This window comes from Gymnoscopelus braueri (assembly GCF_963280865.1).
Source record: "Gymnoscopelus braueri genome assembly, chromosome: 14".
Taxonomy (NCBI): domain Eukaryota; kingdom Metazoa; phylum Chordata; class Actinopteri; order Myctophiformes; family Myctophidae; genus Gymnoscopelus; species Gymnoscopelus braueri.
The window spans coordinates 12,347,148-12,409,647 of record NC_137619.1 but is presented as its reverse complement, the minus strand read 5'-3'; the positions used below and the strand labels follow the sequence as shown (position 1 = coordinate 12,409,647).

General features: G+C 41.2%; 2 protein-coding genes across 3 annotated transcripts; both read left to right on the top strand.

Moving 5' to 3' along the window:
• The first annotated feature begins 4,806 nt into the window (after window positions 1–4,806).
• Window positions 4,807–28,340, top strand: LOC308100996 (bifunctional 3'-phosphoadenosine 5'-phosphosulfate synthase 2-like). Its single transcript, XM_080450242.1, has 12 exons — window positions 4,807–5,023; window positions 12,059–12,173; window positions 13,375–13,610; window positions 15,004–15,142; window positions 18,138–18,256; window positions 20,270–20,383; window positions 20,881–20,992; window positions 21,381–21,586; window positions 22,288–22,423; window positions 23,809–24,077; window positions 25,042–25,271; window positions 25,996–28,340. The coding sequence occupies exons 1-12, from the start codon at window positions 4,997–4,999 to the stop codon at window positions 26,132–26,134; spliced, it is 1,842 nt and encodes a 613-aa protein (XP_080306368.1). The 5' UTR covers window positions 4,807–4,996; the 3' UTR covers window positions 26,135–28,340.
• Window positions 28,341–33,526: 5,186 nt separating this feature from the next.
• On the top strand, window positions 33,527–53,754 carry LOC308100995 (phosphatidylinositol 3,4,5-trisphosphate 3-phosphatase and dual-specificity protein phosphatase PTEN). Of its 2 annotated transcripts, XM_080450240.1 has the most exons (10): window positions 33,527–34,796; window positions 41,988–42,072; window positions 43,454–43,498; window positions 43,956–43,999; window positions 44,566–44,804; window positions 46,470–46,611; window positions 48,878–48,946; window positions 49,933–50,099; window positions 51,628–51,990; window positions 52,748–53,754. In XM_080450240.1, the coding sequence occupies exons 1-10, from the start codon at window positions 34,718–34,720 to the stop codon at window positions 52,931–52,933; spliced, it is 1,419 nt and encodes a 472-aa protein (XP_080306366.1). In that variant the 5' UTR covers window positions 33,527–34,717; the 3' UTR covers window positions 52,934–53,754. The 2 variants fall into 2 exon arrangements, with proteins under 2 accessions (XP_080306366.1, XP_080306367.1); XM_080450241.1 differs by lacking the exon at window positions 48,878–48,946.
• The last annotated feature ends 8,746 nt before the right edge of the window (window positions 53,755–62,500 follow it).

The window sequence follows — 62,500 nt, the reverse complement described above, 5'->3', positions numbered from 1 at the left end:
GTGTGAGTACGCACGTGTGTGCGTCCCTGCATTCTCAGTAGACTATGAAGGCTTACTTTGTGGCTCCCAGAATCTCGAGAGAACTTTCAACTATCAGGCTCCTCTCCTGTGGAACCATCTTCGAGGTTTGGTCCAGGAGGCAGACACCGTTAGTTTAAGAGCAGGCTAGGCTTAAAACTTTCCTTCCATTTGGGGAACAACAGCACCATCATCATCAACCATAGTCTCTAATGTCGTCATAGCCAGTGCAGTGCCACGTTTGATTACTTCATTAACAAATGACATGACCTGCCTGGTGAAACATGTTCAACAACTCTTATAAACGTGTGGTGTGGTGAAGTAAGTAAGTATATACATTGTATTTGTACAGTATATAACACTTCTCACAGAGAACTCACTAAGTGCTTTACATACAACAGAAATAAAAACACAGCATGAAACATTCAAATGATTAAAAACAACAAAAACGCACAAAAGAATCTTTCCACAAGTGGTTCTTAAAAATGTCCACAGAGGCTGCAGCTCTCAAGACCTGTGGAAGGGCATTCCATACCTTTTTGTTTTTTACCTTTTTTCGTCTCGCAGGGGAACTTCAGTTTTCAGCCTCACCCAGCTTAAAAACATGAAAAACACAAAAAAAACTAAAGATCAACGACATTCCTGAAATGCTTGTTTAAGCAGCAGTGTTTTTAAGTGGTTCTTAAAAATTTCCACAGAGGCTGAACCTTTTTTGTCCCAGCTCTCAAGACCTTTGGAAGGACATTCCAAACCTTTTAGTTTTTGACCTTTCTTCATCTCGCGTGGGATCTTTGAGAAGTGTTATATACAAATAAAATGTACATACTTACTTACTTCACCACACCACACCACACCACACGTTAATAAGAGTTGTTGAACATGTTTCACCAGGCAGGTCATGTCATTTGTTAATAAAAACACACATAGATGTAATCTGGACATCCTTGGCTCAGTTTTTTTTTGGCCCTAAAATAGGGTCAAAATATGCTTGAATATGAATAATACCAATTTTAATGAACTCCTTGAATCCAAATTGTATGGAAATTGTGTATGTTGTATACTTCCAAATATTTGCTATGTTATCTTTTTGGGTTTGGGTAGTGTTAACTTAGGGTTAAAAATGAACCAGTGGGACACTATTTCAGTCTGGTACATGGCAAAAAAAAAAAACTTCAAGGATTAACAAAATGCAGTTAGTAAGAGAAAGTATTTAGTAAAAACCTAAATATATATGTGATCAGTTCGGCTCTGTTTTGTCGGTGCTGTTTTTGTCCTGTAGCCTAATAAAATCTTGAATCTTAATAATAACCACCTTTAATTAATTCCTTAGGTCCAAATTGTATGGGATTTTTAAAATGTATTTGTCTGGTTGTGTCCTTCAAAGGTTGTGGTCTTTTCTATTTCTTCCTTTTTCAGGTTTGGGTTCAGGATATGTGTAATAAAGGGTTAAAAATGAACCCCATGGAACATAATTTCAGCCTGTTACCTGGCAGAATCTTAAAATACACACTTCAAGGATGAAGAATAACCAATTGGCGAGAAAAAAATCCACCCTATGCGTGTGGACCCCACTTTCCATCTAGACTATAAATTGCGTAAGATCATTTGAAAATAGCAGATCTATAAGCTCGGATTGTGAGTTTGACTATTTTCAAATGGCCAAAATGTATATAGGGCTGAATGTATGTTTTGTAAAAATAATCAAAATCTACAAAGTAACTAGTAACAAGTTTTATATTTGCCTCTGAGATATAATGGAGTAGAAGTAAAAGTACTGAAAATTGGAAATACTCCAAAGTAAAAATACCTCAAAATGGTACAGTACTTGAGTAAATGTACTTAGTTACTTTACACCACTGCTTTTTACTCAGCTGTGTACTGAATGTCTGTTACAAATGCATGTTCCTGATGATTTGTTGTTTTTATTGTTGTATGTCTGAAACTATCTTGGTCAGTCTTTCTTTAAAAGAAAAAAATAATACAGTGTGACAGCCTCAACAGTTGGACAGACGACAGCCAAGGTTTCGAGATATCAATGTTCACTTTATTTTCACCAGTAGCCATACAGGATCACATACGCTGCTTGCCATGTTGTGGTACTACACAGGGGAGAGCAGATGGTTCTTCTTAAGCAATGTGCTTTGAGCTTGTAGATCTGCTACTTTTGCTATTTTTGAATTTGAATCCTGAAAAGTTACAGTTTTGGACATATGAGGTTTCCACCGATATACAATAATACACCATCAACAAAGCTTGCATTATGCAGAACTAAAGAAATAATAAGAATACACAATAGTAACCATGTCAGATGTCCTTACAGCTGGTTAACCAATACTGGTGGAGATGAGAATTGTTTTGTGCAACTAATTCAATAGTAGCCTATGAGTCTTGCCAAGGAATTCCATTGAAAATTGTACCATGCCATGCCATTATAGTATGCCATTATAGTATTCATTACTCCTATGTTTCATTTCTCTGTCCTGAAAATAAGTATTAGATGTAGTTTTTTTATATATATATTTCAAACCATAAGTAATCAGAATAATATTAACGTTGTCACAGGCAAATTGGTTAATTACTTGGGTATCTCAGTTATTTGTGCCAAGGTCCACTCCTGACTTTGAATGTCCTTTTTAGTTTTGGACTTATTAGGCCTATGTTCCTGTTGTTCTGTATTAGTCTTGTATTTCTTTACTCTGTTGTTGTCTTGCTGCTGTGTATCTTGTTTTATGTATGTTCTGTGCCTTGCTGTCTGCCCCTGTAGTCTGCTTTGTCTAACAAGTCTTGTGATTTGTCAGTGTTTCCACCTGTGTCCTCTTAGTCCCCCAGCCTATCCCAGTGTTGATTGTCAGTTGAGTTCACCTGTGTCCTGTTATCCCTGTCTATAAGGAAGATCCTGTGTTTGGTTCAGACAAACACTTTAAATTCATCTGATTTTACCCCTGTCGCCTGCTTTTGGGTCCTCTGTACTCATTCCTGACAATTTGTATGCTCGTTTCCATTTGAAAAGTCCCTACTTTATTTCCTTTGTGTCTGATTAGGGCGAATAGGCCTAGGCTAATGAAGAAGTAGGCCATGATTTTGAACTAGATTTTTTACAATCATCATAATCAACATGTTGATAGCATCTGCCTTAGCCCAGTGGTTCTCAAAGTACACAAGGGGTCCTTGAGGTCCTTGGTTCCAGGGGTCCCCAGCTAAATTGATAGTTTCTGAAACCAAATGCACCTTTAAAGGTCTGTAACTTAGGGGTGCATTTGATACCATATTTGTACACTCTCAGAGTTACGGGTGTCCGTGGACTAACATAGCTCATTGGTTCTCAAAGTGGGAAGTCTTGGGATTAAGGTGCAAAATGTCAGTGCGTGTAAACCGCATAATCCACATAAAGTAGACTGACACTGGTATAATCTGCAAGTAGGTCCATGAGGAGGAGCAAAGAAAAGCATAGCTACGGTCTTTAATTAAAACCCGGGAAAGCATCTGTGTGATTTTAGATTTTTGCATTGGCTAATCAAAAATAGCAGATATACAAACTCACAGCGCGTCACTACTGATTTAGAAGTCATTTGTAGAATCGGTCTTAGGTCTTAATGGGTTAAAATGAAGAAAGTGTGACAATCACTGCCTTTATAGCCTGACTCAGTGGTCCTCAACCTTTTCTGGATCAGGGCCCACTTGAAAACCTCAAAAGCGTTCATGGCCCACCCATCTGACTGCTCAAGCGTTTATTATCACCGTTACTGACATTTCGAGCGCTCTTCCTCAGCAAAGATAGAAAATATACCATGACTTTTTTTTTTGGTATATTGTTTTTTTTTATATTAAAGTTATACTATCATTAAAATGGTAATTATTTGGGGGCCCACTTGCAATACCCTCGCGGACCACCAGTGGGGCCCGGCCCACAGGTTGAGAACCACTGGGCTAAACTGGTCATGACTCATGAACTGAACATTAAATGCAAAGTCCTTTGCTAGTTAGTAGATCCTTTTATAGCAGCAGCAGTGGTGGAAAGTAACTACATTTACTTAAGTACTGTACAATTTTGAGGTATTTGTACTTTACTTGAGTATTTCCAATTTCCAATACTTTTACTTTATATTCCACTACATCTCGGATCCAAATATTGTACTTTTACTCCACTACATTTATTTGAAAACTTTAGTTACTAGTTAGGCCACTTCGTAGATTTGGATTATCATTACAAAACATACAGTAACCACTTCAGCCCTATATACATTTCGGCCATTTGAAAATAGCCGCTCTACAAGCTCACAATGCGTCACAATGCGACACATTGTGAGCTTGTAGATCTGCTATTTTCAAAAATATTTTTATGCATTTGAAAACTTGAAATGGGACATTCTGCATAATGAGTACTTTCTACTTTTGGTACTTCAAGTACATTTTGATATCAATACTTTTGTACTCTTTACTCAAGTAAAGTTTTAATTCCGGACTTGTACTTGTAACAGAGTGTCGATACTTTTACTTAAGTAAAAAAAAAAGTAGTACTTTTTCCACCACTGGCTAGTATGTAGTAGTAGTCGATCCTTTTAGCAGCAGCTATTAAATTACCCCTTTCAGCTTGTCTTTAAAACAACGCCCGATTCAATCCAACCCCCCCCCCCCCCCCCTCGGTCCGGAGGCACCCACAGAGGCACGGCCCTGTGCTGTGCACGTCACGCCCCTGCATTGGCCGCTAATTCAGCCGTAAGAGGAGGGGATGGTCCTCCCGATGGAGGGCTGGCCCACCACCGGAATGCTACGTGTCTTGGAGGAGTCCTTTTAAAAGGGCAGCCCTGCTATAGCCTATGGTCTCTTCTCTTCGATGAGGATTTAGTTAGTCTACTACCCCGAAGGAGTTGTGAAATAAAGCTCGGACCGAGGAGCTCGCCGGCCACACTTCAAAACTCCTGCCGAAGAGAGAGCCAGAGGGTCCAGAGTGCGTCGGGGTTATAACAGGGTTATAACAATGTCTGGAATTAAAAAGCTTCGAACGGTAAGTGTATTGAGAGGTACAGTTTAGAGAGGGAAGCCTGGAGACAGTTGTCAAAACATCAGGAGTTGTATAAGAATGCATATAGGGTGTGTTTAGTCTACAACTAGGCTACAATGTATTCATGCATAATGTTATTGTCGGTCAGTGTTCCTGACACACTGTTCTGATCAACTTAGTTACACAGTAACACGTTTATGAGCGCTGTGTAGTGATTTATTGACCTAGTGATGATTGGATACAGCTTAATAGTCATGAATAAAAGGTGTAGACTGGTGCTTAACGGTCAGTAACCTACACAGGTCTTAGTTACAGTGGTCCTACACAGTGGTGGTAAAAGTACTATTTTAAAAGAAACACTCTGTTAGCCTACAAGTAAGAGTCTAGAATTACAAATTTACTTGAGTAAAAGTACAAAAGTATTGGCATCAAAATATACTTAAAGTACCGAAAGTAAAAGTACTCATTATGCAGAATGTCCCATTTCAAAGGTTTCAAATGTATAAAATGTATGATTTTCAAATAGCCAAAGTTGAAATAGGGCTGAAGTGGTTAATGTCTACAAAGTATAAGTGAAAGTATACAAAATTGGAAATACTCCAGTAAAGTAAAAGTTCCTCAAAACTGTACTTAAGTAAATGTACTTAGTTACTTTCCACCACTGCCTACATAGTAGCCTATATGCTTCCAATGGTTCTCAAACGTTTTCATTTCAAGGACCCCCATAAGTGACTGCAGAGTTACAGATCTGTAAGGGTCCATTTGGAAACCCCTCTCAAGGGAACCTGACTTTGAGAGCCAATGATTTATTATCCATTTGTAACACAGAGAGTGTACAGTATGGCTACACCATTAACCAAATGGACTCTCACAGAGTCGAATGAACACTGATTTAACTGTTTGGCTGGTGGGTGTTCTCAGTCTCAGTAAGAGCTCAGGGTTGCAGTATTTGGCAAAAAACGACTACAACAACAACTATACATTGTATTTTAAAACAATAGTAGGTCGATGTAGCTCTATTGAACCCATATGCATGTAGGCTACAGCACACCGGGTTCTGTGCACACTGCACACATAACTTAGTGGTACTGCAGCTGTACATCTGGTTCTGTACATTACAACACTCAAATGGTTGCTTTGGCTCACAAATTAATCATAGGAGAGCCTATTCTGGTGTTATAGCACCTATGTTAAAGGTGATCTAACTCACCTTACACCTTTGTCAAATGGTGCTATATGATGTATTGTGCATTGTTTCTATTGCTGCATTGTTTCTATTGTTACTAGGACCTTAGTCAAAGGGTGCAGGGGCGCCAATTTATGTGCACGCTACTGGGGGCGGGTTTGTTACTCTTTTTTTTACTTTAATGCGGTTCATTCGGTTAATTTGGTACAAAAAAAATATTCCATGAAGCGTAGATGTTGGAGTTTTTTTCTTTTCTTTTTTTGTGATGAGTTTGTGATGGGTGCTCGTCATTTCTCCTGGGAGCTTTACCCCCGAGGCACCCACAGTATCGGCGCCCTTAAAATAACTATTACAGGTGCCTGAACTATGCTGAAGAACCAGTACAGAACCAGTAGAGAACTTCTAAAGATGAACCATACAGTGACTTAACAGGTTCTTTTTTTATAGCTGTGCTATAGGCTACTATAACCAACCACCCAAAGAACTGCATAAAAGGACCACTTCACCCATTTTTTACCTATCTTCACATTATTGGTCCTCACGAATACAAGAACGCTCGCCCCAAAACACGCTCGCCCCGGGTCAACTCTGGCGACCTCGGAACGGTCGCCACCAGGTATTCCTAAACGTAACCTCAGTAAAACTATGCCTAAACCTAACCTTATTCCTTAACTTAACCTCAGTAAAATTATGCCTAAACTATAACCTTATTCCTAAACTTAACCTCAGTAAAACTATGTCTAACTCTAAATTCATTTCTAACATTATAACCTCAGTAAAACTATACAACACAAGAATGCTGGTGGGTGAGCGTTCCGGTTACCGTCCTCACTAATGCTCATTTATAAGACGGCACCATTTTTGTCTACTTGGTCTGTGTCTCAGAGGAGTGCTGTGGACAGTTCAGAAATCCGCCTACCAGTGACATCAGCGGTTTGGTTCTCCCACCCCAAATCGGGGACCTTAAATGAATGTGCACGTTCGTGCATGCCCACGCCCATTCATGAACATTCACGCACGCGCACATGTATACACACCAGTGGTGGAAAAAGTACTCAAATTTTTTACTTAAGTAAAAGTATCAATACTGCAATGTAGAAATACTCTGTTTTTAGGACTATTACTGTTACAAGTAATAGTCCGGAATTCAAAATCTACTTGAGTAAAAGTACAAAAGTATTGGCATCAAAATGTACTTAAAGTACCAAAAGTGAAAGAACTCATTGTGCAGAATGTCCCGTTTCAAGTTTTCAAATGTATAAAAATCTTTTGAAAATAGCAGATCTACAAGCTCACTCACAATGCATTGTGAGCTTGTAGATCGGCTATTTTCAAATGTCCAAAATGTATATAGTGCTGAAGTGGTTGGTTAATGTATGTTTTGTAATAATTATCAAAATCTACAAAGTAACTAGTAACTAAAATGTTCAAATAATTGTAGTGGAGTGAAAGTACAATATTTGCCTCTGAGATGTAGTGGAGTAGAAGTAAAAGTATAGAAAATTGGATATACTCCAGTAAAGTAAAAATACCTCAAAATTCAAGTACAATACTTTTACGAGTAAATGTACTTAGTTACTTTACACCACTGATAACCACTGACCCTGTCCCCACCCAGGGTCGGATTAACCCTGGCCTTAGTGGTGTGGCTGGTGCCCTGGGCTATGACCCGGGGCACAGGATGTCTATGCAACCGGTAGTGAATGTTGAAAAACGGGACATTTGAGTCTTTTAGAGATATTTGTTGGGACTCGGGACACACAGCTGGAAACTGCATGGGACAATCCTGGCCAAACCGGTACGTCTGGTCACCCTAATCTAACGTATCTCCATTATTTGCAAACTGTCCCTAGAATAAACACTAAGGCATGGTGGAAAACTTGTCAACAATGTTTAGATTGTGATAACAGTTTATATGAGCAGCCACACTTCACGATTTAAAAATCAAAGAGGTCTACCGAATACCTACTGTATTCATACTGTGTAGGACCTACTCTGAGAGATGTTCTTTTTATATACTATCTGTCCAAAAAAAGTGTATTTTTTTATTTATTTGTTTGCCTATAAGTTAAATGTTCTCAAATAGAAACTTGAATCAAATCTAAGTTTTTCAAATTGATTTGAACTTTTTGTACAAAATATCGATCAATCAGTGAGCTAGGAGTCTCCAAAATAAGGATCGGCATCCGACCAAAGATATCCGCCATCGGTCAGACTCTTCATTTTTCCGAAAGTTTAAAACAATTCTGATCTACAAGCTCCAAGCTCACAACCTCGTCGACGAGGTTGTGAGCTTGGTCCACCCCCCTGGTCCCCCCCCCACACACACACACACACTTTGAGAACCAATGCTGTAACTGGTATGTTTCAGTTCAAGGACTGCATTTATCCTGACACACACAGCACTCATTCATGTGGATGCCAGCTTAGACATTAAAGGGACACTTCACCCAAAAAAAAATTGTTTCAATGGATTAGTCACCCCATGGAGACTTGAATTCATGGATATTTTTTAGTTTTTGTCTCATTCCTAAGACAATCATTTGATGACCAGCGGACCGGTAGGCAGCGGCTCCGGTAGGAGACACAACGAGTCGTTGTGTGTCCTACCGGAACCGCTGCCGGTCATCAAATTATTGTCTTAGGAATGAGACAAAAAACTAAAAAAATATCCATGAATTCAAGTCTCCATGGGGTGACTAATCCATTGAAACAAAGTTATTTTTGGGTGAAGTGTCCCTTTTAAAGCATAGACCTATATTCCGTTTGAATGATGTCAAAAGTATTCCTCTATCTGTCCAATGAACATTTCCAGACAAAAAATAATATATTGGTGGTTAGGTGGTTGAAGAAGTACTCCGATTTTGCTACTTACGCTAAATTAAAATGAGCAATACCACAATATAGTTTTTTTACAAGTAAAAAGTTCTGTATTCAAAATGTTACTTCAGTAAAAGCACAAAAGTATTGGCATCAGAATATACGCACAGTTCAAAAGTAAAAGTACCAAACTTTTTCTAAATTTGTCAAATAAGCTATACTACTATAAAATAAAGCTTAATTTGTTAATGGATGGTTTGTAATAATAATTAAAATCTGCAAAGTAAGTTGTGAGTTCTAACTAAAGTTTTCAAATAATTATAGTACAATAAAGATATGTACTGTAGAGGAGTAAAAATATAAAGTATCTTTTTTTTTTTACTGGAAAAGAAGACTTATTCATGAAGTAATATTCATGAAAGGCATACAAATGGTAACCCCACAAACTCACATAGTAATTACAGTGGAGTACATGTTCACATAATGCCAAAGTGAAAGTACCTACAGTATGCTTCGATGAATGGTGCTAATTGTTTACAGCCCTCGGCCATTTTCCCTCTGTCTGTCTCGCTGTGTACTTAAATTAACATCACAATGCTAATGAATTGTTTTTATGTATTTAAAACCCACTAAGACCTGAGGCCGATTCTACAAATGCCTTCTACATCAGCAGTTCTCACACTTTCAAGATAAAAAAATAAAAATAGCAGATGTACAAGCTTGCAGCGCTGTAAGCTTGTAGATCTGCTAAAATAAAAAATGACACAGATGCTTCCCCGGTTTTAATGGGTTAATGGACGTGCTGTGTTGTGCATTGTTTCTATTGCTAGTTAGTTACTATAAGAGTGAGTCATTTGAAATATTGTCCACTTGCAAAGTAACAGCACTGTAAATAGGGACTTGACACTTAAAGTTTAGGGCATAATTATCCCCTTTTCCCCCAATTCATATTGTCACACATTTAATTCCCAGCATGATGGCCATTTGCTGATGCAGCTGTAGACCGGTATAGAGGGGTTGGCTGTCTGTGTATCATTCCATACATCTCTGTCGGGAGGAAACCTCATACGTCCACAAGTGTTACTTCTCAGGATTCAATTTCAAAAGCATCAAAAGTAGCAGATCTACAAGCTCAAAACGCTTGTAGATCTGCTAATTTTGATGCTTTTGTGTGACGCTGTAGTACGATCAAGTAGGGCATTAATTGAAAAAAAGTTAGAATATGGCGATAAGAGGTTTCTGCCCGGCCGACAGCAGCGATATGCATGTATACTGTATGTGTGTGTGTGTGTGTGTGTGTGAAGAACAGAGACAGACAGGTCTCTGTGTGGTCACAGTGCATGCAGTTCAGGAGGTGACAGCTAGGGGGGCATGTGCTGGGAGGAGGGCTGAATAACAGGAGCCTGTGTGTGTGTGTTTGTAAACCAACACCGGGTGGGGTTGTACAGGCACTGGCAGTTTTACTGGGGGGGGGTGTGTGTGTGTGTGTGTGTGTGTGTGTGTGTGTGTGTGCGTGTGCGTGTGTGTGTGCGTGTGCGTGTGTGTGTGCGTATTACTATACTTGTGAGAACCAAATGTACCCATAAGTATTAGCAGAATTTGAGAAATAGACGTGAGGACAATTTTCCTGGTGCTCACAAGAGAAATGTTTTTTATGGTTACAAAAAGATTTTTCCGATAGGCTTACAAATTAGTTAAAGATTCAGGTTTATACTTTCGCGCTGGTGCCGTGTACCGAAAAAAATGCCGATCTACAAGCTCACAAAAATTGCAGATGTACAAGTGTGACGGTGGGAAAAGATCACAGTTTCTCGACATCAGGTCCGGGGACCGCCAGGGGTCCAGGTGGATCCCTTAAGGATCTGTAACTCTGAGGGAAAAAAACACAGAGGATGTATTGGGGTCCCAGAGATTAAAACATTTATGGGGGCAGATCTACAAGCTCAAAACGCGTCGCTCCGCGCCGCGTTCCGAGCTTGTAGATCTGCTACTTTTCATGCTTTAGTAGTGTGATCAAGTGGAATATGGAGTTAGAGGTTTTCTGCCCGACAGCAACGGTATCAAACTGGGGTCCTTAGAAAAAAGCAAAGGAAAAGGGGATAAATGGATTGAAGGAGGGATGGATGGGTGCACAGCATGTGGGTGTGGGTATTCGGCCGGTGTGCCACATCATCACTAGGCTACCAGGACACACACTGGACACATTGTCCATGTGTACTACCTCCCTCTCTCTCTCTCTCTCTCTCTCTCTCTCTCTCTCTCTCTCTCTCTCTCTTTCTAGAGGTCAATGCAGCCTCTTTTAGCCACCGCCCCCCCCCCCCCCCCCTCCAGTCACACTTAGTCAGTGACTGCAGGGGCCCATTACATATGGTCAGAAAAATGAATGAAGTCATTCAGTGATTGTGTTCTTCTTACTAAGGAATTTATAACTCCAATCCCAGGACTTATTTTAATACATAAAACATTATTTTAACCCGTCTGTACGGTAGAGCAGTAGCAGTTCCCAAACTTTTTTCAGCTTGAGACCTAGTAATAAAACTTATATTATGAATTAATCACTTTTTCAAAAACTGTGAAAATAGCCGTTGCATCATAGTAGTTTAGGAACCAAATGGACCTTTCAGAGAATGTACAAATAGAGCCAAATGGACCCTTATGGTTATGGGTCAGCGTACCAAACTGGGTGACCTTGAAATTAAAATGTTTGATGTGGTTTTAGCCTTTTGAATGAAATTCTGTTTAGTCTTAGTCATATTTTAGTCACCTGAAATGTTTTAGTTTTAGTCTGGTTTTGGTTGACTAAATATCATAAGATTTTAGTTGACTAAACCTGCAGTTGATTCTCGACTAAGATTTATGTTGCCTCCGGCGTCATAATGCCTGATTTGTACTTGGCCGTGTGCCTAAAATAGCTGAGCTTGGTTTTGATTTAGTTTTCGTCAGGGAAGAAAGGTAGTCCACAAACATTTGTCGTCATAGTTTTAGTCGACAAAATGAACACGGGTTCTAAGCAGGCATCCTTTGTATTGCAGGACCTCAACAGATCCACCAACGTCGTGTACCAAGCCCACCATGTGAGTCGGAGCAAAAGAGGCCAGGTGGTCGGCACCAGAGGAGGCTTCAGAGGATGTACCATCTGGCTGACAGGTAAAAGCATTCTAGTAGTGGCTGCAGCTAGCCATTATCTTATCAAAATGTATTATTTATTACCTTCAAATCAATTAGTTGCATTAACCCATTCAATCCGGGAGACGCATCTGTGTCATTTTAGAGCATTTTATTTGAGCTATAACCATTATTTTGTACTTTGGCTATTCAAATCCTTTCAAAGTCTTTGAATGCATATATATTTTTTAACCAACATTTTTAACTCAAATCTTTGCTTCTGGAGGTGCCTGGAACAAATGTTTGCTTTAGAAATAAATATATTCAAAGATTTGCACGAATGTTCTGCTATTTTTTAACAGCCAAAGAAATCTAAAATGACACAGATGCGTTCCCGGATTGAATGGGTTAACAGTTTGCACGCCTTAATAATTCTCGTTGCGCCTTTTGAAGATGCCAATGTTTTGCGTAACCCGTTTTTATTCAAAATGCTTCACTACTCAAATTGTCCTATAACTGTATGCTTATAAACAGAGTTAGTTTTGCTGTGGCGGGATCTTTCCCGCCACAGCAAAAAGAGAGTAACTTTCCTCTTCTACCACGGATTTGAACCCGGTTTCCTGGTGCTGAAAAGGTTTTACCATTGAGCTAATAGAGCCTGCCTGCTTGCTCAGGGGATAAATTGAATCTTGACCATCAGGTAAAAATTTGTCTCCGATCCTGTGTCTAGGTGAGACATGACCTTTGACACGATCTACATGTCTCAATAGAAGAGCAGGGAGACAAAGTACAAGTTATATTGTATTAACATACTCTACCATACAGATTGGACAAAATTAAAATGTATTCATTAAAAAAAGTTACATATGCCGCTTTAACCCATTAAGACCGGGAACGCATCTGTGTCATTTGAGATTTCTTTGGCTCTTCAAAAATAGCAGATCTACAAGCTCATATCGTGGCACCGTGTGCCGCGATATGAGCTTGTAGATCTGCTATTTAAAAACACATTTGTGTAAATCTTTGAGTACATATATCTTTAAAGCGAACATTTGTAACTCAAATATTTGCTTCTGGGGGGTCCGCTGCCAAATACATATCATTTTGGGGGTCCTTGACATGAAATAGTTTGAGAACCACTGACGGCAACATTTAGATTTAGAAGACATTTTGTAGAATCGGTCTCAGGGCTTTGGTTAACATCAAATAAATCAAATCAAATCAACATCATGCATAATTGCAGGTTTGTCTGGTGCTGGTAAGACCACCATCGGCTTTGCCCTGGAGGAGTACCTGGTGTCTCACGCCATCCCCTGCTACTCGCTGGACGGAGACAACATCCGCCACGGCCTCAACAAGGACCTGGGCTTCTCTGCCACTGCCCGGGAGGAGAACATCCGGCGTATCGCTGAGGTGGCCAAGCTGTTCGCCGACGCTGGCCTGGTCTGCATCACCAGCTTCATCTCTCCATACTCCAAGGTTATTATTATTCATTATTATTATTATTACTGTTCGCTGACCAGCTTCATCTTTCCCTTGCGACAATTCTTAGTTCTAATTTCCCTTTTTATCCCGGGCAGTAGAATCTCATTCCAACAGTCCATTTTAAAGTAAAATAATCAGTGGTGTAAAGTAACTAAGTAAATTTACTCAAGTACTGTACTTACGTACAATTTTGAGGTATTTTTACTTGAGTATTTCCTGGAGTATTTCCAATTTTCTGTACTTTTACTCCACTACAAATATTTGAAAACTTTAGTTACTAGTTACTTTTGATTATCATTACAAAACAGCCCTATAAACATTTTGGCCATTTGAAAATAGCCGATCGCGATGCATTGTGAGCTTGTAGATCTGCTGTTTTAAAAAGATTTGTATACATTTTATATATTTGAAAAGGCTTAACTCCCCTTTGTCTGATGACATTTCAGCATCCTTGAACTTTACCAGATGTACCTGTCGGGTTTCTTTTATGCATACATTTACATACCGGGGGGCACGCCTTTAATGACCATAACAATGTGTGTGCTGTCACTGAAGGGTGATGGTTGTAATGACCAGTTGTACTAAGTCTCTACTGTCATCCTTGGTGTGTCTCTCTCTCTCTCTCTCTCTCTCTCTCTCTCTCTCTCTCTCTCTCTCTCTCTCTCTCTCTCTCTCTCTCTCTCTCTCTCTCTCTCTCTCTCTCTCTCTCTCTCTCTCACAAACACATTCATTTGTCTACCTCTCTCCACCTGTCACTCAGAATACCTGTCACTCAGAATTAGGGGCGCAACCGTTCATCAAATTAACCTGTTTAACCGGTTTAAACAAAAATAGAATATCATATAAACCAGTGGGTTGGGGATCCATCTTTATGGATCGCGAGTATATATCCCATTGTTTCCTACATTAAAATATATATATATATATATTTCAAAAGATTTTAAAAAAAAACATTAAAAAAAAACATTCAAAAGTAGTTATAAATAAATGAAAAATGTAAAAACTAATCCATAAATAAATATATTTAAGCAGTAGTGAAAATAGCAGATCTACAAGCTCATAATGCGACACATTCTGAGCTTGTAGATCCGGCTATATTCACTAATTTGGGTCCCGGGGAGAGATCAAATTTCTCTTTTGGGTCTCAAGCTAATAAGTTTGGGAACCACCGATTTTAATCAATTTAAGTAAGTAAAAATATCTAATTGAACTCAAGTACATTACATGAATGCACTTACTTAGTTACTTTCCACCGCTGGAAAAGAAAAAGGATGGATACAGAGATGATTGATTGATTGATTGATTGATTTTATTTGGTGATATAAAAAAAGAGAACAATAGCACTTTCCCGACATACAGTCAAATGCTGTCTTTCTTTTCCCTGCAGGACCGCGAGGAGGCCAGGAAGATCCATATGAACGCCGGTCTGCCTTTCTTCGAGGTGTTCATCAACGCCTCGCTGGAGGTGTGTGAGAGTCGCGATGTTAAAGGACTCTACAAGAAGGCTCGTGCTGGAGAGATCAAAGGTCTGTGCCCCTGACAACATTCATATCAAAATATCTGCTGGTTAATGTTCTCTACACTCAGACCTGTAGCCAGTTAAAGGTAGGGTAAGTGATATGTTTTGGTTCAAACCAGACCCATAGAGAGAGAGAGCTACGACACACTTTGATCTCGCCGCAAAGCGGGCCGCTATGGGCTATATAGTTCCAAACATTGGAACTTCCTCATTGAGTTCGAACGAGCATTTCCGCATTCCATTCTTACAATGGGAGTCAACGCTAGTGTCGTCACTCTCATCTAGATCACGCTGGTTAAAACAAAAAGGTTGTTTTTAAAAGGTGAAACTGGAACACTATAAAATGAAGATGATAAATGGGTACTCTCTCCTGATTGGCTGACATTTTGTCACCTACCTGAAAATGTATTTTCTGTTTTATTAAAGGACGACTTCACCGCTTTTCAACCTATCTTCATATAATTGGTCCTCGCTAATACTCATGATAAAATGGTACAATTTTTTTCTACTCGGCCTGTGTCTCATAGGAGGACTGTGGACAGTCCAGAAACCGTCTACCAGTGACATCATTGTTAGGCATGATTTCTTTTTCCAACAAGATTTCACATTTTTTATTTAGATTTTTATTAACACGAGAACAATGGCTTCTTTTATTGCATTGCAACTTTCCAGGAATAGAAAGCCTGCCGTTTCTATTAGCTTGGATTCCCCATTGATGATGTCACTGGTAGACGGGACTCTGAACTGTCCACAGCCCTCCTCTGAGACACAGACCGAGTAGAAAAAAATTGTACCATTTTATCATGAGTATTAGTGAGGGCCAATTATATGAAGATAGGTTGAAAAGCGGTGAAGTCGTCCTTTAAAGAGCTGGAGAAACAGGGAGTCCTGTTACTGAACAAACACTCTATAGCAATGATTACCATCAGAATATAGAGCTATTTAAAACGTATTTTAACCAAAGAAAATCACTTACCCTACCTTTAATTTTGTTTCCTTGAAGATTTACACCTGATTTCAGTGTTGGTAAGTAACGAGGCAAAAGCAACGTGTTACTGTACTATTACATTTTCCAGTAAAACGAGTACTGTAAGAATAACTACTTACTATACCGTTTTGAGTAAAAAATATTACAGTTACTCCCCCCCCTAAAGTACTATGTTACAATTTTCCCCGTGCCTTGGTGGAACTGTGGGTCGAGAGACATAGCGTGTAACGTGATAACGTGATTTGCGTGTTTGGAAGGATTTAGAGTAAGCTGGTGTTTCAGTAGAGCAGAGTTCCCATTGAAAACATAGCACTGAAAACAGCATGGATGGATGGATGGATGGATGGATGGATGGATGGATGGATGGATGGATGGATGGATGGATGGATGGATGGATGGATGGATGGATGGATGGATGGACCCTTACAGGCAGCACTGAGCGCAGGTAGCTCAGCTAGGGATACAGTCTTAACCCATTCAAGGGAACGCCTACTGTGTCATTTTCGATTTTTAGCTATAACCATTATTTTATACTTTGGGCTATTAAAAAATAGCAGATATACAAGCTCATAGCTACGAGCTTGTAGATCTGCTACAACATTTTTAACTCAAATCTTTGCTTCTGGGGGTCCCTGGAACAAAATATTTTGAGATGGGGGTCGTCAGCCAAATACATATAATTTTGGGTACAATGGTTTTACTCATCAAAATATGTTGTTCCAGGCACTTGGTGCCGCTGTACGAGCTTGTATATCTGCTATTTTTGAATAGCCAAAGTATTAAATAATGCTTATGGCTAAAATCTAAAATGACACAGATGCGTTCCCGGATTGAGTGCGTTAACTTTCCCTCCAGTGAACAAGGAGTTACAGTGTCAGTTCAGTTCTCAATCTCCATAAACCTCTTAAATCCATAAAGAGAATGAAAGAGAATTGAATATCCGTGCATGCGTCTCCCCAGATCCGGTTTCACACGCGTCGCTGACAGTTGGCAGCAGTCTCACGCTTGCAAGCTCGCTTTGTTTGCAGATCGTTATTCTAGAAATCTTTCATGTTTATAGCTGCCCAGATGTCGTCAGACATAAATGCCATAAACCGCATCTCCTTAAATACTTTCTTCTGCTCAACTTCCGTAGTCTGTACGCTAGCTGTGGAAAGCTTGGTTTCTATTAACCAGTGTGATCCGGTCTAACCTGCCTACTACTGTGTCCAGTAATTTGCACACATCAGTGACCTTCAAAGCAGGACTTGATCCCGGTCTAAGATAGTCTTAATGTATTATGTCAGACAGATTTAACCAAACCACTACTTTTGATGCTTTTGTGTGACACCGTAGTATGATCAAGTAGGAAGTTAATTTGGAGATACAAGGTTTCTGCCCGACAACAACGACGTGGTCTTTGCACTGAACAGGCTGAGCCACCACCCCATCTCTTAATGAAACTTCACCACTTTAACCCCTGTGTACTATATTGACAGCGGTCCTATATTACGACACTCCCAAGAAAAGGGACGTTGTTAGGGTTCCTGTGGTTAATTACAGTGGTGGGAAAAGTACTCAAATGTTTTACTTAAGTAAAAGTATCAATATTGCAATGTAGAAGTACCCTGTTACAAGTAAAAGTCCGGAATAAAAAAAACACTTGAGTAAAAGTACTAAAATGTTTGAAAATAGCAGATCTACAAGCTTACAACGCGTTGCGTGAGCTTGTAAATCTGCTATTTTCAAATTGCCTATGTATAAAATAGGGCTAAAGTGGTTAATGTATGTTTTATAATGTAATAATTTATATCTGCAAAGTAACTAGTAACTAAAGTTTTCAAGTAATTGTAGTGTACTAAAAAGTCAATATTTGCCTCTGAGATAGAAGTATAAGTATAGACAATTACAAAACTCCAGTAAAGTAAAAGTACCTCAACATTGTACTTAAGTACAGTACTTGAGTAAATGTACTTAGTTTACTTTTACACCACTGGTTAATTCATATTCTTCATGTATCTCTTTTTGTTGTCAGGTTTCACTGGGATCGACGCGACTTATGAGCGGCCAGAGGCACCAGAGCTGGTGCTGAAGACAGGAGAGCAGACTGTGAACGAGTGCATCGAGCATGTGCTCAAGTTGCTGAAAGACCAGGTGGGGAGGGAGCACACGCTTACATTCAATATTGATCGATTGAATACTTTATTAGTCCGAAAAGTAAACAGCATGTGTTACAGTAATACATTAACCCTTTAAGACCGGGAACGCATCTGTGGGATTTTAGATTTCTTTGGCTATTCAAAAATAGCAGATATACAAGCTCATAGCGTGGCACTGAGTGCCGCGCTATGAGCTTGTAGATCTGCTATTTTTTGAAGAATCGTGAAGATTTGTGCAAATCTTTGATTATATATGTTTTAAAGCGGACATTTGTCAAATGTTTTGTTCTAGGGACCCCCCAGAAGCAAAGATTTGAGTTACAAATGTTCAACATAGCATAACAAATGTATACAATAATACATGTCATCAACAAAAACAAACACTATATGTGCCAAATTACATTTACCTCCCCTTGTGGTCTCCTGGGTTTTTTTCAGGGCAATTTTGAAAGAAACCAGTGTTACACATCCTTTAATGGATGGTGTCTGGGCATATTCCACATTTTGGTGGCAGAGTAGTATAGAATGAGAATTTTGTTTGTTCTAAATTTGGGTGGTACCAGATCATGGTTGCTCCCTCAAGTGCTGTGGCTGTGGGTGTCACCCACTTCGGAGAAGTAGTTCGACATGTACAGCACTGCCTTTTTTTCTATTGATTAGTCACCCCATGGAGACTTGAATTCATGGATATTGTTTTGTTTTAGTCGCATTCCTAAGCCAATAATTTGATGACTGGCAGCGGTTCCGGTAGGAGACACAAAGAGTCTCCTTTGTGTCTCCTATCGAATAAAAAAATATCTATATCCATGAATTCAAGTCTCCATGGGGTGACTAATCGATAGGGGAAAAAAAGAATATGGGTGAACTATCCCTTTAAGTAAAATTTTGAGGTACATCCCCTGGACGTGACTCTAGTACAGCGCTACTCAACCCGCGGCGCAGCGTCTTGGCGGCCCCCTCATGGTACATTTTTAAGCACAGGATAAAAATATACATTTCCGTTCAAATATATGGGTTGCTAAAACATTTTTCAAAAACAAACAGACAGACATACATACAGGAGGTGCGTCAATTGTTACAGGTATAATGCATAGTTTTCTATGCATTTCGGGTTTTTGGGGGTGTTTGACCCCCACATTTTTCCGGCCGCGCGGCTTTGCCGCGCGCCCAGGATAGGTGTCCCTTATTTCAATCTCTGGGAGTTGGCAACCCTAACCTTGCCATACCTTAGCTTTTGCTGAACTGATGCCACTGGACATACACACAAAATAAACTGGTACAGTGAAAATAATATGATGTCAAAATGTACATTTTCTTGTGTGTTACAAAATCGAAAAATCCAAAATAGGACCGTCATTTTTATGGCGGCCCCTTGGACTTGGTATTTTGCTGAGTGGCCCCTGAGCCATCTTAAGTTGAGTAGCCCTGCTCTAGTATGTCACAGGGACTTACCCCCCATCCAACCCTTGATGCTGAGTGCCAAGCAGGGAGGCATTTGGTACCATTTTTATAGTCTTTGGTATGACCCAGCCGGGGAATCGACACCCCGACCTCCCAATCCCAGGGAGGACACTCAACCACAAGGCCACTGAGCTGGCAGAGACACACAGAACCTCTTCTAAATTGCTTGCCCCATATTAGGAACCACTGCGTACAAAATCTATCTAAGTCCTAATAATGCACAGTATCCATTTGTAACTCTGGGAGTGTATAAACGTAACAAAGTTTGGTTACATTTGTAACTGGGTTAACAGTGAGGATTTTACTGTGTATTCGTGAAAGTAACCACTTACAGCTCCAGTAAAAGATTTAAACACTCACACACAGTCTATCTATTGGCTATTGGCCATAGCAATATTATCTCAGCATTACATACGTATGGGCCTTTTGTCTTTGTGCAATGTGCATGTAGAATATGTAGTACTTTTTATAGAATATTTTTGTTTGCCTGCATGTAGAATATTGTAATCTTTATGGAATATTGTACATTTTCTCTTTGTGCACATAGAATATAGTACCCAGTGGGGTCATGGAGGAGGTGAATGAACTCTTTGTTCCAGAGAATAAGCTGCATCTGGCTGTGGCTGACGCAAGCACACTACCCACCATCAATATCACCAAGGTAACACGTTTAATAACACTCTGTTTTATAGCCTGCCTTTCTACTATCACATATCAGATGGACGGTGAATGGGGGTCAGTACCGGTCAGTGTAAATACTGGGTCCAGAGTCCTCCTGAGTTGTTGTGACCAACACAACTCACTAACTACTTCTAAAAACAGAATATAGGCTTTGTCTGTGTTGTCCAACCAAAGCATTTCTGAAAATATTTCAGCCCTTGGCAAGCAGATAAAAACGGGGCTCTTGAACGCGCAACGCAGAAAAGATGCTCAGCTCGGCCGGACGGCCGCAAAAATGTGCTGCTCCTATTGTAAACAATTAGTGTTGTTCAATTCTCTTAGCTACAGTGACATCACACCCTGTGAAATCGTAGATCTGCAATCTTCACTGGCTTTGTCATTTTCTAAAGACTTTTCACGTATGATGACGTGCCCAAAATACGGAAACATTATGAATGGATTCTTTTATTAACTTTCCCCCTCCTTGTCCTCGTGCAGCTGGACCTCCAGTGGGTGCAGGTGTTGGCAGAAGGCTGGGCCAGCCCTCTGAAGGGCTTCATGAGGGAGAGAGAGTTCCTCCAGGTGATGCACTTTGGCAACCTGTTGGATGGTAAGATTCATTCAATAATTGAGAAGCCCGTTTTTCCTGATACACGACTAAATCGATTAGAATGATTAACCACTTAAGGCCTATTTTTTATTTACTTCGACATGCAACATAAAATAGTGAAAATAGGCAATCAACAAGCTTGAACATTGGCTATTTTCACTATTTTCACTCTGCTTGTAGACCATTTGAACACTCTCAGAGTTAAATTAACACTGATTATTTTACAGTGTAGATTGGGGGTCCCAAAGATAAATAAATATGGTATCAAATGGGGGAAATATGGTATGAAATGGGGTTCCGTGGCCAGATGCATATCAAACCTGGGGCTCCTTGAACTTCAAAAAGGTTGAGAATCGCAGGACTAATGTCATGTTTTGGGGCATTTCAGGTGGGGCGATCAACCAGTCTGTTCCCATCGTGCTGCCTGTCAGCACTGAGACCAAGGAGGAGCTGGATGGGTGTGCAGCGGTGGCTCTGGAGTTCCAGGGTAACAGGGTGGCCATCCTGCGGAAGCCAGAGTTCTATGAGCACCGCAAGGAGGAGCGCTGCGCCCGACAGTGGGGAACCACCTGCCCACAACACCCCTACATAAAGGTACCAACCTATACCCACAACACCCCTACATAAAGGTACCTACCACCTGTCCACAACACCCCTACATAAAGGTACCTACCACCTGTCCACAACACCCCTACATAAAGGTACCTACCACCTGTCCACAACACCCATACATAAAGGTACCAACCTATACCCACAACACCCCTACATAAAGGTACCAACCTATACCCACAACACCCCTACATAAAGGTACCAACCTATACCCACAACACCCCTACATAAAGGTACCAACCTATACCCACAACACCCCTACATAAAGGTACCAACCTATACCCACAACACCCCTACATAAAGGTACCAACCTATACCCACAACACCCCTACATAAAGGTACCAACCTATACCCACAACGCCCCTATACGTAAAGGTACCAACCCACAGTTAAGTCTGATTTAGACTTCGATCAGTTGTTTTCGTACCAAGGACCCCCAAATTGATATATATTTGGCCGCGGACCCCCATCTGAAAATATTTAGTGCCAGGCACCCCCCAAAAGAGAGGATTTATGTTTAAAAATGTCAAATTGTTCAACATTTTTCAAAAACTTTTGAGATTTAAAAAAAATGCTGCGACCCTATACATCTGCTATTTTTTTATAGCCAGCGTATGAATGGATAAAGTGGTTAAAATGATTGTGATGATGTATTAACACATTTTGTTTTGTTGTATCTTTTGCAGATGGTTATGGAGGGAGGTGATTGGCTGGTTGGCGGTGACCTCGAGGTGCTGGACCGAATCAGATGGAACGATGGGCTGGACCAGTACCGCCTTACTCCAATGGAGCTCAAGCAGAAGTTCAAAGACATGAAAGCAGGTTAGAAATGAAATGACATGATGCTAATACTAATAACTAATAAGATCTCAGATGTATACAACACTTATCAAAGTTGCTTTACATGGGGGAAAAGAAAAAGAAGAAATCTACTTTATTTGGAAAAAGCAAAAACAACAAAATAAGTGCAAGAGAAAAGAAATGGTGACCCACCTATGTATTTTCTGTGTACTAAAGAGCTGGAGGGATGGGGAGACCCCTGTTACTGGAACACTCTGTAGTAATCTACTATTAGAAGAGCTTTTTAATGAAAAACTTAATACAAATCACTTACAGCTATTAAGCTTTTAATGACACTATCAATACTGTACTGTACACAGCAGTCTGAAATTTGTTTTTCAGAAGCTCTTGACAAAGGACCTGGTGTAAAAGTATGATGGTAAATTAAAAGCTGCATGAAGCCTGTCTGAGTCACTGTGTTTTAAAACACTTTATGGAAGCATCTGTAAAGTGTTGAAGAATGAATGATGCAACCCTGTTCTTCTTACCTGCCCCGCCCACTTGAATGCTGCGTTCATAGCTGTTCAACCGCTTAAACCCCATATGGTTGAGCGGAGTCCCTCAGGGCTCTATTCTAGTGTATTTTCTGTTTTCGTTTATCATGGGGAAAGCTTTTGCTGAAAATATCGTGATCGTAGGATCGCTGCGACGAGGTGTGAGCTTGTCGATCGGCTATTTTCTGCGAAAGCTTTTCATACGGTAGGGATGCTGGGGTTTAAGTGGTTAAGTTGTCTTAATTTGCATATCTGCACTAGGGGGTATAAAGGTTGTAGCTCACAAAGCTACAACAGACGCTACAACTACAAGCTCGAGCTTGTGGATCTGCTATTTTCACTATTTTAAAATAACACTCAAGTGGTTAATCGATTTGTTGATATATACATTTTATTTTAAAATATATATATTTAAAAACGATATTTGCGGCCCATACTCTGCACCCCATTCTGTGAACGTTTGGAGTTGAGGTTTTGTTGTTCTTTTGCTGCTCTAGACTGTGCTCCTATCCTCTGAGCTTTGTTCATGGCTCCAGCATGTTATGTGTACTTTACACTTGCACAAAGTATCCACTGGAAATGTGAAGGTCCGGTTTGTGAAAATTAAAACAATATTTACTTACACTGTATTTATAATGAGTGCAAACAGCACAAGGTACACACAAAAGTCCTGGGGACTTGTTTCCATTGTTTCTTTTTTTATTAGAATCCTGAAAAGCAGGTTTCCACCCGACAGAGACGATAAATTAGGCTTAACCTTTAGCCATTTTGGCTTGCAGTTTGCGTAGGCCTACATCTGAAATAATCATGCCTTTTTTTTGTGTCATCTGCTTTCGCAAAACAACAACCTTTACTTTGATGTACCCCCTGCAGATGCCATATTTGCGTTCCAGCTGCGTAACCCCGTCCACAACGGCCACGCCCTGCTCATGCAGGACACCAAGCGGCGCCTGCTGGAGCGCGGCTACCAGAAGCCCGTCCTGCTGCTGCACCCGCTGGGCGGCTGGACCAAGGACGACGACGTGCCTCTGGAGTGGAGGATGAAGCAGCACGCCGCCGTGCTGGACGAGGGTGTCCTGGACCCGGCCAACACCATCGTGGCCATCTTCCCCTCGCCCATGATGTACGCCGGACCCACGGAGGTGAGTTTTGATTGATTGTAATGGCAAGGAGGAGACACTTGGTTGTCTACAGTACACCCTCCCTAGCCTCGGGAACCCATGTGTTGTTTATTTTTACACCCTACCTAACAAACTGACCAGTAGGGGTCAGCAGCGCCAAGGGTCTACAGTACAGTACATTGGGGAAGTGGGAATTTGCAGATTGCGGGAACTACATAAAAAATGTTTGTGATCAGTGAGGTTGTTGGTGTTACATCCAGTGGTGGAAAAAGTACTCAGATTTTCTACTTAAGTACTGCAATACTGCAATGTAGAAATACTCTGTTACAAGTAAAATGCCCATGTTCAAAATGTTACTCAAGTAAAAGTACAAAAGTATTGGCATCAAAATATGCTTAAAGTAGTAAAAGTACTAAAATGTTTGAAAATAGCAGATCTACAAGCTCACAACGCGTCACGATGCGACGCGTTGTTTGATTGATTGAATAATATATATTGATTGAATATTTTATTAGGCAAAAAATGTAAAACAGCACAGTTACATTTAAAATACTTTGTCTAACAGGTCCGTTCATAAAAGTCCTTGCGGACTTGTTTCCAATGAGGGTCTTGGTTGTGAGCTTGTAGATCGGCTATTTTCAAATAGCCCATATATAAAACGGGGCTAAATTGGTTAATGTATGTTTTATAATAATAATAATTTATATCTGCAAAGTAACTAGTAACTAAAGTTTTCAAATAATTGTAGTGGAGTAAAAGTACAATATTTGCCTCTAAGATGTAGTGGAGTATAAGTAAAAGTATTAAACATGGGAAATACTCCAGTAAATTAAAGTACCTAACAATTATACTTGTTAGGTACTTTAGCACCTGAGTAAATGTACTTAGTTACGTTACACTATTGGTTACATCATCACAGGTTTTCAGCAAACGTGTTACGGAAACGTGTGTTTTGAATGTGTATGTCTGGTGGAATCCCCCTCAGGTGCAGTGGCATTGCAGGGCAAGAATGGTGGCTGGGGCCAACTTCTACATCGTGGGCCGTGACCCTGCGGGTATGCCTCACCCCGAGACCAAACAGGACATGTACGAACCCACCCACGGGAGTAAGGTCCTCACCATGGCCCCCGGCCTCACGTCTGTGGAGATCATCCCCTTCAGGGTAGCCGCCTACAACAAGGTTAAGAAGGCCATGGACTTTTACGACAAGGAGCGGTGAGGATGATGAGATGTTCATTGTTAACCCATCAAAAGCGGGAAAGCATCTGGGTCATTTTAGATTTTAGCGTTGGCTATTCAAAAATGGCAGATCTACAAGCTCACAGTGTGTCACTTTGTGCCACGCTGCAAGCTTGTACATCTTCTATTTTTGTAAATTTTTAAAAACATTGTTGACATTTTTTTAAACAAAAGAACTTCTCTTCTGGGGGTCCCTGGTACATAACATTTTCAGATGGGAGTCCACAGCCAAATACTATCAATTTAGGGGTCCTTGGCATGAAAACATTTGAGAAGCACTGATTTAAAAACATTGGTATTAATATTATTGGTATGAAATATGTTGAGGCTAAGGCTGGAAGTAGAATAACTACTTTAGCTCCAGTGATTAAGTCAACATGGATATCAGGTTTGTAAGTGGAACCTTTTGAAACATTGCAAATATTGTTGGGCAGAAAGCCACCACTGCTAGTAAGGTATGGCTTGAATGTTTGGTTTGTAACAGCAATACAACAAGATGAGGTGTAATAATGGTGTGGCTTCCATGTGGATCCCAGACTTCATGCAGAATGTCAACGATGTCAGTCATCTTAAGTACTATGATGGCAGTCATATATTTGGGCAAGCGTTTAACTGATTCAACCGCCAATGACTTCCGGTAATAAAGTCAATATTATTACATTTGTTTTTGCTCTAATCCCTGAATTTCATATTTTTCCAGAAATGCTGACTTTGAATTCATCTCCGGCACCAAGATGAGGAAGCTAGCACGGAGCGGAGAGAACCCTCCAGAAGGCTTCATGGCTCCCAAAGCCTGGAAGGTTCTGACCGATTACTACAGCTCTCTACAGAAGGACTAAACTCTTACACAACCCTAAAGGATAATTTAAGCTTGGATCGGCAAGTGTCAATCGACGCGTCGCACTACGTGTTTCATCTCATTCTGATATTTTTACTGTCTGCGACAGTGGTTCTCAAACCTTTTCAAGGGAAGGACACCTGTATTTGGCCACGGACCCCCATCTGAAATGGTTTTGTGCCAGGGACCCCCAGCAGAGAAGATTTATGTAAAAGAAATGCAAGATTATTCAACATTTTTGATATTTTTCAAAAATGTTAAAAAATTGAAGATGTACAAGCTTGCAGCGTGACACCGTCGGCGGACGTCCTCCACGACACATTTTGTTTGTCGTTTTGAGGACACTTTCGTCGTGTGATGTGCCGTTCCAACACTTGTCGCTCCAAGCATGAAAATTACCTTAACACAACGCATGGAGCCACCATGGCAAAATCAATGAAACACATGCAACACTTATTCATTTGGCCAAAATACCGAAAATTGTAGGTCTGCGCGCTTGTAGATCGGCTGTTTTCTAGCAAAGAGATTTGATGTAAAGGTGAAAAAAGGAGGGGACCAAGTACAGAACCCTGGGGGACCCACGATCAACAAAGTACATAGGGTTTAAGCGGTGTGGGGTTGGCGAAAGGACCTTTCTGTGTGGAGTTTGCATGTTCTCCCCGTGTCCCCTAGGGTAGGTATCCTCACAAAAAACATGCAGTAATCCTGGTCTCTATACTGCCTCCCCCTGGTCAGCCGGGGCACCTGATGGAGGGGAAAGGAACTGGTTGGAATAACATGTTCCTTCCACACGCTACGTCCTACCGGGGAAACTCCCCCCTGTCAGGTGATAAGAAGCGGCTAGCTCATCATGCATTGAAGGAGGCATGAGCTCAGTTCTGGGCTCTCCCCAGGCTGGCAGAGGGAAAATAGGGCCCAGGATTACATATGCAATTGGCACTGGGTGAAAAAATGGGTTACAAAATCGTGGGATAAAACTTCTGGGGAAAAAAAGAAAGGGTTCAAGCGGTTAACTCAGATTGTGTAAAAATGACATTTTTACACACCTTACACAAGGACATTTGTTTCTCCAGTTTTACTCCATTAAACAACATGCCTTGAGTGCTTAAAGGCCAATGGTTAAAGCACTCTATTCTCAATCTCTGCTTCAGTTAAGTTTCAGTTCAACTGAAACCTTTGTTTTTATGATTTTATGCATATTAACTTCAACTATATATATGTGACAAAATTGAAGGTAACGAGATTCTTCTTCTTATTTTTTACATTCCATCAGAATAGGGAACATTACATTCCTAAATCATTTGAGATATGTAGGTATATTATCTATGGTGCAAAATAGATTTGACCGTGTACCATATTGCCACCTATTTGTATTACATGGAAGTAAGTTACTTTATTTATGTTAATGTTTTGTATTGTTGTGTTTGATAAAAGCAAAATCATCATTATGTAAGTGCCTTGCCTAACGAATGTAAACACTATGAAACTATTATTATATAAATTATTATTAAGTATTGCTCATGCCACCGTAAAGGTAGGGTAAGTGATTCTTTTTTTTTGTTTAAACACATTTTTTTTTGTGTGAAAAGAGTTAAGCTCTATATTTTGATAGTAAACATTGCTATAGAGTGTTTGTTCATTAACAGGGTTCCAGTTCCAATTTAGTCTGCTCACTTCTTTGTGTCATCACTACATCACCAATTTCAACGGTTTATCCTGTATGAGTTCTCTCTCCTGATTGGATCAAATTGGTGTCCTGACCCTGAAAAGTATTTTCTGTTTAGCCTGCCAAAGAGCTGGAGAGAGAGGGAGACCCCTGTTACTGAACAAACACTATAGCAATGATTACTATAACAATGTAGAGATATGCATGACTTATTTTAACAAAAGCAATATCACTTACCGCACCATCGAGTGGTGACTTCCGTTCACAGATATCACTGATGCTATGAAGAAGGCATGTGTGTTTTATGCAATAAGAGCAAGAGATTTAAAATGTCAATGGGGAAAATGTGTTGTGTATGAAAAATCAAGTGATGAAACATATTTATTACTGTCAATCGATCAGCGCCTCACTTTGAAACGTGCAGGCAAATAATGTTAATTGTATGTCCTTGAATGTATAGATTTAAAAAATAATATTGTCCTTTCACTATATGTCTCAATCTCATTTTTCTATTTCTAGCAATAAAGCTAATTGAACTACATTGTTGAGTGTCTCGCCATATATCAGATCAATACTGAAGGTTGAAGTTCAAGTTTGTGTTGTCCAGTGGTGGAAAGTAACTAAGTACATTTATTCAAGTATGGTACTTAAAGTACAATTTTGAGATAGCTACAGTACATTTACTTTACTTGAGTATTACATTTTTGTATGCCTCTTTTGTTATTTGCCTCTGAGATGTAGTGGAGTAGAAGTTAAAGTACAGAAAATTGGAAATACTCAAGAAAAAATACCTCAAAATTGTACTTAAGTACAACTTGAGTAACTGTACTTAGTTACTTTACCACTGGTAGGATACAGCAGTGACAACGCATGTGGTCTGTGGGGAGGAATCAATTGGCATAATTACTAAATTGGGGAGAAAAGGGGGTAAAAGAAACAGCAAAAAAGCACCAAAATATTAATAAATAAATAATACAAATTATACATGAAATACAAATAAATAAATAATACAAATTATACATTAACTCTATGAGAAAATGGCCAACGATCGGATTAAAATACTTTTTATTGAACAATACGCGGGAGATACGGTACTTCTGAGGGCCCGTACATAATTGTAACATCCATGGCCATGAGGTAGCCTAAGCACTTTATATTTGAAATCTGAACATTTATGTAGATGTACGGACCAAAAAAGGGAGAAAGTGCAAACACCAGGTTGAAGTTCATCCATGACGGTCATGACAGACGACCATCAAAGCGAAGTGTTTCGAGCTTGTAGATCTGCTACTTTTGATGCTTTTTTATTTGAATCCTAAAAAGTAACAGTTTTGGACATAATGAGGTTTATGCTGTCCAATGAGAATTTCTACACTTTAGAACAGGGGTCTTCAACGTTTTTCTATAGCTGAGAGAGAGGTGAAGCAGGGACCCCCTCTACATTGTATAAAACTGTGTTTCAGATTAAACCTATTTTTTACTTGGTCTGCTGTTTTTTCCCTCTACTTCTTTGCCAAAAATAGCCGATCTACAAGCTCACAACACGTTGTGAGCTTGTAGATCTGCTATTTTTGGCTAAAGTTCTCCTCAGAAAAGGGATTGCTAGGGTCCAAGTGGTTAATGTAAAAAAAAATCATATCACAAAAAGATTTGTCAGCCCCCCTGAAGTAACTCTGAGGACCCCCTAGGGGTCCCGCACCCCTGTTGAAGACCCCTGTTTTAGAATATAGACAACTTGACCAAGGTTGCCATCTGCTGGCCATTGCTGAAATAATAATAATAAAAAAGAAAAGATGTCTGTGTAGGATAATGTAAAGGTTATCGCTTGAACCCTACCTACCATCCCTATTCTGGGGGGAACTTTCACCCCAAAATAGCAGATCTACAAGCTCATTGTGATCTTGTACATCGGCTATTTTCAAATTAGCCAAAGTATAAAACATAGGGCTTAATAAGTGAATGTATGTTTTGTAATAATAATCTAAATCTACAGTTTTCAAATAAATGAAGTGGAGTAAAAAGTACAATATTTGCCTCTGGTTTGTAGAAGTATAAAGTATTGAAAAATCAAGAAAGGTAAAAGTAGGCCTACTTCCAAATTGTAGTTAAGTAGGCTACAGTACCTGAAAACCAGCGAGAGTTGCGCCACGCTATGATTTCGTCGCAAAGCGGGATGTTGCCTATTGTAGTTCCAAACATTGGAACTTCCTCATTGAGATAGAAAGAGAACTTCCGCATTCCATTCTTACATTGATTGATTGATTGATTGATTGATTGATTGATTGATTGATTGATTGATTGATTGATTGATTGAACACTTTATTAGAAGTTTGCAGAAAAAAGCACATGAAAGTACAGTTCAATACAAGGTCAGCTAATAGGAATTAAAAAACCAAAGGAGTCAACGCTAGTCTCGTCACTCTCATAGTTGCTCTCACGCTGCTGAAAACCATCTCAGTCAGTTGCCTTGTGGTAAATTTTCTTTGGCTTTGGCTTAATTGCCTTGTGACACTTGCTTTGGCAATGTAAACGTATGTTTTATCTTATTTGAATTGAATTGAATTGAATTGAATTGCATTGCATTGCATTGAATTGAATTGAATTGAATTGAATTGAATTGAATTGAATTGAATTGAATTGAATTGAATTGAATTGAATTGAATTGAATTGAATTGAATTGAATTGAATTGAATTGAATTGAATTGAATTGAATTGGTTAAAGTGGCCGACCTAAGGTTGGAAGGTTGGAAGGGTTCGATTCCCTGGCCAGGTCACATAAACAACTATAAAAATGGGACCAAATGCCATTTTTGTCGAATTTCTCTGTGTCTCAAAGGAGGGCTGTGGACAGTTCAAAACATTTTAAACAATATGTCAACTTTTTTTGGTTTGATGCAAGAATTTGGCTTCTATTTCAGCTTGCTAACTTTCCAGGAAGCGAAAGGCAAAATGTTCTGTTCGCTTGGAATCACCATCGATGATGTCACTGGCAGGCAGCTTTCTGAACTGTAAATATAGCCTGCCAATGAGTGAGTAGAGGGAAACGGTGCCATCTTAAAATGAGCATTAGTGAGGACCGATTATATGAAAATAAGGTAGAACATGTGTGTTTAAAGCAGCACTATGTAACTTTCCCCTTCTACCCTGGATTTGAACTTGGTTACCTCTGCAAGTCCTGATATTTTTACTATTGGCTATAATAGAGCCTGCATGCTTGCTCAGGGGATACATTGAATCTTGACCAACAGGTCAAAATTCGTGTCAGATCCTGTGTCTAGGTGAGACATGACCACTTTGCTCTATAATACTATTGTAGCCCTGAAACATGACGAAAGTCAACCTGGCTTTTGCGCTTTCTCCATTTACAGTCCGTACATCTACTAAACGATTTAAAATATAAAAAGTTCGTGCCATAGACTCGGATGTTACAATTCAGTTCGGGTGGATATAAGTAACCGTATCTTCCGTATTGTTCAATAAAAAGCATTTTAATCCGATTGGCGGCCATTTAAAATGCCTTTTATTGAACAAAACGGAAGATACGGGTACTTATGAGAGCCCGAGTACAATTATCAACATCTGTGGCCATGAGGTAAGCACTTTATATTTGAAAAATGAAGTTTTATGTAGATGTACGGGCTGTAAATGGAGAAAGTGCAAAAACCAGGTTGAAGTTCAGCCATGACGCTCGTGACAGACGAGCGTCGTGTGATCCATGGCTATAGTGGCCCCCAGCAAAATGAGTTAAAACTTAAAATAGCAATACAATCTATTTGACCACTTTAACCTATTTTATGCGTTGGCTATTCGAAAATGGCTAATCTACAAGCTCACAACCCTTTTCATTGCAATAGGTTGTGAGTTTGTAGATTGGCCATTTTGCCTGAAACTTTGTGAAATGTCTTGATTAATTTTCAATTAACACCACAAATCTCCTCTGGGAATCCCTGGCACAAAATTGGGGTGAACATTAAAATGTTTGAGAACCACTGAAGTATAAGGCTTAGACAAGATGTTATGTTGAATAGCAAACATTACAGTAAGTAATTTTAACTTACCAGAATAGTAATTTATTTAGCTACTGATGATTCTATTATTTAATTTTAATATAGATTAGCACACTAGTAATTACCGTTAGGCACTTATATAGTGTTTTGTATTTGTTGATGACACATATTATTGTGTTAGGACCACAATGGAAACAAGTCCCCAGGACTTTTTTGTGTTATCCTTTTTGCCTTAAAGGGACTACACCATGAATTTTAACTTTTTCTTCTTTTTGGTGTTTTTGGTCTCCCCTACCTCTCTTCTATCCCCCAAAATACCCCAGCTTGAACACTCAGGCTTTCACAGCAAATCTGGGGTTTTCTGTAAATTGGTCTCAAAACAGGCCAAACTGGTTTACAATCCCTCCCGTTTTTTTTTTCTTCTTTAAAAAAAATAACTTTTTCCACACAGAACCAGGAGATAACATGCATACAAACTGGCTCAATAGCGCCCCGTGCCAAACAGGACAATGTGGTATTGCAGGTGAAAGTGCTTTATAAGCCAGAGAGAAGTTAGTTGGAATGAGTATATCTGAGGCTTGATTTAGGCTCAAACCTTTTGAAAAACGTTTTAGGGACATAAATAATATGATATTAAATATATATATATATTTTTTTAAATTCATGGTGTTGTCCCTTTAATGTCTGACTGTACCACGCACTGTTTTCTGACAAATAAAGTATTCAATCAATCAATCAATCAATCAATCAATCAATATTATCAATAAAATCTTTTGGCGGACCACTTGCAATATCCTGATGCCCCACCAGTGGGCCCCGGCCCACAGGTTGGGAATTGCTGGTGTAAATATAATGACAGTATCATATCCGAACTGTGTGATATTGTGGCTGGTGTAAATATAATGACAGTATCGTGTGTGTTTGTGTGTGTGCGTGTGCGTGTGCGTGTGTGTGTGTGTGTGCGTGCGTGCGCGCAAAAAAAAGTTTAACCACTTCAACCCTACGTCAGTTCTTTGAAAATAGCCGATCTACAAGCTCACAACACGTTCTGATGCAATGCGTGAGCTTATACTCTTAAAAAAACAAACAAAAAAACAAACATTTTAACAACACACATTTTGTATGGGGGTCCTTGGCACAAAATATTTTCAGATGGGGGTCTTCAGACAAATTAATAGGCCTACATAATAATTTGGAGGTCTTTGGTATGAAGCAACTGCTACAAAACACAGTTCTTGTTTGTGAGTGTCACTGTATTTAAATGACACTTTAAAAGTGACATTATATTGCAACGCTCCCTAATTACAGACACACGTGATCACTTTGACAGAAGGGAGCCCTAATGGTGTCCTTCCGCGACTAGGAAAACATTAAATATCATTAAATCATTAGTCAAAACTTGTAACAATTAAGACAGCCACGTGCGTGTCACGTCAAATGCATGTAGATTAAAACTATATCCATCTCGTGTGTAATATCCTGGTTGTGTAGCTTACTAGCTCAGGTGTGTGTGTGGGACTATATCTCGTAAAAGCGGCAGGATATGTGTTGTAAAAAAAAACCTAGCCTGCTCTATCTTCTTTTTTCCTTCGTTGGTGGAGGCCATGATGGAAGCTTGAGTTCAGCTGAGAGAGAGAGAGAGAGAGAGAGAGAGAGAGAGAGAGAGAGAGAGAGAGAGAGAGAGAGAGAGAGAGAGAGAGAGAGAGAGAGAGAGAGAGAGAGAGAGAGAGAGCGAGCTAAGCAAGGGGAGGGAGAGAGAAAGCAGAGCAGAGCAAGGGAGAGAGAGAGAGCGAAAGAGAAAGGGGGAGAGAGAGCAGAGCAGAGCAAGGGAGAGAGAAAGAGACAAGAAAGGAAGATGATTCCCCGGGACGGAGGAACTGTCAGAAGAATCCGTGCAGAGCTCTTATGATCCAAACATTATAGTTCTATACATTCACGGTGGAGCCTGTCACTTTCCCCCCAGCGTTTCTCGGATCGGATCGATCGACGACCATGTTGATTCGTTAGGAGGAGGAAAAAAGGCTCTTTTTTTTCTCCGAGAAGAAGCAAGAAGCAGGAGGAGGAGGAGGAGGAGGAGGGGGGGTAGCAGCGTTAGCTATTGACGCTAACAGCAGCTATAGCCACGGTGCTAGGCTAGGCTAGCCAGCGAGCTAGCTAGCTGGGTTAGCTAGCCTAGCCTCGGCTAGCTTCCCTCCTATCCGTGCAGAGTGAGTGGATCCGGGGCTCTGCTCTCCCTCCCCACCACCCCCCCCTACCCCAGCACCAGCTCTGACTCAATCACAGCGGATAAGATTGGAGCCTTGACCCGCCGCGTCGGGTAGCAGCAGCAGGAGGAGGAGGAGGAGGAGGGGGTTTCTTCTCCAACCAGGAGGACTTGCATGTGTGTTTCTTTTAGTGGGGGTCCTGGTCCTGAGGCCGCTGCTGGGGGAGGAGGAGGAGAGGAGGAGTGGGGGGGGGCTCAAGCGAAAAGACGGGATTTCGGCAGGATTCGGGGGGTGTGGGGGGAAGAAGAAGTAAAGCTAGCTAGTTAGCTAGCCTACCCCTACCCGCCGCCGGGGCCTGGAGCCTGGGCCTGCTTGCTTGCACGGCACGGATCATCATCATCGTGGAGGCCCGTTTCTTTATGTGATCCAGCGAGAAGAAGCCATTCTAATCCTATTGACAAGGCTCTGCTACTGCTACTAGTTAGCCCCCGCTGCTAGCCTGCCGGGGGAGCCTGCACCAACCAACCAACCACCACCAACACAGCGGTGCAGCAGTTATTTACCCCCACAGCGGGAGGAGGGGGGGGAAACACAAGACATTCTGGGACTGTGAACCATTTAAGAAATATATATATATATATAAATATATATACTTTAATCATTTTCTTCAAACTATTAAAAAGACTCCTGCCCACTTCGCTTTTACAATGGCTGCGATTATAAAAGAAATGGTCAGCCGGAACAAAAGGAGATATCAGGAGGATGGCTTCGACTTGGACTTAACATGTATCCTTTTATACCGTTCTGTGGCTTTGGTTTTGTATTGTTATTGTTATGAATCCGGGACGTCGCATTGTTAGGGATGATGGGTGATGTTTGGATTATTATGTGTGTAAGACCTGCAGAGGAAATGTCAAACGGGCTACGCGGCTAGCACCAGTTAGCACTCCAGTCCTTTCATTTGGTTTTGACTCGGTTAGGTTAGCTTGGCTAGTTTGATTAGACAGAGCTGTGCTTTCCAGCCCTAGCCGTTGCTGTCAGCAAAGCGTGTTTGAAAGATGGTGGATCTGTCAAAAACCAACCAAAAAAAACGGGGGCACGCAATGCATACATGTCGCAATCATAATCTCTTTGCAACCCCCCCCACCCCCCTCCTGACAACCACAAAGCTGGATTATTCTCAAACATTTTGTATTTTTTAATAAAACAGATAGACAAAAGCTCGCAATCTGTGATGTTGGCTACACCAGTCAGTCGCCCAGCCAGCTGTGTGACATTAAAGGGGAATACATATCTGCCCCCCTTTGCGTTTGAAACACCCACTCAGGGCTGATCAATCAGGACCCCAGCAATTAATTTCTGTGAATGCAGGTCGATTTTCTGCATTTTTGTTAGACGCCCATTACTGTATAGTTTATAACAGTGGCTTGGTGATGATGATAATGTAGGCAATTTATGTGTGAGATAAATATTCTGGTGACTATACAGACTAATAATGACATGTTGAGAAGTGGCCCCATACTGTAAGCTCTGCTGCAAAACACCCCCAAAAGAAATATGCACAACCAGGATTTTTCCTGGTGTCCTTTATTCTGCTGCATAATAATGTGACCCTGTACTTTTTGATAGATTTCCAAAGTGTCTGCCTCAGTGTAGTTTTCCTTCCCTTTTAGGACACGTTAACCCAAGAATTGCCATAATACATACTTGTGCAGTACTTCTTCATCGGAGCCAGTGACAGTTGTTGACCTGGTTCTGCTGACATAACCAGCCATGGTGGATCTAAAGTGGATATATAATATAACGCTACAAATTGTTGGTTAGCCAGCTTGGGATTGGTCTTTACTTCATCAGTGTTGTGTAGACCAGTGGTTCTCAAACGTTTTTAATGAAGTTCACCCCAGACCCCCAGATTGATATTTATAAGGCCACAGACCCCCATTACTTTGAGAGTGTACAAATGGACCTTTGGGGGTCCATTTGTACATTCTCTGAGTTACACATCTATAAGGGTCCATTTGGTTTCCTAAACCTAACTATCAATTTAGCTGGGGACCCCCTGGAACCCCCCACAAGGACCCCTGGGTGTCCCCCAGACCCCACTTTGAGAACCACTGATGTAGACCATGGCTATATGAATATAATAAGAAGCTGGTTGATGGGCTATTATTGCATTGCTTTTCAGGTGAGTGTCCACTTGACTGATTTTTTTTAACACCACCTTTTGTAAGATCAATGGGTGTCTTATAACATGGCAAACAAAATCAATGCAGTGCAGTTTCACAGCTTGATTTTTGGCAAATGAACATTTAAGTAGGTCAAGTAAGTATTTATTGGATTAATTTGTCATGGTTATGGTCTATTACTGTACTAACTTTTTTTTTACATTTTATTTATTAGTGTAATCATAATCCACATACATATCGTCTCTGTCGTGTGGAAACCTCGTCTGTCCAAAACTGTTACGTTTCAGGATTCAAATTCAAACCGTAAAAGTAGCAGACCGAGCTTGTAGATCTGCTACTTTTGATGCTTTTGTGTGATGCCGTTAATTTACCAAAAAGTTACAAGATGAAGAGGTTTCTGCCCGACAGCAACAATATACTTTGTGTTGCACACTCATGATTCATGATCTTTTCATGAGGTCAGATTTGTCACGCCTCAGGGTTTGATATGTGGTTGAATCTGGTGTCATCATTGACGGGTCTCATCAGCACTGTGGTGTGCCTCTGAGACAAGTGTGAGTAGAAGGGGGGGGGTGTTGTCGCTGAGTAGGGCTGCAAGATATGGCTTCAAATCAATATCACCATTATTTCAGTCTTTTGCCTCGATTCCGATTACCGCACAATCATTTAAAATGATTGTGCGGAAATTTTGGTACGCCGAAGGGTTTGGTGGTTAATCAGACATAATTTAGGTTTGTGTCGATTGGTTGATATGTAAGGAAATATATATATATACTGTAAAAAAAAAAAGAAGAAAAACCTGCTTCACCTACATTAGCAAGATTACGTCGGTTATTATTGGTTCTAAATATTGGTTTTGATATGTTGGGTTAATTGCCCTAGCCTCTGTCTGAGACGAGTGTGAGGGTGATGTTGCTGAGCCAGGGGCATCTCTGCTCAAACTGATGCCATTCCAAGGACAGTTGGTGTGAAAGTTCCCTCTAGTTAAAATCCAGCCTCTTTTTTTTGGACCATCCCTTTTATCATGTTCGGCACGGTGTCTAAAAACAATATGGGCCTACTGCAGTTATGTAATGCAGTATCACAGTTCTGGGAATTGCCCTTAAAATAGCGTACCAGTGATCTTGTATCAGCAGCAATGCTGTCCGAGTGCTTTCCTCTCTCTCTCTCTCACTCTCACCCACCATCACTCCTTTTCTCTTCTACTCCCACTCTAATTCTCTCTTTCCCTCCCTTCCTTGCCCCTTTTCCCCAGCTCTCCTCCTTTCCTGCCCCCCCCCCCCCATTCCCTCTCTAACTCTCTCTTTCCCCCGTCTTGCTCTCAGTAGTAGATTTGGCGTATGTACCGAGCTGAAGCAGGGACTGGCTTTGGAGTAGAGAGGCATGCCTGAAACGGCAGTTTTTCTTTTCCTTTTTTTTTCGACCCCCCCCCCCCCCCCCCCCCCCCGCTCTCCTCGCAAGGAGCTTCCGTCGGGGGTCCTGCGTGTGCGTTTCCTCCCAGCTGCAGAGAACAAGCCCCCCCATGCCCTGGGCCCGGCCGAGTCTCTCTCCTGGGAGCACTGGAGCTTTTTAAAAACACTTAGAAATAGTCTGGGCTGGAATCACTTTACCACTGAGTCTGAAGGGTTATAGTAGCCCATGAAATGGCACAAAGCACTTGCGTCTGCGTCCTAATTAGGACTTTGGAGGCATTAATGGAAGTTATTACAATACAGTGTGTATAGACATGCTTCCATTTTAAGAACTATGGCAGCCTATATGCAAAGAGCGCCATTGATTTTGCTGGTAGGCTCATTGAATGAAAGCCATAAGGCCTGCTCTGTGTTCCAGAAATGCATCTCATGATATGCTGCATTAGTACAGTATTTGTATCCATCTTTAAGGCTGTCAACGGTTTAGTTTTTTTCTGCATGAATTCAGTTTAAACACTTACACCCCAGCATCCGTATTGTGGGTAAAGCTTTTTCAGAAAACAGCAGATCAACAAGCTTACAGCACGTCACAGCAGAGCTTGTCGATCAGCTATTTTCAGCAAAAGCTTTCCCCACAATAACAGAAAATACGCTAGCATAGAGCCCCGAGGGACTCCGCTCAACCATATGGGGTTTAAGTGGTTAAATGCATTGATCTTGTGAGTTTGGCCATCCTCTTGTAGTTCGCTCTGTTTGACAGCAATCCCGCGTTCCATCAGTCAAACCCCGTTACCAGAAGATCTGGGACGCACGCGCCTACATGCATTCATACGTGCACTAGGGATGGAACGATAATCTTTATCATTTATCGTGATAAATAATCGTATCGAAGAGATTTTAATTTATGGTGAAATTGTCCTCTATCATACACGAGGATGAATTCGCTTTTGAGTTGCAAAATCAGTACCACTTAAACCCTCTATACTTGATAAAACTGACCTGCAAAGAGCGCATTTGGTACTCTTATTTTATTCTGCACAAACGTGTTGTGAGCTTGTAGATCTGCCATTTCTGTCGAGCGTTCCCCCCAGATTAGGGATGCTGGAGGTTCAAGTGGTGAACAAAAGGGGCATTTAAAGTTTTAAGCATATTTTGATTATCGCGATAATATTGTTAATCGCAATAATTATTTGCCACACAATGTAATTTTCATATCGTCGCATCCCTAGTGTGCACTGTACACATGGTGCAAAGTTTAAAATGCTGCAAAGTGTACGTTGCCTTTGTCTCACCGTCACTAGTGTGTGTCATATATATTTGGAACATAAAAAATAAAACAAATAAACGATAAGCCTCTGAAAAAGTTCTGCTCAAAATGAAAGCGTCACTTCCAATTAGAAATGTTCTGCCTTTTCTATTTCTGACATCATGAACACAGGAAATGTAAGAAAAAGGTTGCCCTTCAGTCGGTGGTTAAAATGTTGAATCCCACAGCTTATGTCGACGAGCAGACTTCAGTTGCAGGTAGGCGTTAAAAGCCGAGTCGGGTAGACATGCATGCCAACTCAATTATGCTTTTCTCTGCAACATGACACTGAATTGGATATGGGTCTTTACGATTGCATGAATATCCTAGTTTAATTGGTTCTGACATTTCCCCCCCACTATCCTTCCCTGGAATATGGAGCCATGTTCGCTGATGGTCTTTTAAAGGATGGCAATAAGGTGTAGTTTATTGGTGGAACCTGGTGTGAATATAGAACCATGCTCGCTGATGGAATCTTTAACCACTTAAACCCTGTATACTTTGTCCCCCAGAGTTCTGTCTTTGGTCGCCTTCGTTTCCCCCCTCTACACCCACGGAAATGGCCAATTTTGCAAGCTCCCAACGTGTCACGTTGCGATGTGTTGTGAACTTGTATAATTTTATTTTTAGATTGGTTATTTTTGCAGAATGCTTGCCTATTATGACATGTCCAGAATAGGGACGCTAGGGATCAAGTGGTTGAAGAATGACAATATGGTGGTGTTTGCAGTGGAACTCCCCGGTGTGTGTTGCCTACAGTTTCTCACACGTCTCTTGGCCATGCCCGAGTGTGTCAGCCGATTTCAAGGCACCCTGAGCTTCCATCACACCTGTACACAAAACAACCAAAACTATTGCGGTATGGATGGATATAGTGTATGTAATGGATTCCTGATTATAAAGCCTCCTCGGTTTCTGGAGGTCGGCATCCTCTTCTGCATTCCATCGGTTCAATAATATTCCGCTCGGTTCGGCTGAGAGCTCGGAGGAGAGATAAGCCCAACATTTGCAATGATCTCAATATAACTTTGGGCTCTAAAAATACATGCAGGTCAGGCTGTAGAGCCTCTCCTAGTGCACCCACATGTGGGCCTGGCTCAAGCAGGAGCACTGTACTCCCGTCCCCTCTGCCTGCCTCTCACAGTCAAGGCCATCTGTCACAACAGACGCGCACAAGCTGATCGGAGCCCTAGTTCCCATCTATCCTGACTATCCTGACCATACGATGACACCTCTTATGTTCACATGACTGGTGCAAGAGTTAATCAAACTAATTGATTTAATCTATTATCAAACATAATCGTTATATCATGAAATGATAGATTAATAATTGGTCCCTATTTTTGGCACGTCATTACAGGTGAAGATATGTAAAAAGATTTTAAAAATATATGCCTAAACCCTAACCTTAACCCAGGGGTTCCCAAACTTTGTTGGTCGTGACCCAAAAGAGAGATGTCTTCATGTCTTCGCGGGACCCAAACTAGTGAAGATAGCCTATCTGCTATTTTCACTACTATTTTTTTTAAATGTATTTTATAATGGAATTTCTTTAATGAATAAATGTGAGAAGGAAAAAAAAACGAAATTGAAAGTATATATAATATATTTTTGAATAAGAAGTAAAAATGGGTCTGCGTCGCCGCGACCCATAAAAATGGGTCCCGACCCACTGTTTGGGAACCACTGCCTTAACCTAACCTCAAAACCACGCCCACCTGGGCGAAACACCTGGGAAAGAGGGAGTCACCTGTTAAGGGGGCGCATGCTACAATTTTCGGTGGTCACCTTATCACCGTGGTGGTGATAGAGAGAGCTCTCTCTATCATAGAGAGCGCTCTCTATCACCTAAAAGGTGATATCACCTAAAAGGTGATAGGGTGACCACCTCATTTGGTAGCATGCGTGGGCCTTTACACAGCCACATGGTGCCTGATAGATTCAGGTATTATTTGACTGATGCTGCTCGTTCAATTGTTGTGGTTCTGGTTGGGATGTTGGATGCTTTTTGTAAGGTTCAGCCTTGGTGCCTACATAGCTGCAGGATGCTTGTAGTCACACACACTAATGAAGTACATTGCCTTGAGTATCTGTACTTAACCACCCCATATGGTTTAGTGGAGTCCCTCAGGGCTCTATACTAGTGTATTTTCTGTTTTTGTGGGGAAAGCTTTCGCGGAAAACGGCCAATCGACAAGCTCACAACCCGTCTGCGACGTGTTGTGACTCTGAGCTTGTCGATCTGCTATTTTCTGCGAAAGCTTTCCCTACAATATGGATGCTGGGGTTTAAGTGGTTGAGTAAAAAAAACAAAAGTGTAGTTTCTGTACTTTACTTTAGTATTTTTTTGTACTAACACTTGTGACTTTCACTCCACTACATTTCAAAGACAAATATTGTACTTTTGACTCCACTGCATTTATAGGAAGGGAAAAAAAGTTACATTATGAATGAACCACTTAAAGGGGAAGACCACTCATTTTCAACATTGAACTATGTCTTTAATACACCTTAGAGCTGTTGTGTGGAAACAAGAAAAAACGTCCCCCCCCTTCTGTTGCCTAGAAAAGGATAATTGATTGAGGTCATGTGATCAGTGACATACGCAGGGTGTAGTTTTGGCTCCGCCCCCTCAGCAACATAGAGGGGGGGGGTTCTTATTTCCACACAACAGCTCTAAGGTGTATTAAAGACTTAGTTCAATGTTGAAAATGAGTGGTCTTCCCCTTTAAGCCCTAATTCAAATATAGTGAATATCGTGATGTGATGCATTGAGGTTGTAAATCTATTATTTTTTCAAAACTCTTAATGGAAATATATTGGATTTTAATACAGCAATGCATTGATATTAAAACAAAATGTACTAATATAATTTGTATTTAGTTTAGTATTTATTTTAAGTACTCAATACTTTGAACTCGATTACAAATTTGACAGAGCAACTTTCACTTGTAAGAGTCATATTTGACCAGGAGTATCTGTACTTAGATTCAAGTACTGGGGTTGAGTACTTTAGTCTACCACTGCTCATAAAGGCACACATTGTATGGCTCCTTGACCCGCGGCTGAACAGATATCTATCCTAACATCATTGCTATGGGCTTTCCAGCAGAGAGACTGGAAGGCGTGTACAGAAACAACATAGATGATGTTGTACGGTGAGTCCCATCGCCTTGGCCTCAGGAGGGCACGTTTCGGCGCTGTCGGTGGAAACCTTATATGTAGGCCTGTCACGATTACAATATAAAAGTTGTCGATGAATTGTCATACAAATAATGGTGATTAATGATTTAATTGTGCTTTTGGCATTGAACATTGGAACATATGAATACAAATTTTATTTCTGTTGATCAAAATTTGCACAGGGCAGAGATATGACAAATGACTTCAATATACAAAGAAATTACTGACATTTAATCATTTTATACTTTCAAAGAATGTAAACATAGCGTAAATAGCTGATCTACAAGCTTACAACGCGTAGATGGCTATTTTTGCTTTTTTCTTTGAGATGTTTGAAAATGTATGAACATTTTTCAAATAATTGCGATTATCTCAAATAATTGTGATCAGGAGATTATGTAGTAATTGTGGACATTCCTAGCCTGACACTCAGCCTGAATTTTCATTTCGTTTCACTCCATTATTCAGTCTGAAAGCCCTCTCAATGCAGCGGAGTTCTGAGATGGGGGCGTGGCCAAAGTGGGACTCCACTATGAACCAACGCGATTGGTTCATACTGGATTGTCCCGATCCCGATTCGTCGTACAGATTTTCAACCGAGAAACACCCGCCTTCGAAAGCGTCACCAGACCCTGAATGCTAGGCAAAGGATTCAGGGGGTGGAGCCAGGCTAGGACATTCCTACTTTCCAACTACTGGCCTTCTGTCTAAAACCATTTCTTTTTTTCAGGAAATAAAAAAGCAAATAACATAAACCGTTCCAATGAGTCGAATATAGTTATTATTTAGTCACAATCTCTTTTTAATACTTTTCATTAGTTAGATATTTATAAAAACCCACAGAAAGACTTAATCACTTTCAAGCTGGTGTCCCTATATTTGGCATGTCATTATTATAGCTGCAAACGTTCAAAGTTCTTCGAAGCTAGCCGATCTGCAAGCTCACAACATGTCGCAGCGCGTCGTGAGCTTTGTCGATCGGCTACTTCCGCGACTTTTTCCGCAAAAAAATTGTCACAGAAGGTTTCTGACCGACGGCGCCGAATTTGAAATTTGCCTCTTATCGGGTGGAAACCTCACATGTCCAAAACTGTTACTTTTCAGCATTCTAATTCAAAAGTAGCAGATCCACAAGCTCGGAACGCGTCGCTTCGCGCCACGTTCCGAGCTTGTGGATCTGCTACTTTTGATGCTTTTGTATGACGCCTGTATTATGATCAAGTAGGGCGTTAGCTTACGAAAAACTTAAGAAAAGTTAAAATATGGAGATAAGAGGGTTCTGCCCGACAACGATTTACTAGGCCTGCTCACTTGTGGTCTTGTTCTCACTGTGGCTGTGCTCTTCTCTTTCCGCAGGTTTCTCGACTCAAAACATAAAAACCATTACAAAATCTACAACCTGTAAGTGTCCCAACAAAACAAACCTCACTGTTACTAATACATGATAATACTATTTAAATCCTTGTACAGGACCATTGTAACAGCATGGGTCCATATAGTTCCTAACTGTTCCTAATTATCAATCATTTAGCTGGGGACCCCCTGGAACCCACTCAAGGACCCCTGGGGGTCCCCGGACCCCACATTAAGAACCACTGGAATGCATAAATGAATGGATGGATGGATGGATGGATAGACTACACATATGCACATAGCATAATAAGCAGAAAGTATGTACATGAAGTTAGACATAAGGTGTAAACATTCAGTTGTCATGGCATTATAGCAGTTATGAAACACAGGTCAGATACAGAACAGCTAAAGAGTAACAGAATAGAGTCAGCAGATAGTAACGCACAGGGATGAGTGACTTCCCTCCCTGTTTGACCGTTAACCGCTTCTGTTCTTCCAATTTCAGCTGTGCAGAAAGACACTACGATGCTGCCAAATTTAACTGCAGAGGTAGGCCTTCCCGTTTCTCTCACGCACGCACACACACACACACACACACACTTCAGCGATCTCATGTTCTGTCCTGGCCTGAAAGCCAGACTTGTACAAGGTCATTGAAGTCTGTCTCTCTGCTGCTGTCTTTTAGGGCTGGGCGATACAACTTAAAATCACAGTTTGCCTCGATTGAATGATTATCTTTTTTTTTTGTTGAAAATAGCCGTTAGATTGTAGATCAGCTATTTTTGCACACTATTGCAAGTGTAATACAGGGCTAAAGTTATTAATCAGTCAAATCGATTTAGTTGCTAATAAACAATATATCGGATCTTTTTTATGTTGATTCATAAATATTACATTTAAAAACATTAAATAAAACAAACTTGATTATTCAATTAACCTACATTAATCGCAAGATTTAAATAAATAAAAAAATGACTGATGCGGATTGAATGGGTTAAGAATGGCAAAATAATAATAATGAAAAAAGCGCTATTCGTGAAATTGTTGTTCTGATATGTTGATGTCCTCACAAGCCAAGTCTTAATACCAACCCGTGTCCATCCCACCCACATCAGTTGCACAGTACCCATTCGAAGACCATAATCCACCTCAGCTGGAGCTGATCAAGCCGTTCTGTGAAGACCTGGACCAGTGGCTCAGCGAGGATGACAATCACGTGGCAGCCATCCACTGTAAGGCCGGCAAGGGCCGCACCGGTGTGATGATCTGCGCCTATCTCCTCCACCGCGGCAAGTTCCAGGAGCCGCAGGAAGCGCTGGACTTCTACGGCGAAGTCAGGACAAGGGACAAGAAGGTCAGTGGTTGGTCCTGCCTTGAACGAATGCACGCTTTATTTAGAAGCTGTTGGTTCTCAAACTTTTGAATTTCAAGGACTCCCCAGTTTGGTATGCGTTAGGCCACGGACTCCGATAATTCTCTAAGAATGTACAAATGGAACCAAATGGACCCGTTACAAATGGAACCAAATGGACCCTAACAGGTCCATTTGGTTCCATTTGTACATTCTCAGAGCTGTAGACTTGTAAGTGTCCGTTTGGTTACTAATAAACTAAAGTCATTTAGCTGGGGACCCCCTGGAAGACCCCTACTTGTCCCCGAACCCCACTTTTGAGGCTGGTTTCACATTTGGTCCAATTGCTTGGAACCGTGCCCCGAGTACGATTTCCCTTCCCCCACCGGTCAACTTTCACATTAGTAGGTCACTGGAGTTTTTGGGGCAAGTCAATATCTCAAATCTGTAAAACTGTATTCATAGTGACTTAAAGGGATAGTTCACCCCCAAAATGCCTTTTTTTCTATCGATTTGTCACCCCATGGGGACTTGAATTCATGGATTATAATGTTTTTGCCGCATTCCTAAGCCAATAATTTGATGACCGGCAGCAGTTCCGGTAGGAGACACAAAGAGTCTCCTTTGTCTCTCCTACTGGAACCGCTGCTTACCAGTCCGGTGGTCATCAAATTATTGGCTTAGGAATGCGACAAAAACAAAAAAAATTCCATGAATTCAAGTCTCCATGGGGTGACTAATCGCTAGAAAAAGAGTAATTTTTTTGGGTGAACTATCCCTTAAAAAAAGAAAAGTGTGTTAAAATGATAACTATAAATATAATGGCATGCCCAAAAATAGGGATGTTACTTTTCAGGATTCAAATTCACAAATAGGAAAAGTAGCAGATCTACAAGCAAAGCTTTTGATGCTTTTGTGTGACGCTATAGTCAGGCTGAACGATTAATCGTTTTCAAACCGAATGTGGAACCATGCGATTTAGCGAATCACAAAGGCTGCGATTTTATGATTTTTTTTAAATCATAATATGCAACGGCAGCGAGCGATTCTGACCCGATGTATTATAACTCTATGGTCTGACCCAGTGTTTTCAACAATGCAGCAAATCACCAAAGATCCACAAGCACGTTGTGCAGATCTATGTCTATATTTGGCGGGCGACACCATGGATTAATGAATGAGCATATATGATTAGCCTACATGGCGTTGTTGTTGTCCTTTCGACTCCTGCACAGGAGCTCATTAAAAGCTGTTATTTCCGTTCCAACAAAGTCCTCCATGACTGCAGAATCTGTATCTTCTTGTAATCGTTATAAGCATAACATGCTTGAATCCTTATGCTAGGGTTGTCCTGATCAAATTTTTTTGCACCCGACCCGATTCCGATCAATAGATTTTGAGTATCTGCCGATACAGATTTTTCGAAAATGCATTTCGGCAATGCATTAAGAGAAAAGAAAAAACAACGCATTCAAGTTGTCCCTTAAAATATTTTTTTTAATTTAATGGACAGTATCCAACATGGATATACGGTAGCTTCTTTTTTTCACTTATCACAAGTTAGTGCAGCATTGGATCAAAATATAAATCTTAAAGCTTATCAGTGGTGCACACCGTTTTGAGAGCCACTCACCCTAAGTGCTTGTTGCTGTGCTTGTTGTTTTGCAGGGAGTAACGATCCCCAGCCAGCGTCGCTACGTCACCTACTACAGCTACCTGCTGAAGAACCAGCTGGAGTACAAACCCGTGGCCCTCCTCTTCCACAAGATGGTGTTCGAGACGCTCCCCATGTTCAGCGGAGGCACCTGCAGTGAGTCACAATGCTCAAATGTTCAGCTCACATGCCCGATTTATACGTAGTTGTTTGGCGATGTCGGGCTCAGTAAATAGCAGATCTAACAAGCTCACAATATGACGCGTTGTGAGCTTGTATATCTGCTATTTACAGCATGCAACACCAGTGTGCAGCTAAAGCCACGTTTACACGGTAGCGATCGGAACAGAAAACGACAAATTGCCATTTGCGTTCTAAATTTTTATTCTGCTTTCACACAGAGACGCCAAAGTGATTGAAAACGCTGTAGTGTGCATGCTAGGTGGCGGTGAGACCTGCTGCCAGATAGAACAGTCCACGCATGCGTAGAACCTCTTCGTTCTACTTCCTATAATAGCTGTTTGTATACACCGATGTAATAGCATTATGTGTAATAGCTCACGTGAGCCACACGTTTATTGCCCCGTTTACATGGAGACGCGAGGTGGAGCTTTTTCAAAGATTTCCACTCGGGAAAGGGGGTTTCACTTTGTGCCGCCGTTGCCGTCTAAACTGAAGGCACATCTGATATTTTATTTTGCCGTTTTCTCTAGAGACCATTGTCGTCTAAACGGGGCCTTAGTATATCAAGCTGTAGAGCTCCAAACAAAGATGTAGGCATGCATGCATGCATGCTGCTGTTCCATTGAAACGAGGGCTGGAGATGTGATGCACGCAACCAAGCCGCTGGCTTGAAGCTGCTATAGAAGCAGCTCACCTTTAGAGCCCGCCCGATGCCAGAATTATGGGTCCGATCCTGGGTTAGGGTTAGTTACTCACGACGCATGGATCTGTGACTCCAAAAATGGGTCCCGACCCGCTGTTTGGGAAACAGTGATTTAAAAAATTAGTGAGAAAGGTATCTGAGCTGCTCATCTTCACATTGAACTTTCTGGCAGTGATTGAATGTATGTAATGTGATCGTCAATCAATAATCCTTCCTCTCCTTCCTATCTCAGTTCTGTGCATGTGTGTGTATGCGTTCTATATGGAAAATTGTTCTTGTGCTTTTTTCTTGTGCTTTTTAAGACGAAACAAATCTTGTTATCTGCTCTTGACTTGGTGTCTTTCCACTCTTAACACCTGGATACCGTCGCTGACGGGTGGAAACCTTGTATGTCCAAACGAAGCGTTACTTTTCAGGAAATGGAAAAAAAAAGAAAGGTTATAATTTTAATCATATGCTCTTGTTGACGCTTTTCATTCATTCATGTAAAGCATTATGGGTAATAGCAAAAACACACAACTTTTACATGACACTGGCAATAATCTAGGGTATTGATTTATGTGAAAAGAAAAAAAAAAGAGATATGGAGATATAAGGTTTCCGTCTTGACAGCGACGTTGTGCTAAGCTGCCATGGCTGCATTCGTCCTTCTCTTTCCTGCTAACTGTCCTGTTGAAAAGACCCTATTCTGAGGTTGTTGTCCTCTCTCTCTACAGCAGGGCTCCCCAAACATATTCAACTCCACAACCAAAAGAAAAGTTCGGTGTGACCCAAACTTTCAAAAAATCCATTATGAATTAACCTCTTAAGCCATATTTTAAGAAATAGTGAAAAGGGCCGAGCTAAAAGCTCACAACGCATCCCGATACAACGCATTGTGAGCTTGTAGATCTGCTATTTTCACTGTTTAAATTTCAAAACCTTTTATTTTATATATGAAAGCTACGCTGTGTGACACTCTTTATCAATTGTCAGTTATGAACGGCTGAAACCCAGACAACCAGGCTGGTTGTTAAATTCTATGGGTGCAACAGTTAATCCAACAAATCGATTTAATCAATTATAAAATAGAAAAAAATCTAATAAAATGGAGAAAATTTGAGAAAATTATTGATTAGTTAAAAAAAAGTGAAAATAGTCTTCTAGTCTTGAATCTGCCGGGTTCAGCCTCCGTGATCCTTTGAAAAATTCACACATGTTGCAAACTACCAGGATGCCTTGTTCACCACTAAACCCTATATGGTTGACTGGAGTCCCTCAGGGCTCTATACTAGGGTCTTTTTTTTCTTTTGTTGAAACTAGCAGATTGACAAGCTCACAGTGCGTTGCAACGCGCTGTGAGCTTGTCGATGGGCTATTTTCAATGAAAGCATTCCCCATGATACGAATGCTGGGATTTGTGTGTGTGTGTGTGTGTATAATATCTGTACGTACATGCATGTAAAATCTGTGTGTTTGTGTGCCTTGCTGCTGTGACGTCCCTGCCAGGCCAGTAGTGGTTGTGTTTGTGACCATGTTGTTTCTCTCTCTCTAAAGGGGACAGTACCTTTAAAAACAGGAGTGAGCCGACCCCTCAGGGCTTCAAGAAAGGGAATTGGCATTGGGGTAAATGAGTCTTTTAATCCATTTTTATCTCGTTTTTTGTTCGCTGTTTATTTGCCCCCCCCTCCAGCCTCACGTCTTTGATTTCCATACTTGGTCTCGCGCACCGGAAATAGCCGATCTCCAAACTCGCAATGCATCATCGCGTTGCGGGCCGGAGAGCCTTGTAGATCAGCTATTTTCGGCGTGCGACAATCGGTGTGCAGTTAAGTATAAATCAGTCCTCGGGTTGAAAAGTTGCCTGCAGAAAAGATAAGAATCAAGAGTACATTTTTATTGTCACATCATAGGTTTACAGGTATAAAGAAGTGGGTGAGATTTGTTTTTTTGCAAGCTCCGTTATTCGTTGTTTAGAGGAAAGAAAAATGGGGGGGACAGAGAGAGGGAGGGCAAGGAGAAAAACAGAAAAATCATAGATTTCTACATGTATGCACATAAAAGCATTAAAAAGCAGCAGGTATGTGTACATAAGGTTAGACAACGCATCGGTAGGTCCACATAAAAGTGTAGCAGTGACTGTTTTACAGGCAAGTTGAAGATTCCTCCACCTCCACCACCCATGACATCAGAGGTTCAAACCTCCTTTCTGCGTTTGGTTGGTCTCGGAACAAACGGACCACATCCACTTTATCAGAATAGGGTCCCACGTCTTCTTTGGTATCTGGGTCTTTTTGGGTGTTGTATTTCTGTTACTTGGTTTCTCTTCCTTAATTCTGAGAGAACTTTTTTTTTTGGTCACATTTTATTCATGTGTAATTCAGGGTGGGTTTTCTTTTCTTTTTTTGCTCCGTCCTGTCAAACTCATGACACTAATACTGGTATCCTGTCTGGCTCTCTGGTTCACCCTCTCCGCTTCTCCTTTCTCTTCCTTTCTCTCTCTCTCTTGACGTTTCCTTCTTCTGTCCCTCAACAATCTCTCATAAAACTATACTGCTTCCAAACCTCCGCCCCCTCCTCCCCGTGTGCGACATCACTGACCCGTTTTGCAGACCCCCAGTTTGTGGTGTACCAGCTGAAAGTGAAGATCCACACGTCCAACCCGGCTCACACGCGACGCGAGGACAAGCACATGTTTTTCGAGTTCCCCCAGCCGCTGCCAGTGTGCGGAGACATCAAGGTGGAGTTCTTCCACAAGCTGAACAAGATGATGAAGAAGGTTGGTTGCTTTTTTTTCTTCTCATTGTGAGTGTTGTACTGTACGCAGGACAGGGGTTCTCAAACGTTTTCGTGTCACGGACCCCCAAATGAGACGTATTTGGCCGCGGACCCCCCCATCTGAAAATGTTTTCAATGAGACAGACTGTTCAAAAAAAAAGTTAGTCTGTGTAAGGAAACATTGGAACGCTTGCTCTCAACAGCACAGTGGATGGAACGGTGGATAAAGTTCCTTTTGTAATAAGATGCATCTAAAAGTACCACTCACCTGACACCCCACAAGTATCACCACCTTGGGCCTAATTTTTTTTGGCATTGTTTTACTATTTTGAAAAACATTTTAAAATAGTTTAAATAGCCGATCTACAAGGTACTATGTGTCGAAGTAGATCGGCTATTTTTTAAAATGTTTTTCAAATAAGCCACACTGATGAACTAGTTTCTTTAAACATAAAGAGGAGGAGAAACGTGGGTGGCCACTGGCTGCCGGAGCTCTGCGAGAAGAGGTGTGAATTTTCCTCTCAGACGCACAGTCCAAGTGTAATATTATTATTACTCCTCTCATCAAAACTTCTGTTTGAGCAAATGTACATTAAAGCCATAACTCAATTGGTTTCGCTATTTTATTTAGCCTATTATTAATTTTTGCCATTCGTGCATGCATGTGTTTAAGTGTGTCCTTGACATGAAAAAGTTTGAGAACCACTCATTAACCCATTAACACATTGAATGCCAATCGCGTAGATCTACGCGAACCTATTGAAAGCCGCAGCGTGCCAGTCGCGTAGATCTACGCGAACCGCCGATTCCCATTGAAAGTGCCCCAGGTGCACTTTACGATTTTTTTTGATCCATTTCCGTTTCCGGTTTCCGGTCGGAAACAGAATTATTCGGGTTCCGGTTTTTTCGATCGTATCCGCTTCCTGTCTGGGATCCTGTTTAAAACTCGATTTTCTCGGTTGTTGTTTTTCTCCTCGCTGATCACTTTTTACCGTTGATCGGCTGTATCTTCAAGATGGCGGCTCGCATTTGGAAACTGTTTTCGCTGGCCGTTTCTCACGGATCCGCTGTGTGTTTAGAACCAAATGAACGCGCACTTTTAACTTATTTAGCGAGGTCTGTGGCGACATGAAAAAAACAAAAAAACAACAATAAAACGCTGGCACTGGTGAGTACATTATGAGATTAAACTCTGGCATGGAATGTGTTAACTGCCAGAGGTATTTTCATATTTTTTTAGCCAGTGCCAGAGTTTTTCATTGGAAAAAAAAAAGTACTCAGGAGCCGAAATATAGACTTTTTAAGTTTTAAGTTAACAAGGAAGTGGATAGGAGTTTAGATCTTCAACTAATCATATCTCCTTGGTCTTTGGGTGAAATTGAAAAAAAAACTTTAACTTTAACGTGCCAATCTACGCGATTGGCACGTGGCGGCTTTAAATCGGTTCGCGTAGATCTACGTGATTGGCAGTCAATTGGTTAAAGTGAAAAAAATGGTGAAATGACACTTCTTCTTCTTCGACCCTCCAGGACAAGATGTTCCACTTCTGGGTGAACACCTTCTTCATCCCCGGACCAGAGGAGAGCGGGGAGAAGGTGGAGAACGGGACGGTGGTGAACGACGTGGTGGACGGCCTGGCCAGCCCCCAGGCCGGGGGCGGGCCGGGAGGGGGCCAGGCCCAGATCCAGGGCCCAGCGGCGGCGGCGGTGGTCCCGGTCCCGGCCCAGAGCCAGGGTCAGGGCCAGGGTCAGCTCCAGGGGGTCCAGGGCCAGCCGCAGAGCTCGGAGCGCAGGGACAGTGACAGGGACTACCTCATCCTGGCGCTCACCAAGAACGACCTGGACAAAGCCAACAAAGACAAAGCTAACCGCTACTTCTCACCAAACTTCAAGGTAGGGGGGGTGCAATAGCTTAATTGAATCCATTATAATGGATGATGTACTAAAATAATCAATCAATTAATCCCCATATTGTGCATGCATATAGGTGAGGAGAGTTTCACAAAAAAAACATTCAGAAATAGTGAAAATAGCAGATCTAATAATATACACTGAGCTTGTAGATTTTTCACTATTATTTTCACTATTTTTGCATGCATACTTTGGCATACCGTTGTGTGCCAAAGTATAAAATACTTAAGTGGTTAATGATTTGTTGATATATAAACAAAAACGAATTTATATAAAAAACGCATTTCTCCATTATGCAATTAATCAAAAAAAGTAATTGATAGCATAATTGCTAAGAAGATAATTGATAGTTGAAGATCTACTTCAAGGTCAGCGTAGAGACATGATTTGTATTGTTCTGTGTCTTCATTAGCTTCATTGAAGCCGCAATCGTAAGACATGTCATACACAGTGAAATAGTGTTATTTTTACCACTTTGAGCCTGGCATCCCTATTTTGGGCATATCATTTTAAGCTAAACTATTTGAATGGCTAGAATAGCCGATCTACAAGCTCACAACGCATCACAGTGTACCGAGTTGTGAGATTATAGATTCTACTAGTTTTGATATTTGTACAACAAAGTATACAAATTTACGCTTTATAAAATTTGCTTTTACAGAGTTAAAAGTTAATTTAACGGAGGATTTTACGGTGTAAAATGACGCGTTTTGTTTTTTTGTCTTTGCGGTCTGTCCAGGTGAAGTTGTATTTCACGAAAACCGTGGAGGAGCCTTCAAATTCCGAGGCGAGCACTTCGACATCGGTCACCCCGGACGTTAGCGACAATGAGCCGGACCATTATCGATATTCCGACACCACAGACTCTGACCCGGAAAATGAACCTTTCGACGAGGAGCAGCACACGCAGATCACCAAAGTGTGAACTCTTTTTAAACAGGAAAAAAAAAAGAAAGAAAGAAAAATATAAACCAGAAAGAGAGAAAGAGAGAGAAAGGAGAAAAAAAACAAGGAGAAAACTTGAATATGAACTCAAAAAAAGAAGAACCTTTGTCCCTTCCTTCCCCCCCAGACGGCAATAGAATATCATCATGTCAGATGCCAATTTTAGGGAAAAAAGTAAAAAAAAAGAAAAAAAAAAGATGAATATCCTTGACCAATATATTGTTTTTATTATTCGTTTCTTCGGCACGGCCGTGTAACCATGTGCGAGGTATCGACACTGTTGCCCCGTGGGAAAAGGTGCTGTAGCTCTTTAAAAAAGAAAAAGAAAAAAAAGAAGTAAAAAATAAATAAATAAATAAAAAAGAAGTGTTTATATATATACATACATATATGTGTATATATACATATATACATGCATATATAAAGAAACTTTTTTTTTTGTGTCAAAGACAATGGAAAGATTTTACCACAATCAGGAGACGGGGAGTTAGTTGACGCGTGGGAGAAGTTTAGAATGATATAAAACTAGGACTATGCTGCTCCTTCTCCTGTTAAACCAGGAGTTAGTTGACGTGTGGGAGAAGTTTAGAATGATATAACTAGGACTATGCTGCTCCTTCTCCTGTTAAACCAAGGCCAGTGCAGTGCTGCAGTCACTTTGTTTCTCCCCCCACCTCCCCCCCAACTTCTCCTCCTCTACTCCCCTTTCATCCCCTCCTCCCTTTAGAACCCAACCCTTGTCTGTTGGTCTGGGCCGAAAAAAAACTTTTTCAAAATGGTTCAAAACATTTTCGATATATATTTAAAAGAAAGTAGCAGATGTACAAGCTCGCAGCACTGCACGAAGTGAGTCGCTGTGAGCTTGTACATCTGCTATTTTTTAATAGACAATATATAAATGGATAAAGTGGTTAAAACGATATTAATACATTTTGCCCTTGGAACCCCCCCAAGGACCCCGGACCCCACTTTGAGAAGCCCTGCGTTATTGGCACTTACGCAGCCGATTTGTGTCCGATATTCTTTCCTCGTTTTTTTGCACTTTTCAACCTGTCGTCCACCTATTTGGGGACATGTTATTGTTGGTGAAACTGTTTTAAAAGTTTTTTTTTAAATGTTCAAAATTAGTCTGCTATTTTTGAACATTTTGAATAGCGCTTAAGTGTTTAAATGAAATAAATTCTAGTTGAATGTTCTCGAGTACAAACTAATCCATTTAAAAAAGCAAAAAAAGTTTTTATTTCTTTTCAAATTAATTAGAAAATGCAGCACTTTTTTGGGCAAAAAATATCGGTGATCGGTTGGTCTAGGACAGTGGTTCTCAAAGTCAGGGTTTCTTGAGGGCATTCCAAATGGACCCTTGCAGGTCTGTTAACTCTGAGAGGGGATTCCAAATGGACCCTTACAGGTCTGTAGCTCTTGCAGGTCTGTAACTCTGAGAGGGGACTCCAAATGGACTCTTACAGGTCTGTAACTCTGAAAGGGGATTCCAAATAGACCCTTTAAGGTCTGTAACTCTTGAGAGGGGATTCCAAATGGACCCTTACAGGCCTGTAACTCTGAGAGGGGATTCCAAATGGATCCTTACAGGTCTGTAATTCTGAGAGTGTACAATATGGAACTAAGTGGACATTCCGTTTTTGTACACTCTGAGGGCCTTGCGGTCTTGCGCGCTGCGTTACACCTTATGCCTAAACTTTTAAAGCATATTTTTACTATTTTGAAAACTTTAAAAATACTGAAAATAGCCGATCTACATCGACACGTTGTGAGCTTGTATATCGTCTATTTTCACAATTAATTTTTTTTTCTTTCAAAGTAGTAAAAAATGCCTTAAAAGTTTAAGCAAAAGGTGTAGCGCAAGTTCGGGGCCTCAGAGTCCTCAGAGTCCTCAGAGAAATTAAACAAAATCGGTGTCGGGACTCCAAACGTTCTTGGCAATCGGTCGGGCTCTAACCTCCAACCCACCTCCCTGCCCTCCACCCCCCCCCCCTCCTCTCCTCTCTTTACTGTGAATGCTTCTTGTGCTCTTTGCAGGCTGTCCCACGTGACTTTCGGCCTTTTGTGCAGTGGAGACTGCATGCGGGCAGTGTGTGGGGGGGGTTGGGGGTAGTGGGGAGGGGGGGGTCGGGGGGTCCTGAAGAGGCTGTGATGATGTCTAATAAAAGCATTGCCATTCCTTTCTCCCCCCACTGTGTGTATACGTTTAAATTATGCAGAACAAGGCATCCCATGTAATTGTCAATGTTTTTTTTTTTTTTATCCTAAGATAATAAAAATATAATACCACGAAACAAAGCGCGGAGACACGTTGTTTTTTTTGTTTTTTTTTGCAATAATGTCGAAGATATACGTTAAAGGTCGAGTGGAGGGCGGGCGTGTCCGAATCAGTTTAATTGTCACATCACAGGTTTACAGTGTACGTCAGTGTTTTTGTGCAAGCTCCGTTGTGTATTGTTTTCAGGAAATAAAGAAAAAGGTGGTGGGGGTGGAGTGTGCAGATAGAGGGAGAGCAAAGAGAAAAACAGAAAAAGGAACATGTTAAAGAAAATCTAAAGATATCTACATGCACACATGGCATAAAAAAGGAGTAGCCTATGTAGGTACAGTATTGGAAGAAGTGACGTCCATCCGTAAATAAATGTATGCAGTGTTGTCTGTAGGGTGTCATTCTATCCATTATCTTCTTGGTTAATCAAGAATTGGGTGTTTTCTATTTAAAAGAATGTATATGATATACATATACAGTAAATGCCACTTTTATACTTCGTCGCACACCGATATACAAGCTCAGCTTATCGCGGTGTGAGCTTGTAGATAATCTAATTGTCCCTATTTATTTATTTTGTTGACACTTAACTTTTCATCTTCAATGACATACCTGGAACAGGGATTGCAGCCCTATAGTTCTCTTTTATTTTTCTTCCAGAGGCAGCTAGCTGTGACGTGTGTGTGTGTGTGTGTGTGTGTTGTGTTGTGCGTGGGGTTCCCCCAGTGCTTCTGTTGAGTCATAAGAGATTTCCTTGGTGTGCCGAGAAACATTGATGTCATGAAGGTTTATGTAATGGTCTCCTGTGTGTGTGTGTGTGTGTGTGTGTGTGTGTGTGTGTGTGTGTGTGTGAGAGAGCTTTGTGAGAAAACAAAAACCTTGTACTGTACAACTTGTACTGAGACTGGAAGTGGCCTTGTGCTTGTGGTAGTGCAGTTATGTGAATGTAGACCTTATTAATCCCACAAGGGGGAAATTCAGCAGTTTCAGCTTAACCCAGCTGATGGCTGCTCAGGTGGTTATATTGGACATTTAGTATCTTGCTCATGGAAACCTTGAGAGATAGCCGGGGGGCCGGGAATCAAACCTGGGACCTTCTGTTTTCCCAGGCGGCCTCTACTACCACTCAGTTATGGCCGCGGCAGCCGCCTATGCTGAATGGGTAGCTCCAAATCTCGTAGTTAAGCTATTTTCACAATGTTTATCTGTGGAACCGAGTCAAACTAAATGTAATGCCACAATTCCAAGTGCTTGTCAGGGGGGGGCAGTTCAAATATGAATATTTTTTTGGGAAGCCTTGGCCTAATAATCCATATCAAATTGGGGGAAATGAAAAGGGATAGTCACTGACGTAGGTGGAGTGAGGCAGGAAGGTCAGCGTGCGTGAGCTGAGCTCTGCACTGGAGGGTGAGGTAAAAAAAAAATGCTGTGTAGCAGGTTGTGAACCACGTTAACAGTAACTTCCTGCTATGATATGCCAAAGGTTATCGCTCTGAGTGAAGGGTGGAGCAGGGAACTACCGGAGGCTTTATTCTCAAAGTACAGCTGAGGTCAAAGAGTCAAAACTAGGGTGGGGGCAACTAACCGAAAACATACTGACGTTTAGAACCTCTAAACCAAGGGTTCCCAAACTTTTCAGTGCCGCGACCCCCCCAAAATAATCATATTTGAACTGGGGACCCCCCACCCCGACAAGCATTTGGAATTGTAGGCATTTACATTTAGTTTGACTCGGTTCCACAGATAAATATTGTGAAATAGCCGAACTACAACCTATTTTGACAATGTTTGCCTCTTTCTCATTTAATAAACGATTAGGTAATAAATAAAAAATTCTTAAGTCATTAAATTTACACTTTAGAAATGTGCTGATACCCTGTATACACTTATACTGTTTGTTGGTTTGTTTACTGTTGAGCGAGAAAACAATGCTGCACATTAAGCTAATCATCTGGCGACCCCCCCAAAATAATTTGGGGACCCCCCTTGAGGTCGGAGCCCCAGTTTGGGAACCACTGCTTTAACAGACTTCATCTTGCTCATGGTAGGTTAATGGAATATTCAAGGAGCAGGTTTATATTTCTTATATCAGTGAATTGACACTGTCAATTGTCAACAATATCGATTGGTCTGATTAAAGTCCTGTATTATACTTTCTTGTACAATGGTGTCGTCGTGCACAAAATAGCAATATAGCAAAAGAGTGAAAATAGCTACAAGCTCACGTAAGCTTGTAGATTGGTAGAAGAGAGAGAGTAGAGGGAGTGCAAGGAGAAAAACATAAAAACATGTCAGGCCTGGTCCAGGAACCTAGACTCAATGTAGCCTGACAGCGGGTACGACTCCCGATCCCGATAGCCTTTGCTGCATGTCACTCCCCTTCTCTCTCCCCATTTCCTGTCAGCCTACTGTCCTGTCAAATAAAGGCATAAAAGCCCCCCAAAAAAAACTTTAACAAAAAAGAAAAAACATGTCAAAAGTTGCTGTCCGGCAGAAACCAGCTAACTCAATTTTTCCGCTTTTGCATTTTCTTTCCATAAATCAGTGCTATTGAACGCCCTTTACGTCTGTGTGTTGATTAAAAAACATATTGAACCAATGAAAAGTATTAAAAAGCGATTCTGACAAAACCAGCTAACTCCATTGGATCCTCAAACTTTCTGCTAAACCAGCTTAGTCCACCAAAGGGGGGTGGATTTAGATGGTTTTGCTGACTCCAGGCTCCACCCCCTTTTGACCTCCAACCTCATCGTGAGCTGTTCTTATCAATGATGAACAAAACCTCCTAACTCCACTTTTTGTTTTGTTTTTGTAATTTTCTGAAACATTTTGGAGTTACAGCAGAGATATACAAATAGCAGCAGGTCCTGTACTTTTACATGAAGTTAGACATAAGGTGCTGACGTTGCAAGGCATCGGTAGGTCCACATAGCAGCATGTATGTACAAGAGCTGCAGGCTGCACACACTAATATATATCGTTGCTGTCGGGCAGAAACCTCCTATCTCCAAATTCTTTGTTTTTTTTTCCTGTAAATTAATACCCTACTTGATGATGCTCCAGCGTCATATGAAAGCATCAAAAGCAGCAGATCTACACGCTCGAAACACGGCACCGAGCTTGTAGATCTGCTACTTTTGCCGTTTTTGAATTTGAATCCTTAAAAAGCTTTTGGAAATATGAGGTTTCCACCCGACAGAGACAATATATTCTGTACATCATATGATGAAAGGAAATGAAAATGAAAGAGTAACGTCATTAACTAGCATGTCACTAAAAGCATTGACATAAGACCCTTGATAATAAAATTGGAATGAGAAAGAAAATGAGAAAGAAACACACAGACGTGTGTGTGTGTGTGTGTGTGTGTGTGTATGTGTTTATATACTATATATATATATATATATATATATATATATATATATATATATATATATCGAGTGTATATAATATCCACCCCAGAGGCAGACAGCCACATAATCCCCTTCTGCTCTATTAAAACTTGGTCCCCGGTCCTCTCATGTTGATAGAGACATCAAAGCCAGCCAGTGTGTCAGCGAATGAGACAGGCAACTGTCGCTGGAGCCTTACAGTAATTGGCTGAACTGAGAAGGAAAGGGGGGAGAGAGAGAGAGAGAGAGAGACTGTGGTGGATTAATAATGGATGTGCTGTTGTGGGGTCGGTTGTGAGAGAGCAGAGAGAGAGGGCCTGGTGCTCTGCTCTCCACAGGCAGATGGAACTGAAGTGAATGAGAAAAAAAAGACTCTTTTGGTGGAAGACAGTTTGAGCTGGAGAGGGGGGGGGGGCATGCTAGTTTTGATTGGTCCCTGGCACACAGCAGGGACTTCTCATATTTTCTGTTTTTGAATTTGAATCCTGAAAAGTAACAGTTTTGGACATGACTAGGTTTCCACCCGACAGAGACGATATATATATATCCAGTGGTTTATGTCAAGGACCCCCATAACTCCGGAGTGCACAAATGGAGCCAAATGGGCCTGTCATTATTTGGTTCCATTTGGTTCCTAACTATCAACCATTTATAGTAGCTGCATGGGGGTCCCGACCCACACTTTGAGAACCACTGATATAAACCATCTCCATATGCCCATGTTCATACTTTGCCGCTGAGAGTAGCCAATTGTCCAAGCGAAACCCCAGAGATCTTTGGCAAGCGATGCCGTTTCAGTATCGCATGTTCATTGCAGCACCCAACTGTGCTGTAAAACAGAGGTTCTCAAAGTAAAAACAGTTTAAACACTTAAGCATCATTTTCTTTTTTGTTACATAAAAAAATAACTGGGTCACATTGCGATGCGTTGTGAGCTTGTAGATCGGCTATTTCCTTTTTTTTAAAGAAGGAGAAAAAAAGACTGTTGGCAAATCTTCTCTTATGTGGGTCCCTGGCAGGGGTCCACGGCCAAATAAATACATAGCAATTTGAGGGTCCTTGACAAGAAAAGAAGGTATGGGCACTATAAGCTAAGGCTTCAGCCTATGCACCTTTTCGGTCTAGCTGTTTTGTGCAGTTTTTGTGTTTGTTTTATAGTATGAAGTGTCATATTTGTACATGGCTAATGACCGAAATGAACTATTACTGCTGCTACTAAAATGTTTGAGAACCACTGCTGGGAAAGAGTGGGGGATCTGACACAAAATGCACAGATTTAAACACAGTATTATGATGAAATGGGGTGGGGTTGGGGGGGGGGGGGTCAGCTTGGCCTATAAAGAGCAGATAAACCCAGGCTGGTGGTAACCCCATTTCCCTCCCATCTGTTGGTAGCAGTTTGCACAGAGCTGGGCTCAAAGCTGAGCTGGCCAGGACCTGCCAACCCCTCCCCCTCCCCCCTCCCCCCAGCGCAGCCCTCTTTCTCTGGCTCACTGCACAGCTGTGTTGCGTTTGGATTAGGCCAAGAATAAAACAGGAAGTAGAAATTAAACAAAGCTTTGAAAAAAGAAAAAGGAAAAGAAAAGAAAGAAAACATGCGCGCACAAGGACACGCACACACTCGCTCACAGTGCACGCATCACGCACACACACACACACACACACACACACACACACACACACACACACACAGGCTCCTAAGTTACCAGAGCCTCGGCAGCACGTCTGATGGTCTGTGGAAAAAGTACACTTTTGCACACACAAACATACACATGCACGCACTCTCTCTCTCTCTCACACACACACACACATATGAGCGCTCTCTCTCTCTCTCTCACACACACACACACACACACACACACACACACACACACACACACACACACACACACACACACACACCACAGTGGAGCACACAGACAGACAGTAACACGCTACAGAGTGAAACTGCACCTCCCACAGATGCATAGAAACCCACTCAGCATCTCAAAGCATCTAATTTCTCCTTGTAAATGCCCACAGTTCTGCTCACATACAGAACGCCTCGCACAGTCTCTATGCTCACACAGTCTCTTACACAGTCTCTCTATGCTCACATACTGTCTCTTACACAGTCTCTATGCTCACATGCAGTCTCTTACACAGTCTCTATGCTCACATACAGTCTCTTACACAGTCTATATGCTCACATACAGTCTCTTACACAGTCTCTATGCTCACATACAGTCTCTTACACAGTGTCTATGCTCACATACAGTCTCTTACACAGTCTCTATATGCTCACATACAGTCTCTTACACAGTCTCTATGCTCACATGCAGTCTCTTACACAGTCTCTATGCTCACATACAGTCTCTTACACAGTCTCTATGCTCACATGCAGTCTCTTACACAGTCTCTATGCTCACATACAGTCTCTTACACAGTGGTTCTCAAACCTCGTTGAGAGTGTACACATGGAACACATGGTTCCATTTGTCAGATTTAGAGAACTGTAACTGTCCATTTGGAAGCCCCTCAAGGAATCCCGAGGGTCCCTGGACCCCACTTTGAGACTCCCCTTCATAATGTTCTGTTGTGGTAGGAGGGCTGCAGCCCCAAGTGTCAGTCTTTGGTGCTGTATGCTGCTATTGTTGCTTTTAATCAGATCTTTGACATATTCCATTATGAGATGGTGGATGCGGAGCGGACGCCCCACAACAATTATCAGAACATGATTAAGCCCAGGTCTCTTTACGCTCTTACACTTATTATAATCACATTAATACACCAAGAGCATGTCTTGATTTAATCAAGAAGCAGCCACGCAGCGGCCTGAACATCTGGAATGTGTGTGTTCTGTGAGCAGAAAGCACGGCTCTTGCCCGGTGTTGTCGAGGGTCGCGTTGTGTTCCTTGCTGTCAGGCAGAAACCTCTTATGGCTGTTATAGAGGCTACTATACACCTGTAGGCTCTGTGCATAACTGTTATGAGGCTAGTGTATATACCTGTAGGCTCTGTGCATAACTGTAGGCCCAGGTCTTCAGAAGGTGGCATACCCATTTCCTGTTCATTTTCCTATAGCTTCGTTTGATTGAATCTGCAACAGATTTGAACCGGAAACGCGCGTAGGTGTCATAGGTTTTCTTTTCTTTTTTGTCTCCTTTATTTATCCAGGGTATAGCACAAGTGCTCATTTCCAACACCCTGCACACACATAGACACACACAGACAGGCACACATTAAAACCTGACCAGTGCAACCACAGTCTTATACTGTTGGCCACTGAGCAGCTCCACCAGTGTTGCCAACTCTCGTGAGAGAAATAAGCCAACCCACCTCCAAAAACAAGCCAAATCTTGCGAGAGAAATAAGTCAAATCCCACCTCCAAAAACAAGCCAAAACATACCCAACAATATGGCCATACATTCCTAATAAAAAAAAGAATATATATATATCATTACAGTTACTATGTATAGTCATTTATGTTTTGGTTATTTGTTATAACATTACACAGATCGATTCTGTCACTCAATGTGATTCACACTACCACAAACCTATGTGGAATTATAGTATACATCAAAGACAAGTTGGCTTTTTAGATTTGCCAAAGAAGCCACCATGTTTTTAAAACAAGCCCAAAAAAACGCAACTCACGACTCGTAATTTCTTCCTTACAAAAAAACACGCCAAAAGTCGCGCTAAATAAGCGGACCGGCAAGGGCACTACAGCGGTATTGGGGGAGGGGTGAGTGGTCGCCATTCACTTCCTCACCCAAATCTTTCTTGTCGGTCTGGGGAATCAAACCGGGAACATTCCAGCAACAAAGGCTCTCCTCTAACCTTTAGGCTACCGCTGCACCTTAATATGCATGTGTTTCCGGTTCAAATCTGCTGCTGAGCCAA

Coding starts and splice junctions, on each gene's coding strand:
- LOC308100995 (XM_080450240.1), top strand. CDS start 34,718: ATGGCTGCGATTATAAAAGAAATGGTCAGCCGGAACAAAAGGAGATAT. Junction 42,073..43,453: donor AACATAGATGATGTTGTACG/GTGAGTCCCATC, acceptor CTCTTTCCGCAG/GTTTCTCGACTCAAAACATA. Junction 44,805..46,469: donor TCAGGACAAGGGACAAGAAG/GTCAGTGGTTGG, acceptor GTTGTTTTGCAG/GGAGTAACGATCCCCAGCCA.
- LOC308100996 (XM_080450242.1), top strand. CDS start 4,997: ATGTCTGGAATTAAAAAGCTTCGAACG. Junction 13,611..15,003: donor TCATCTCTCCATACTCCAAG/GTTATTATTATT, acceptor TTTTCCCTGCAG/GACCGCGAGGAGGCCAGGAA. Junction 18,257..20,269: donor TCAAGTTGCTGAAAGACCAG/GTGGGGAGGGAG, acceptor TTGTGCACATAG/AATATAGTACCCAGTGGGGT.